The sequence below is a fragment of the Miscanthus floridulus genome, chromosome 6 (genome assembly GCF_019320115.1).
Source record: "Miscanthus floridulus cultivar M001 chromosome 6, ASM1932011v1, whole genome shotgun sequence".
Lineage (NCBI taxonomy): Eukaryota > Viridiplantae > Streptophyta > Magnoliopsida > Poales > Poaceae > Miscanthus > Miscanthus floridulus.
In genome coordinates this window covers 19,786,943-19,859,031 of record NC_089585.1, presented here as the reverse complement: position 1 = coordinate 19,859,031, position 72,089 = coordinate 19,786,943, and the positions used below count along the sequence as shown (strand labels likewise).

General features: G+C 43.8%; 2 protein-coding genes and 2 pseudogenes across 2 annotated transcripts; all 4 read right to left on the bottom strand.

Annotated features, from left to right (window-relative positions):
* Positions 1-48,627: 48,627 nt before the first annotated feature.
* LOC136460317 (cytochrome P450 89A2-like) lies at positions 48,628-52,582 on the bottom strand (annotated as a pseudogene).
* Positions 49,756-50,402, bottom strand: LOC136457270 (histone H3.2-like). Its single transcript, XM_066457337.1, has 2 exons — positions 50,035-50,402; positions 49,756-49,771 (listed from the first exon to the last, which is right to left on the bottom strand). The coding sequence occupies exons 1-2, from the start codon at positions 50,400-50,402 to the stop codon at positions 49,756-49,758; spliced, it is 384 nt and encodes a 127-aa protein (XP_066313434.1).
* An 8,951-nt stretch (positions 52,583-61,533) lies between the features above and the next one.
* LOC136460316 (cytochrome P450 89A2-like) lies at positions 61,534-63,089 on the bottom strand (annotated as a pseudogene).
* A 4,605-nt stretch (positions 63,090-67,694) lies between these two features.
* LOC136461810 (transcription factor DIVARICATA-like) lies at positions 67,695-68,701 on the bottom strand. The gene is made up of 2 exons (XM_066461123.1): positions 68,472-68,701; positions 67,695-68,161 (listed from the first exon to the last, which is right to left on the bottom strand). Exons 1-2 carry the CDS (start codon positions 68,600-68,602, stop codon positions 67,873-67,875), a joined length of 420 nt encoding a protein of 139 aa, XP_066317220.1. The 5' UTR covers positions 68,603-68,701; the 3' UTR covers positions 67,695-67,872.
* Between the last annotated feature and the right edge of the window lie 3,388 nt (positions 68,702-72,089).

Here is a 72,089-nt window from a genome sequence, read left to right as displayed (position 1 = left end):
GGAAACATATGTATAGATGTCAAAGGTCGTCGGAACAGTGACAGGTGCATGTGGGCCCTATAACTTAGGAGGTTCTGCCACAGTTGATCACAAGCATAATTCCTCCAAACTCTAGCAATCTGGTACCGATCCGGGATTTTTCCAAATGTGTGTAAAATAAAGCAAGCGTAAGTACATGTCGTACTCAACAAATATATCATGGGGTTCATGAGGCTCAAAAGGTTGACACTGGTTCAACTAGTGATTAGCTTTTAATTATCACAATTTTAGTATAGGAGTAGCAACAAGTTTAACACAAGCCCATATAAACACATGATTAGGTAAACATGAATGATGAATAGCATAAACAATAATCATTAATGAGCATCTTCGTCATTAGTATCTTCAATGTTCATCATCTATTCCGTAAGGGTTCCTAGGCCGCTCGTGACCGTGAGCATGGCTGATATACCAGTTTTACACTCTGCAGAGGTTGTACACTTTCACTGTGAGTCATGATTTACCCTTTCGCCTGAGATGGCCAACATCTTGACCCACTACCAAGGAAGGTTCGTCAAAACCTCATTCAAATATGATCCAAATCAAGTTTGAATAGGGTTTCAAATACACTTTTAAATTCAAACAAAAATAAGCAAATTTTGGTAAGTTTTACAAAATAAATTTTGTAACTTTTAAAATTCCTTTACCTTCTAATTCTCTTTTCCTCCTTTTACTTCAAAGCCATTTTCAATGTCATTTCCAAAAGCAATTCAAACCACTCAATCAATAAATCAAATGCTCTAGCATGTATGCACAACCATGTTGCTACCTTATGATGAGTTTTAATTTAATGAAAATTTTTTGTTTTCCTATATTTTCATGAGCACCAAAATTCCAAATTAAATCATTTTGAACCTATTTTGAAAAGATGCAAATTTTGGGGTGTTACAATTCTACCCCCCTTAAGATGAATCTCGTCCCCGAGATTCGGAAGACATCGACTAGGAGATAGGGATACTTCATCTCTAGATTCTTCTTTACTTCATCGTGTAGTTCCATCGTCTTGATAAGAATCCCACTTAACTTTGCATACCTGTTGACCTTACTCCAAGTAACTTACCAAACTGATTCTGAGGTTCTGATAGATACTCCAAACGATACTCAGGTAATTCCAATCACTAGACCACCTTTACTTTAATACCAATTCTCTTTCCTAAAATATTTATCTTCCAATAGAGCCTGACGAATCTCTTAGTCAGAAGGAGAATCTACCACTAATCTTTAAAACATTAATGATTCTGGTCAAGTTGCTCGATCCGGGAATACAATTCTTAGTCCTTGGTGTCACCTGAACCTTCTTAGCATTATTCTCCGTTGCTAAGGGCATCGGCCATGACTTTGCTTCTCCAAGTGATAGCACTTTTCCAAGTCATAATCAATCTCATTCCAACGAGGATATCACAAGCTCAAAATCAACTTAGTGAAGATGTCCTGTAGATTCTTGTGACCCTCCTATATGTCACTTTTACTTCCAAGAAGATATTACTTCCATACTCCATAATGGATAACTCCAGATAACATGTTAGGTAGTTCAACTCACGCTTCCTTAGTTGACTTAATGAACAAGCTACTACCTTTATTATCGTATAAGTACACATCCCACACCTTGACAAGGTGCATCATTGTAGATATGAAGCTCTTGTCCGGATCTGGCAAAGCTAATACTTGGGTTTTACTTCAACCTCTTCTTGGATTCCCTCAAACACTTACCTAAATTTTCTTTATCCAAACAAACTTGAAAACTTCTCCAGTAGCTTTATCAAAATCTTGATGATCTTGGTTAAACCTCTCTTGAACCTTTAATAAAAACTCATTGAGACTTTGAGTTTCTCTCACATCTTTGGGTACCACCACGCTTCCGCTGCGCAAACAAGAACGTAGGACACTTCAGCTAGCAAATTCTTCAACTTGGCTACCCCCTTAAGAAAAGATAAACTAGGAGACACAAGAAGAGTAGCTTGCTCCTTCTTCCAGATGATCTAACTAGTATCACGAGGTCCTGACATCCCAATGAGACTCTTGTGTATGGGAAAGAACAAAAAACCTGAAATTCCATGAAAAATAGCAGCGCAGTAAAACAGCTGTAACTCCCGTTCTGTTAATCTAATGATGTTGTAGCTTATACCGTTGGAAAGCTTATAAAATTTCCCACAACTTCCTTATAGAATACTTTTCCAAATTCTGTAGTTAACTTGGTCGAAAACAGTGCACAGCAGAAACTACTCTAGATTCCAAACAGCACAGATGCATCACCTTGTGATTTTTGTATCTCCATAACCAAAATAGCTATCAGGCTGATTCTTGCGCTCAGAGAAACATGTTCAAGTCTACTGTTGTCCAGAATTTTCTCATGATTTTTGATCGTCCAAAATCAGAGATATAAGTTAAAGAGTGCAGACTGCTCCAAAATCATAGGATAGGGAGAACAGAAGAAAACCATAACCCAACTATTTAGTCCGTTAATCCTTATACCTTAGGCCTATAAACTAAATAAAATTATGGTAACACCCAACAAGATCATTGCAATCATTACAAAGATTCAAAACAAACACAAACATTATAACAACTCAACAAAGCAATAAAGATGCACAACTCAATTATTGACTTGACTTGCGATACTAACATCCTTATTGTTCTAGGGCTAACAATCCTAAGACTCATCTTCAGATTACGCAAGAAGGTGATGAGGAATAGTTCTAAAAGCATATCAAATCAAGGGGTGAAGATAAGAACAAGGACTTTAAAATAAGCACCAAGGTAGAGATGAATAGCAAGGGTAGAGATATAGTAGAGAAGAAAATATCAAGGTTCAGAGATCAAGGGTTTTTGTAGCAACTTTTTATACCTTAAACAACCAGTTTCTACTAGGCTTGCGTCCTACAATCAGCATTGCTCTGATACCACTCTGTAGCACCCGGTTTTAAGAACAAAACCAGATACGCACCATATGTGAGCCCATGAAGTCAAATCTCACATACAGCTACAAATAAGGGTAATATCAATAGACATTGCTCAATATATAACGTACTTAGTATAAAGAATATAACCTTAGATAGCAAATAGCAGAAAGACAACTCTGATCTTCGGTGAAGACTCCAATTCCACAGGGACAACTGACTGGTTGATCACAAGCCTAATTCCTCCAAACTCTAGCAATCTGGTACCCATCCGAGATTTTTCCAAATGTGTGTAAAATAAAGCAAGTGTAAGTACATGTCGTACTCAACAAATATATCATGGGGTTCATGTGGCTCAAAAGGTTGACACTGGTTCAACTGTGATTAGCTTTTAATTATCACAATTTTAGCATAGGAGTAGCAACAAGTTTAACACAAGCCCATATAAACACATGATCGGGTAAACATGAATAATGAATAGCATAAACAGTAATCATTAATGAGTATCTTCATCATCAGTATCTTCAATGTTCATCATCTATTCTATAAGGGTTCCAATGCCGCTCGTGATCGTGAGCACGGCTGATATACTAGTTTTACACTCTGTAGAGGTTGTACACTTTCACTGTGAGCCATGATTTACCCTTTCACCCGAGGTGGCCAACCTCTTGACCCACTACCAAGGAAGGTCGGTAGGTTCACTATGAAGCCTTTCAAAGGTTCATCTAACAAGTTAGGGCCGCTAGGTTTCTGTGGCCTATGAATGTAGAGCTCCCCTTCCGACAGGCACAATGATGCGTAGCCTATACACTAACGGATAGAGGCCGCACTATATCCAACCCGGAACACACCCCTCTTGCGCCATAAAGGTAACCACTAACAAGCTAGAAAAAGTCCTCATACTGAGCTAAAGCCAGAGCCATGTAGCCCTCACAGCTGTACTCTAAGTCCCGGATGATCACTTACAGATAAGTCCTTAGGGAGAGGAATCTAGAGCACCATAAAAACAGCCCAATGCTCTAGCCCCCTTATTCCATGTTGCTAAAAAGCATCTTTTAGTGTTTATTGCATATACCATTAGTCAACTTACAAGATCATGGTTGTAGTTGAGCACTAGCATCAAACTATCCAATGCAATACCCCATAGGTAGCAAGGTACAAGGTAACAAAGTACTAGGAAATCCTTAGTGGCAGTCAAGGTAGACACATGCAATATGTATTAAGTGATTAAAGGTGTATAGGACAACAAGGATGGTCCCATGCTATACTTGCCTTAAACACCGATCCTTCGGTAAGCTTGAATCTTCAACGCTCTTCTTCTTCTTGATCACCACGTATATCTCACCGACTGGACGTAATCATAAAGCACCACACAAGCATCCATACAATCATACATGAAGCAAACAATAGATCTAAATTAGAATAGTACACCAAACATAAAATCAAGATGAAAAGTTTGTAAAATGAATCTACGTGTCGCTACGAACACATAGACGTGAAAAGCACACTAATCAGAGCTACGGTTAAAAAGATACATCTACCGATAGATTTGCTCATAAAACTACTAGCTTCATGTGTTTTAATTATATGAAAACATATATAAGATATTTTATAGATAATATAAATTAAGTTAAATTTAAGTTTGAAATATAATACTAAAGTAAAACAAATCATATTTTATTTATAAAACACAGTTGCATAATTATTATTCAAATTAGAGTTTAAACCATAAAATTTTAGAAATAGTGACATGGTTTGATGGAGGGTTCGGGGGAAGCTGGGACGGCAAGGTGGTGGCCTCGAGCATGGTTCGGCGGAGTGGAGCTCGCGGCGGTGTGGCTTCGGGCACAGGTGGTGGCTCGGCGAAGGGGTCATGGCGCTGGCGTGGATTCCTCGGTGGAGTCTTGTTTGGGCATCAGGTGGAAGAAAAGGGAAAGAGCTGATAGGGCGGCCTAGGGTGGCAGCGAGGGAAGGGCGCGGGGTCGTTGTGTCAGCAGGATGGAGCAAGGGAGGGAGGAGGCGCGCTGCGGCCCTTGCTGCTGCTGGGCTAGATGCGCTGGCGTGGGCCAAAGCCAAGGTGGGGAGGGACGGGCCACGAGTGAGGCAGGCCAACTAGGCCGGTGGGAGGAGCGAAGCCGAGCAGGCCTTCGAGCCAGGAATGAGAAACAGAGAATTTTAATTCCTTTGCCATTTCTTTTCCTATTTCAAAACCTCATTCAAATATGACCCAAATCAAGTTTGAATAGGGTTTCAAATACACTTTTAAATTCAAACAAAAATAAGCAAATTTCAGTAAGTTTTACAAAATAAATTTTGTAACTTTCAAAATTCCTTTATCTTCTAATTCACTTTTCCTTCTTTTACTTCAAAGCCATTTTCAATGTCATTTCCAAAAGCAATTCAAACCACTCAATCAATAAATCAAATGCTCCGGCATGTATGCACAACCATGTTGCTACCTTGTGATGAGTTTTAATTTAATGAAATTTTTTTGTTTTCCTATATTTTCATGAGCACCAAAATTCCAAATTAAATCATTTTGAACCTATTTTAAAAAGATGCAAATTTTGGGGTGTTATAGCTCATCAGCCACCTCTTCGAAGGAAACTCTACCAGAAGAGACCAGAAATCAGCTAAGGGATATATTGCCAATATTTGAGAAGAACATAGCTAATCTGGTCCAAGACACTAACTTAATGCAGAGAGTCTTCTTGGCTATTAAGGGTAATCCATCCCTTGCTCTCTCTATGGTCTTATCATCTTTATCTATTTTTGAAGATCAGGCCCTAAAGGTGAAAAGGGCTCAGAGGAATCTGTTCGACTGTGAGACTTTATTGGCCAAGAGGAACTCCAACATGCAAGAGGCTAAAGAGTTGGCACATTTGTAGTGTCCGATATGTATCCTCTCGATGCCAATCATAGCTCATCATCGTTATCTGCTGACGTCATTCAAAGATAGCCGATTCTAGTGTCACATCTGAACCGGCTGATATCGATCTTTATGTAATCGATTCCTTGATTGGCACAATCTTGGAAACCTGTGAGTTCCCACGTTCTTCTCCCAAATTTTAGTGTAAACAACCGGATCGATACATCCATAATAGCGAGCTATAGACCAGATTCAACTAGCTATTAAACCTTCTCAAGATCAGACATGCCTTGACCGTATACTATGCATGACCAAGATCGAAGTAGAATAGCCGATGAAACATAATCCATCATTTAAAGTAAGAACTGTCACAATGTAACAAGATAAACGATGGATTAAAAGAATGTGAAGCCGATCTAGATCGATCTCGATCAGGCAGGTTGATATTGCTAAAAACTAATGACAGTAAGAACATCAGCAAGATCGGTAACTTAATGAATCTACCGAAAGGATGCCACCCTTAGGCAGAGCCGATAACTTGACCTTAATCTAATTCGAGCAGTGAAGGTCGAACTTAACCGATGCAGTCATACTTGAACTAGATAAGGATCGATAACTAGCTTATACTAGAGCTCGCAATGGAGGTCAAACTTAACCGATGCAGCCTTACAAATAGAAGTATAAGCTATGATGGTACTTATAGACAAGCCAGAGGTCAGCCGGACCAATGCAGCCCTGCTTGTTGAAGAACTCACCTAGATCTACACTACTCCTACTCCAAAGGGTTGGCGTAAAGCCAAAAAAAGTAATTTGTATTGATTGATTGGATGTCTTCCTCACAATAGCCGGGGTCCAATATTTATACCCGGGACCTAAGCATTAATCCGACTCAAGTATGATTTATTATAATCTTTGGTATAGGAGGAAACATTCCTAACTTAAGATAACTTGGATCCTAATCTTTCCCTTTTTGTAGAGTCCGACATGTTTTTCTCGACGCTAAACGTAGCTTGTTGACATCATCTGCTGATGTCATCTGTAGAAAGCCAATTCTAGTTCTGTATCTGAATCAGCTAATATCAATCCTTATGCAATCGATTCCTTGATGACACAATCTTGGAAGCTTCGAGTTCCCATGTTCTTCTTCCCAAATTTTGGTGTAAACAGTTTCCCAACAAGTAATGTCTCCATATCTTCAATGCACAAACAACTGCTACAAGCTCTAAATCATGCTTAGGATAATTGACTTTATGCTTTCTCAACTGTCGAGAAGCATAGGCAATAACTCTACCTTTTTGCATGAGCACACACCCCAAACCTATACCCGATGCATCATAGAACACATCAAAAGGCTTTTCAATGTGTGTTGTGCTAGAATAGGAGCTATAGTTAACAAGGTCCTTAGGGTGTGAAAAGCTGCTTCACACTCTGGTGTCTAACTAAACTTTACATCTTTCTAAAGTAGTCTAGTCATAGGCTTAGCTATCTTGGAGAAATTAGGAATGAAACGACGATAGCAACCTGCTAACCCTAGAAAACTCTGAACTTCATGAACCGAAGTCGGGGCCTTCCAATCCATGACCTCTTATACTTTAGATGGGTCTACAGATATTCCATCTCTATATAAGATGTGACCCAAGAAAGGTACTTTGCTCAACCAGAATTCACACTTGCTGAATTTGACATATAACTTATGTTCCCTTAATCTAGACAAAATAATTCTCAGATGCTCTGCATGGTCTACTTCATTCTCCGAATAAATCAAGATATCATCGATAACACCCCCACGAACTTGTCAAGCTTGGGCATGAATACCAAACTTCAAGCTAAAAGTCCATTACATGAATAACAAGGATACATCTAGCACTTTAACTAGTCACTAGGTGATGCTAATCTTCTGCGTGCTCGCTATCGAGGTCAGAGATAGGATCGTCCTCATCGTCTAGCTCTACTTCCTCTTCCTCCCAACCGTCATCCCTGATCAACATCTCTAGATCTTCTTCCTCCTCATCAAGGATCAGGTGCAGTTGGCTGTTCAGGAAATGCACCTCATGCTAAAGATCAACCACCACGTTCTAGGTTTGTGCAAGCTACTGGCGCAAGTCCCTCTCGACATGGTCTTGCTACACGTTTAGGGCTTGGGTCCTGTCTTGTTCTGCTTCTGCCATAGCTGCACGGTTGTTTGCTAGGATCTTTTGGCGCGTAGCTTGTGAATGCCTCAGCACGAGTGGCCTCCAACTGCTCCCGCTAGTCCTGCTAATATGGCTTGATCATCCTCTCTTGCCTCTTGGGCAGCAGCTCTCTACTGATCAACTTGCTCCATTTGGGTGTGGAGATTTCCCAGCGCTACATAAGCTTGATCAGTTTCCCATCGAGCCTCACTTGCTGTCTTTTTATACTTGCACATACGCTTTCTTAGCTTACGCTGTGTAGCTTCGGCTCTCATGAGTTTATCCATGCAAGTGGTATAGTACTCCTGCCAAAAGTCCGTGGTGTTCTAACGAGTATAAAACATATTCATAATTGTAAACATTGCACTCATAGCGGGACTAGAACTGTCTGCCCGCTCATCCCAGTCTCGGATCAATGCATTGCTATTGCATTGTGCCCATACTATCATAGATGGATCCACCCAAGGAAAAGTACCAACGGCACTACTGGTAAGCTCATCCCCATGCTGCTGACAAATCTGACTCAGCATCTCAAAAGCCACTACTTGGGTAGCTTCCCAAGGAGTTCTTCCTTCAGATTCTGCCCTCCATTCCTGCCAGAAGGGTGCTTGGGTATGAGCTGGTATGGTCAGCTATACTTTATACCATGGTTGTCCCTCCAGGTATACTTCATTCTAGTAATAGAGGGGCGGTTCATAATACCCCACATAATGCAAGACTCTCCAAAATAGGGCAGGAGTTCCATACATCAATAGGAAATTCTCACTTCCAGCTGGTGCTGCCATCTATACCAACAACATGTGCAACCCTCGTGAGACAAAGTCATAATAGATAAGAGTTATATAACCAAGCAAGAGATTTATAAGGGGAGGAACAATGCAAGTATGTAATAATGATGATTTATCATGATGCATGAACGTTCCGTACGTCCTCACAAACTTAGGAAAATTAAAACTTCTAACTGGCATACACGGTGGCATACAAGCATTCTCTCATATATAACGTAACTAGTTAGGCTACACATTTCACTGTTAGTGTGCTTGCACAAGAATTTTATTTCAGCCCAATCCCACAATTATCAATGCAGAATGCAAATCTAGGGCTCTAGGTTGCAATCTAAATATTTCCATATATATATATATACCCATATATATATACTTCCGTATCAAGGCTACCCAAAAGTAAATACATCCTATATATACATATAAATATACATTCACAGTCGTATCAAAGCTAACCCATAATTAAATACTTCTGTATATATATGAGGCATATAAACACTTTAGTATCAAAGCTAACTCTCCCCATAGACCGCACGCTCACAACTTGCGTTCATGCCACTGTGATGATGATTGGCATCTTACCTTGGGCGTACAGGCATTTGATCCATACATTACCACTCAAGTGAATGGCATCCATACAATAGCACACCGTATGGACGATGAAAATAAAAACCCCCAAGTTAGTACTTAATTAGCCACCTAAAGTCCTTAACTGGGCATAAAGGAAGTTATCACTGGCACACTTTAGATTCAAACTCTAGGTTTTAAAACACCTATATATAGCTATTAGTTGCTAGAAACTGGTTTTGGAAAACAAAACTTTTGTTTTAAATACACATGTGGCAATTAATGTTGAATCTTGCTCTGATGCCAGCTGTAGCAGAACCGACCAATTTATAAGAGCCCAAGTACAATGGCAGCCCGCAAGCGGTCACACTATCATACTTAAACCCATATAAACCTAGTAGTCCATCGAGTACCACAACGGGTCTTGATTAACCATCAACATACAACCAAGATCGTACATGATTCAACATACATGTCACATGTTACATAAGGTTCACAAATATAGTTCATTCATTAGAGTATGGATTGAGGTTATTACAAACCAAGTTTAGTAAATAGTAGCAGAAGCAATTTAAAGTTTGAAACTCACATCTACCATCATAGTTCAAATATATAGTGCCAGTTCATGATCACACACCCACAAAAGCATATAAGAAGGATTAATAAGAGATGCCTGCCCAAGGCTCACTCCTCATCCATGGTAGGACAAAAGCAGTTTTTGCAATAGCCGTGATAAACTGTACCATCTGCAACAATGGGAATAAAACCTTGAGTACGAGAAGGTGACTCCAAGGATCATGCAAGGCTTTATAAGTGGATGTAGCTTGACAACATTTGCATAAATAGCGTCTAACTCAGTTGTACAATTATAATTCGGTCATCAAGTTAATTATAGCTATTCATCTCTAGATTAGCAACTAACCTATGCCAAACATATAGTATATCATTTAGTAACACGCAATAATAACCATAGCCGGTGTAGTAATTCTATGTTCATCTGAACCATCATGTTCCATATCACAGTTACTACGATGTTGGTACTAGTCAAGTTTCTCACTGTCTGGGAGAGATGGCGATTCGAATTGATTTCAACCAGCTAGGAATTTATTCCTAACACAAACCCAGGCAGACCAGATCAATGGTCACCTTTGGAACAACTTAGGTACACATTTCACAGGGTATGACCAATGCCGCACAATCAAGGACATCCAGTTGCTAGGACGATCAGGACTACCCTGCCCATGGGCTCATTAAAAGCTCTAGTTTGGTTTTGGTTAATTGATGAAACCCTAAGTGCTAACCTAGTTTATCAAAGTGATTATGAGATAGGTAGCACTACTCCAAGTGATGAAGCAATGGCGAAGATCATGATGATGGTGATGGCATGGTGATGATCAAATGCTTGAACTTGGAAAAGAAGAAAGAGAAAAACAAAAGGCTCAAGGCAAAGGTACAAATAGTAGGAGCCATTTTGTTTTAGTGATCGAGACACTTAGCGAGTGTGATCACATTTAGGATCGATAGCCATACAATTAAGAGGGGTGAAACTCATATTGAAATGCAGTTATCAAAAGTGCCACTAGATGCTCTAACTCATTGCATATGCATTTAGGATCTAGTGGAAGTGCTAACACCCTTGAAAAGGTTTGTGAAAATAAGCTAACACATGTGCACAAGGTGATACATTTGGTGGTTAGCACATTTGAGCAAGGGTAGGAAACTTCACCGGTAGAGTGTCTGCCTGTAGAGTGTGGATAGTCCGATGGTGCCACCAGTGCCCTATATAGAAAAGATAGGGGTTTACAGAGTGATCGGACGCTGGTGGTGCAGTGACCGGACACTAAGGTCTAGAGTTCGGTCAGTGACAGTAGAAAGCACACTGCCTCGGTCTTGTGACCGGACGCTGGAGTGTAAACTGACTGGACGCTCATGGTCTGAGTCTGGTCAGCACTGATGTACATAGACGTGAGGTGCATAGAGGAAACATTGAGTGATTGGATGCAGGGTGTCCGGTCACTTATTGGAAACGACCGAACGCTGAGATCCAGTGTCCGGTCACTTTCTAACTGACACGTCCGATCATCTCTTGACCGTTGAAATCAGGCGATCGGTGTTTGAAGCTGATGACACGTGGCGCACATCGCACGACCGGACGCTGTGGTCCAGCGTCCGGTCAATATGACCGGAGCGTCCAGTCGACCCATGTTCAGTGCAGTGAGGAGCCTAATGGCTCTATTTCATGGGGGCTTCTATTTAAGCCCCATGGCCGGCTCAAGCTCACTCTCTTGGCCATTTGCATTGACATAGCAACCTTGTGAGCTTAGCCAAAGTCCTTTCACTCATCTCCATCATTGATTCATCATCTTTGTGAGATTGGGAGAGGATCTAAGTGCATTGCTTGAGTGATTGCATCTAGAGGCACTTGGTGTTCGTGTTTCGCTGCGGGATTCGCTTGTTGCTCTTGGTGGTTGCCACCACCTAGATGGCTTGGTGTAGCGGTGGAGGATTGGCACGAGTTGGTGATTGTTCGTGGCCATCTCTAGTGATTGTGAGGGGATTTGTACCTTCCCCGGTGGAGTGCCGAAAGGAAACTCTAGTAAATTGCTCATGTCATTGAGTTACCTCACTTGTGGGTAGGTTCTTGTGGTGTCCTATCGTGTGGATGAGGTTTGTGAAACACCTCTTAGCCACCGAACCACCAAGTGTTGGTCGACACAACGGGGACGTAGCGTGTTGGCAAGCATGTGAACCTCAAGAGAAAATTGGTTGTCTCTTGCCATTTGGTATTCTCCTGGTGATTGGTTTATATTCATCTTGTGATTAGTTAATCCCTCTACATGATGGTATAATCACCCTACTCACTCATTCATATTCTTGAAAACTAGTTGTAGCAAGCTCTTTAGTGCAATTAGAATTGAGAGCTTGCCTTGTTATTTAAGTTCATCTAGTGGAGCTCTTTAGAGTAGCAAGACTAAGAGCTCTTAGTGAGTAGTATCATAGTGAGTTGTGTGTGTAATAATCATTGCAACTAGAATTGTTGGATAGGTGGCTTGCAACCCTTGTAGAGCTAGAGCAAGTTTGCATTTCGCTATTTGTCATATTAATCAAATTACTCTAGTTGACTTGTAGATTCTTAAATAGACTATTCACCCCCCCCCCCTCTAGCTATATTAGGACCTTTCAAGTGGTATCGGAGCTGTGGTCACCGTTTGATTAAAGGCTTAACAACCTCGGTGTCAAATTATGGCTCAAGTTGTGTTCAACCATGTGGGGGGCAAACCACCGTCCTTTGATGGCACATGCTATGATTACTAGGAAGAGAAAGATGAGAATGTATCTTGGTTCAATCAATGATCAAGTATGGGATGTGACCGAGAATGACTATGCTATCATTGATCCCAATGATCCCACCAACCTAGACAAGATCAACAAGCAATGCAACACAATGGCTCTCAACACCATATACAATGCCATTGATTCCAAGGTGTTTGAGCAAATCAAGGATTATGATAGAGCAAATGAGGTGTGGAGGAGATTAGAGGAAACATATGAGGGCACACCGGTGGTGAAGAGTGCCAAGTTGTACATTCTTAAGGATAAATTGACAAGCTTCAAGATGAAGGAAGATGAGAGCATTCTGGAGATGTTTCATCGATTGCAAGTGATTGTCAATGACTTGAAGGCATTGGGAGAGAAGATCAAGGATGATGATGTCTCTCATCGGTTCTTGATGTGCCTACCTCTAAGATTTGAGATGTTGAGATTGCTCATCATAAGAGGAGGATTGAAGGAGATTACCCCTAACCAAGTACTAGGTGATGTCATGACCCAAGAGACATATCGTGTGGAAAGGGAGGGGGATGACAAGGATGAGAAGAAGGAAGAAGAAGAGCATAGCATTCAAGTCTAGCTCATCATCATCCTAAGAACAAGGGCAAGTCCAAGAAAGAATCAAGTGATGATGATGATCTTAGTGACATTGATGATGAAGCTATGGCCCTCTTTGTTCGCAAGATGGGAAAATTTATGAAGAAGAAGGGCTATGGTGCAAGAAAAAGAAGAGATAACACCAAGAGCAAAGAGTATGTGAGAAGATGCTACAATTGCAAGAGCCCCGATCATGTTGTAGCAAATTGTCCCTATAATAGTGACAATAATGAGGATGAGAAGAAGAAGAACAAGAAGGATAAGAACAAAAAGAAGAAGAAGAAGGAGAAGAGAATGACCTTCCAAAAGAAGAAGAAGGGTGGAGATGTGGTCACTTGGGATAGTGATGGCTCTTTGGATAGTGATAGCTCTAGTGATGATGACAAGAAATCTATCAAGAGAGCACTAGCAAGCATCGCCATCAACAACAAGCCCTCCATCTTCGACACTCCATCAACATGCCTCATGGCAAAGCCTACCAAGCTAAAATATGATGAGAGTGATGATGATGAATGTGAAAGTGATGCTTGTAGGAATGATGATAATGATGATGAGGAGGAGGAATACACCAAGGAGGAACTCTTGGACATGTGTGAGCAAGTGCACACTTATAATGAGATGAAGAGAAAGGAGTGCAAAGAATTACGCAAGAAAGTAAAATTTCTTGAGCAATCCTTTGATGAGCTCTATGCCACTCATGAGAGGCTAATGGAAGCACATGAGAAGCTTGGCAAAGCTCACTCTAAGCTTGAAAAGGCTCACTCCTCTCTCATCAAGCAAGTCAAAGTGGAGGAAGCCAAGAAGGAGCAAGTGATTGCATCATGTGATGTGGGACTAACATGTGATCTTATTGATGAATCTTTTTATAAGCCCATTGTAGTTGCTCCTACTAACACTTCTTGTAGCACTACCACTTATACTTCACCTTTGAGTGATGGTCTCACTTGTGATGCCTCACTAGTGGTGGAAAATGAGACCCTCAAGAAGGAGGTAAATGAGCTCACTCGTGCCTTAGGAAATGCCTATGGTGGAGATGCCCACTTGCTAAAGTGCTTGGGTAGCCAAAGGTTCTCTCTCAATAAAGAGATTAGGCTATACCCCCCCAAGAAAGGCAAAGCGGCCTTTGTCACTCCCTAAAGTTAGCTTTGTGAAGGGCAATGGATGGTTTTGCAATAGATACAAGCAAGTTGGGCAGTATAGAGCAATATTGCATAATTAACAAGAATAAGCTACCTAATGTATCCTCAATTAAATTTGATTCGTGTTATATGCTTGTTAAGGGTGCCAATGGTGTGAAGGCTAAGTTCATTGGTACACCAATTGTGGGCCCAAAGAAGAAGGCCATTTGGGTACCAAAGACCTTGGTAACTAACCTACAAGGACCTAAGCAAGTTTGGGTACCTCAAAGGAATTGATCTTCTTTTGTAGGTCAATTATAAAGCCAGAGGAAGGCATTGGGTACTTGATAGTGGGTGCACATAACACATGACCGGTGATCCAAGAATGTTCAATTCAATCAATGAAAACAAGAGCAGTGGAATTGATAGTATCACATTTGGTGACAATGGCAAAGGCAAGGTCAAAGGGCTTGGTAAGATTGCAATATCCAATGACTTGAGTATTTCCAATGTGCTACTAGTAGAGAGCTCGAACTTCAATCTATTATCGGTAGCTCAATTGTGTGATCTTGGTTTCAAGTGCATATTTGGTGTGGATGATGTAGAGATCATAAGTGTAGATGGCTCTAACTTGATATTCAAAGGATTTAGATATGAGAATCTATACTTAGTTGATTTCAATGCTAGAGAAGCTCAATTGACAACATGTTTGATCACTAAGTCTAGCATGGGTTGGTTATGACATAGAAGGCTTGGTCATGTTGGAATAAAACAATTGAACAAGTTGATTAAGCATGACTTAGTTAGAGGCTTGAAAGATGTCACATTTGAGAAGGATAAGCTATGTAGTGCATGTCAAGCCGGAAAGCAAGTTGGTAACACACATCCTAAGAAGAGCATGATGAGCACATCAAAGGCATTTGAGTTGATGCACATGGACTTGTTTGGACCAACCACATACACTAGCATTGGTGGAAACAAATATGGATTTGTGATTATGGATGATTTCACTAGATATACTTGGGTGTTATTTCTTGTTGACAAGAGTGATGTGTTTGCAACATTCAAATCATTTGTCAAGGGCATTCATAATGAATTTGAAACAACTATCAAGAAAGTGAGAAGTGACAATGGAAGTGAGTTCAAGAACACAAGAATTGATGAGTTGTGTGATGAATTTGGAATTAGACATCAATTCTCGGCCAAGTACACTCCACAATCAAATAGCATAGTTGAAAGAAAGAATAGAACTTTGATTGACATGGCAAGATCAATGTTGAGTGAGTACAATGTGAGTCATTCATTTTGGGCCGAAGCAATCAATATGGCTTGCTATTATAGCAACCAACTCTATTGTCACCCCATGATGGAGAAGGACACCTTATGAGCTATTGAATGGAAGAAAGCCCAGCATAGCATACTTTCGAGTCTTTGGTTATAAATGCTACATATTGAAGAAAGGCACTAGATTGAGCAAGTTTGAAAAGAAATGTGATGAAGGTTTCTTGCTTGGTTACTCCACTAGAGTTTGGAATTTGGCTAGTGGTACTCTTGAGGAGGTTCATGATGTGGAATTTGATGAAACAAATGGTTCCCAAGAGGAAGATGAGAATCTAGATGATGTAAAAGGCACTCAATTGGTCAATGCAATGAAGAACATGGACATTGGTGATATAAGGCCTAGAGAGGTGATTGATGTTGAAGATGACAAGAATCAAGTGCTCTCTAACTCAAATGTGCAAGCTAGTGGTTCTCATGATCAAGTTCAAGCAAGTACTAGTCATGACAAAGTGCAATATCAACAAGTGGCTAGTTCATCATCTCAACCAAATGATCAATCAAATGCAAGCAATCAAGTGCAAGTGCTTCAACCAACCAATGTTGCAAGAGATCATCTATTGGACACTATCATTGGTGATATTTCAAGAGGTGTGCAAACTAGATCAAGATTGGCTTCATTTTGTGAGCATTTCTCATTTATGTCATCAATTGAACCTAAGAAGATAGATGAAGCTTTGAAGGATGTTGATTGGGTCAATGCTATGTATGAAGAGCTAAACAACTTCACAAGAAACCAAGTATAGGATTTAGTTGAGAGGTCTAAGGATCATAATGTGATTGGAACCAAGTGGGTCTTTCGAAACAAGCAAGATCAAGATGGGATAGTAATAAGGAACAAAGCAATATTAGTGGCTTAAGGTTACACTCAAGTTGAAGGTCTTGACTTTGGAGAAACATATGCCCCGGTTGCAAGATTGGAAGCAATTAGGATCTTGTTAGCCTATGCTTGTGCCCACAACATCAAGTTGTACCAAATAGATGTGAAAAGTACATTTCTAAATGGATACATCAATGAGCTTGTGTATGTTGAGCAACCTCCTGATTTTAAAGATGAGAAGAAACCCAACCATGTTTACAAGTTGAGAAAGGCTTTGTATGGATTGAAACAAGCACCAAGAGCATGGTATGAGAGATTAAGGGATTTCCCACTCTCTAAGGGATTCAAGATGGGAAAGGTTGACACCACTCTCTTCACCAACAAGCTTAGAAATGACTTGTTTGTAATGTAAATCTATGTTGATGATATCATATTTGGGTCAACAAATCAAGATTTTTGTGAGGAGTTTGGCAAGATGATGGCAAGTGAATTTGAGATGTCCATGATTGGAGAGCTTAGTTACTTCCTTGGTCTACAAATCAAGCAAATAAAGAATGGCACATTTGTGAGTCAAGGCAAGTATATCAAGGACCTGCTCAAGAAGTTTGAAATGGATGATAGTAAAGCTATTAGTACACCGATGGGGACAAGTGGAAGCTTAGATACTGATGCTAGTGGCAATATGGTGGATCAAAAATTGTATCAGGTCTATGATTGGAAGCCTACTCTATATGACCAGCATCAAGGCTAGATGTCATGTTTAGTGTATGCATGTGTACAAGATTTCAAGACTCACCAAGAGAAAGTCATTTGAAGGCTATAAAGAGAATATTGAGGTACTTGAAGCATATACAAAATATTGGTTTGTGGTATCTCAAAGGAGCAAAGTTTGAGCTAGTTGGTTACTTTGACTCAGATTATGCAGGATGCAAGGTTGAAAGAAAGAGCACCTCGAGCACATGTCAATTGTTGGGAAGATCACTTGTCTCATGGTCATCAAAGAAGCAAAATAGTGTTGCATTATCAACCGCCGAAGCCGAATACATATCCACCGGTAGTTGTTGTGCACAAATACTTTGGATGAAGGCTACTTTGAGTGACTTTGGAATCAAGTTTAAGAAAGTTCCATTGCTATGTGACAATGAGAGTGCAATCAAGCTCACCAACAACCCGGTTCAATATTCAAGAACAAAGCATATTGATGTCCGCCATCATTTCATAAGAGATCACCAACAAAAAGGGGACATTTGCATTGAGAGTGTGGGCACTGAAGATCAACTTGCCGATATCTTCACCAAGCCACTTGATGAGAAGAGGTTTTACAAACTAAGGAATAAATTGAACATACTTGACTTCTCAAATATGTGTTGATGCACCTCCCATTATATGACATGCCTCTCCTTCAAGCAAAGCAAGGTAAAGTTGAATGACATGTCATCCATCCATTGCTAAGGACTTGTTTAGTGCATCTAGTCATTCCCATCATGTCCTAGGCTCATTCATGAAAATCAAATTTATTTGATGCTTATATGGTACCACTATTGCTTGTATGTTTGAAATGATCTAGTGGTAGCAAATGATCTAGTGTTTGATCTAGAAAATAAGCTATAAGTGTTTAACTCAACATGATACAAGATAACCCTTATTTAAAGGTGTGAAGAAGCTTGTCCTTGGATCAAACTGAGCTAAATATCTTTTGCAAGTGATCTAGATTGAACCAAATTGGAACAATGATCCTCATTTCACATAATTTCACCCCAACCTATCTATAATTTGAGCTCATCTTTTGTGCTAATTGTTGACAAAGGGGGAGAGAAATTCACAAAGATAGTAAGATAGGGAGGAGCAAACAAATGAAAAGGCATTGTAAGGGGATCAATAAAAATGCACACAAGTAGGGGGAGCAAGCTCATAAACTTGTATGTTGCATTTGAATGTGCATTTCATATATTTGCTTGCATGGCATAAGTTCTAAATTTTAATATCTATGCTTGTGTGGTTATGCTAGTTATATGCTTGAATGGTGAAATGAAAAACTAGCATGCATAGGCTAATGTAACTAGACTTATGTTCATTTTATGGAAACTAGACCCTTGCTTGTAATGTTCATCTCATGGGGTATTCTAGTTTTTGTGTATGTATAGTTACTAATGGTGCTAAGGATGGTATATTGGTGCACTCCGATTGGTATCACGCTTCAAAGGTCCATCTCTTATACCTTAGCATCATTTGGTAGAAATTGTCTCCTATATTTCCTATCTAAGCATATGTGCAAGCTACAATCCAAACTCTTAGCACATATGTAGGGGGAGCAATTGCTACCGTTTAGAGTTCATGAAACTTGTCCATATTTTTTACACATGGTAAAAATGCTTGGGCAAGCAACATGGATTCAATTAAATTTCAATTCATATCTTTGTGTAAGGGTTGTCATCAATTACCAAAAAGGGGGAGATTGAAAGCTCTAGTTTGGTTTTGGTTAATTGATGAAACCCTAAGTGCTAACCTAGTTTATCAAAGTGATTATAAGATAGGTAGCACTACTCCAAGTGATGAAGCAATGGCGAAGATCATGATGATGGTGATGGCATGGTGATGATCAAATGCTTGAACTTGGAAAAGAAGAAAGAGAAAAACAAAAGGCTCAAGGCAAAGGTACAAATAGTATGAGCCATTTTGTTTTAGTGATCGAGACACTTAGCGAGTGTGATCACATTTAAGATCGATAGCCGTACTATTAAGAGGGGTGAAACTCATATTGAAATGCGGTTATCAAAAGTGCCACTAGATAGGATCTAGTGGAGTGCTAACACCCTTGAAAAGGTTTGTGAAAATAAGCTAACACATGTGTACAAGGTGATACACTTGGTGGTTAGCACATTTGAGCAAGAGTAGGAAACTTCACCAGTAGAGTGTCTGCCCATAGAGTGCGGATAGTCCGACGGTGCCATCGACGCACTATACAGAAAAGATAGGGGTTTATAGAGTGACCGGACGCTAGTGGTGCAGTGACCGAATGCTGAGGTCTAGAGTCCAGGTCAGTGACAGTAGAAAGCACACTGTCTCGGTCTTGTGACCAGACGCTGGAGTGTAAACTGACCGGACGCTCATGGTCTAAGTTCGGTCAGCACTGATGTACACTGACGTGAGGCACAAAGAGGAAACGTTGAGTGACCGGGCGCAGGGTGTGTCTGGCCGAGCATGACTAGATGCGTCCAGTCATGAAATGTCACGTTTGGAACCTTACTAGAAATGAACGGACGCTGAGATCCAGCGTTCGGTCACTTTCTAACTGACGCATCTGGTCATCTCTTGATAGTTGAAATCTGGTGATCGGCGTTTGAAGCCGATGACATGTGGCGCACATCGCATGACCGAACGCTGTGGTCCAGCGTCCGGTCAATATGACCGGAGCATCCAGTCAATATGACCGGAGCGTCCGGTCGACCCGTGTTTAGTGCAGTGAGGAGCCCAATGGCTCTATTTCATGGGGGCTTCTATTTAAGCCCCATGGCTGGCTCAAGCTCACTCTCTTAGCCATTTGCATTGACATAGCAACCTTATGAGCTTAGCCAAAGTCCTCCCACTCATCTCCATCATTGATTCATTATCTTTGTGAGATTGGGAGAGGATCTAAGTGCATTGTTTGAGTGGTTGCATCTAGAGGCACTTGGTGTTCGTGTTTCACTGCGGGATTCGCTTGTTGCTCTTGGTGGTTGCCACTACCTAGACGGCTTGGTGCAGCGGTGGAGGATTGGCATGAGTTGGTGATTGTTCATGGCCATCTCCGGTGATTGTGAGGGGATTTGTACCTTCCCTGGTGGAGCGCCAAAAGGTAACTCTAGTAAATTGCTCATGTCATTGAGTTATCTTACTTGTGGGTAGGTTCTTGCGGTGTCCTATCGTGTGGACAAGGTTTATGAAACACCTCTTAGCCGCCGAACCACCAAGTGTTGGTCGATACAATAGGGACATAGCGTGTTGGCAAGCACGTGAACCTCAGGAAAAAATTGGTTGTCTCTTGCCATTTGGTATTCTCCTGGTGATTGGTTTATATTCATCTTGTGATTAGTTAATCCCTCTACACAATGGTATAATCACCCTACTCACTCATTCATATTCTTAAAAACTAGTTGTAGCAAGCTCTTTAGTGCAATTAGAATTGAGAGCTTGCCTTGTTATTTAAGTTCATCTAGTGGAGCTCTTTAGAGTAGCAAGATTGAGAGCTCTTAGTGAGTAGTATCATAGTGAGTTGTGTGTGTAATAATCATTGCAACTAGAATTGTTGGATAGGTGGCTTGCAACCCTTGTAGAGCTAGAGCAAGTTTGCATTTTGCTATTTGTTATATTAATCAAATTGCTTTAGTTGACTTGTAGATTCTTAAATAGGCTATTCACCCCTCCCCCCCTCTAGCCATATTAGGACCTTTCACTCATGCCTAGCTCCCCGCATATCCTTACTACCATCCAGAGTGTGCACTTTTATAGAACAGGGTCTGGTCTAAGTTGAGCTACTCAGCTCCATGGTCGGAATGAGTCATCCAGCCCGCTAAGTGATAGGCATGCATTTAATCTTGTCAGAAGGGCCAACAACGGTATGGTCCTTAATCGGCATAAACAGAATCACATGAGTCAACTTACACATAGGCTCTGCCCGGCCTCCATTTACATTACCTCATGATTCTTTTCCATGATAGCAAATATAGCCAACCGTGCTTTGGTATCCACCTATATCTCGTAGGTGACAGGAAATCACCCGACTTCTATCGGTCTAAGCATGGCTAAGCATGTATTCGATCCTGGACCGACACAAGGTTAAAGGTATATGTATCTGGACAAGGTAGTTCCATGCATCAAGTGTTTTCAATCAACTCTTATAACCTAATGCATCAAACATAAAGAACTCAAGTAATATTTTGTAAGACATGGGAGGCTTAGAATGCTTCGGGGCTTGCCTTTGAAGAAAGAGGTTGGCCGGTGATCCAGGCACTCAGGGAGATCTTCGAGAGTCTGCTCCTCTTCTCCTAGAGCTATGGCCTGAGGTGTCTCCTACTAATTATCCTCTTCTTCATTGAACTCTAGGAGAGTTATCTCTTTGGATAATCATATATGCATGAGCATGAAATAAGATAGCACGAATGCATATATGATGACATATATAATATGATATGATGTGATGAATGTATCCTCCCAAGTGTTTTTAATAGCTTTGCATTAAAGTAATAATAAGTTGCAACATATTTTACTGAGTAGGTGCTTATCTCTTCTTTAGTAACTTAGGCAACACTTATGTAAATCATTTTTGGGGCTACAAGACAGCAGCCACTTGTTTTGACCATAATTGAAGTCATACACATCAAAATAATATGGCTATGGATATTCTGGAAAGCTTATGAAATTTCCTACAACTTTATTTTAATCATCTTAATGTGATTCAGCAGTTATCTAGGTGAAACAAATCAATCCTTAAGATCTATCTAGAGAGCAAGCATTCCTGACAGTAGACTTCTAACAGCCATAATTCTTAAACCATAAGACCTATGACTATGAAAATTCAACACAAGGTAGATCAGTAAGTTATCTATAACTTTGTTATTAAGTAGTTTTACAGAAAAGACAATTATCATCATGAAATTATCAACTCAACTGAAACTACACATGCAGCCATCTAGTTGAATTATAAAGCAATAATTAACTAGTCGCATACAACCCATTGCTTTCAAGCCTAACTAATAACATCAGCGGATCATATGTATCACAAGTATCATAGAAAACATTATGGGTAAACATAACTAAATTATTTTATATCCATTTATTATTTTTCTTAAATAATACAGTGATTTAAAGGATAAATAATTCTAGTACTTAATAAATTCTAATAAAAATATAGTAGCCTACAAATGACCTCAATAATCTACTGTACAAATTTGATGCCATTTGGATAAGTTATGTAGGCTTCTTTTAGCAAAAAATAGTTTAGCATAGTGAAAAGTGTCAAACAACAAATTTAATATTTTTCTTACATTTCTCCAAGCATAAGAATACTGTGTAAAAATTTGCATGATCATATGTTATGTATTTTTACATCAATTAATTTTAGTAGAAACCATCAATTAATTAGGATTAAATATGAAGACCATATTCAAAGTATGATCACTGCAAGTTTAGTATTTTTCCTAGCTAGAGCATGTCAATACAAGACCAGCAAAATTGGAATCACAATTTTATCACTTTTCTAGCTCAAGTTATGCATTTAACAAGATAGAAACCATTTAAAAAACATTTATCTAGCTACATTTTATTCTCCCAGAAAAATACCATAAATAGTGCATCTCATATTTTTATCAAATACTACACTTCAAGATGAAACTAACAAAATTTGGTTCACCAAAATTAGACACTCCTAGCTTGAGATATGAATTTTTGAAACATACATTCAAATCTGTGAAATAATTCTAGAAAATCAGATATCATACACACTGACAGCCGGGGCCCGCAGTCAACGGGGACCCACCCGTCAGCGAGACAAAAATAGAGGATGGCGCTGACCGGTGAGAACTCACCGACAGCGAGGTCTCCGGTGGTAGCGTCTTCACCACTGGACTCTCCTCAATCACGCCCATCGAATGGTAGGCCTAGTTGGCCCGGTGGCTCGACGGCGGCCTTGGCGGACGACGGAGGTTAGCGGCGGTACGTCGGCCATCTCTAGCTACGTCACACTCAGGTAAGGATAGCTACTCCATCCAAGTGACCTAGCGGAGCTACATGACGTAGGTGAGGTCTCGGGGTGGCGTCGGTGAGCTCAGCCGCGTGCATGGCCATGCGGTAGCGCATGGAGCATGGCGGTGCTCACGCTGTTCTGGCTAAACGGCGGCGAAAGGTGGGTCTCCATCATTCCACTAGCGAGGTCTAGGGTTACTTGACCAAAGGCGCACGAGAAAGGAGGGAGATGATGAACCAACTCAACGGCAGCGAGCTCGAGTGCCACGGTGGCCATGGCAGACACGCGCGGGGCGACAACTCGTTCTAGCGCTGTTAAGTGGTGACGTCATCCCTAACTCTAGCCTAAACTTCTATACTCTAGCACGGTGCTGGACCAAAGAAAATGAGGGCATGCGAGGCAGTGGGATGGTGGGGCCATGGTGAGCCGCGAGCGTGGCGGCGCTCCGGTGACGATGATGGCTGCGGCGAGGCAAAATACCGCACTACCTATGGTCAGTAGATGGTGTCGGTGGCTCGAGGAGGTGGAGGTGATGGCGTAGCAGCTATGGCTGAGACGAAATTGGCTAGTGGAGCTATGTTGGCGGTGAGCGGCTGCGGTGGTGCTCGGCGAGCTCGGCGCGGCACTGTGGAGAGGCGGGGCGAGCAGGAGGGAGTGAGAGCGAGCGAGGGGATGGAGTGGAGGGTGCGCGGCGTTTATGCGTGTGCGCTAGCCTGACTAGCTAGGCCAACGCCAGCGTGCTGCCACCATGCGGCGGCCTTGGCCTATGGCGGGTCGGCCACTACTGGGCGTGCAGGCACGCGTTCAGTCGCCTGATCGACGACTGACAACGTCACTTCAACCCCATATAACTCCTAATCCGTTTATCCATTACAAAAACTCCAATAACAAAAATTGTAGAGCTACATGACATCTACAACTTTGCTTTTAGAACCATCATATAATTCTCACTAGTTAACAAACTACATTGCTCCAAAGTAAGGTACTTTGAAACTGAAAATCATTTCAACACAGAAAATTTCAAGTCTCAAAACAGCATTTTGTTGAAACTTTTGAGCTATTTTTTAGCATGTTATGCACTGAATTAGACCTTGACCCAAAAATAAAAGTTGTTACCCTAGTCAAGTACTACAACTTTTATTTAGGTCACACAGCCATGCAAACACTCTAAGCTACTGTTCAACTTTGGTCAAACTAGCATCATGAAAATGGCATTTCAAATGAAACCAGCACTTAGAAGCAAAATTGGCCTATGCCATGAATACAAATATTGTTCCATTGATCATCCTAGATGTGTCTAAGGTGTTTTTATGACCTCACAACCATCTCATGTATTGGTCATATTATACCTTGTCACATGAAATGTTGATATATATATATATATATATATATATATATATATATATATATATATATATATATATATATATATATCAACATTTCATGTGACAAGGTATAAGAACGAGATGAAATTTTATATTCTAATGTTCATGAATGCTTGGGTGATGCTTGTGCTCATGAAATACAAGTGTCAAATGCAATGCTTAACACATGGGTGTTACAGTTGACCCCGCTTGTTATATTTATATACGCACATTTCCTGGGATGATGTCCGTGGAGCAGATAGTTGGATGACCCCTATTGAGACCCTAGTACCATTCATAGGTGGACCTAGGGAATGTTTGTCTAGAGATTGACACGGGCGGGTATGAAGAGTCTCGTAGGTCAGTAACGTCTTCAGCCGAGGTATGGGTTGATTGAACGTATGGGTAAAGTGTATAAACTCTACAGAGTATAAATCTATTATAATAGATGAGGCTCACAGTCACGAGCCCACTAAGTCAAAGCCCCCATGATTAGACTTTGAAACTCTTTTGAGAAAGGAAGTAGTATTTGGAAATGACGGAGGGATAGTCGTTGGACTAGAATCTAGAGTAAAACTTGGGGACTGGTAGGCGAGGTAGATTCCCCTTCTAGGACCACAACTCTTATGATATAAAAATAATATGCTTTTATAAAAGAGTATTTTAAAACACTCACCTTTTAATTCTCTTTGCATATGTGAGATGCTTTAGGCATACGATTGAACCCATAAACCTTAGAGCATCTTCAAGAGTTGCCAATAAAATCTCTCCCAATCTAGAACTTTTGGTAAGAATAGAAAAAATCATCTCCAAGAGTTTCCAATCCCACCCCAATCTTGAGGCACTTGAGAAAAATCACCAAAAGCGTGGATATATCCGTGCGTCTACCACACGCGTATCGATCGGCCAACCTAAAAGCGGAAGGTGTGGGAAAGAATAACACTAGTACAGAAATGATTTTTAGAGGCCCATCCCTTTTCTAACAGAAGCGGTTGCCTTATTAGCACACCATCACTAACCTTCACGGGAGGCACTGTAGTTATACAACCGTTGCTAGAAATCAATTTTTAGAGGCGGTTCTATTAAGAAACCCGTCTCTAAAATGTATTCATTTTTAAGAGCGGTTCCGTTAAGAGAACCGCCTCTGAAAATGCTATTTTTAAGAACGGTTGCTTATGTCAACCGTCTTTAAAAATGAGTGATTTTCAGAGACAGTTCTCTTAAGACAACCACAAATAAAAATAGATTTTTAGAGACGGTTGACTAAGTCAACCGTACTTAAAAATACCTGTAGCACAAATAAATTCATTTAAATGAAGTCGGATGAAGATAAAATTTATATGAAAATTGTAGAGCTCGATGAGATCTAAAACTTTGTAGTTGATAAAATTTTTGTTTGAGATCATTTTGAGTTCCTAAATATATAAATTAAGTCTCAGATTTTGAATTTCAATTTTTTGAAATTTTCAAATGACATTGGATGGAGAAATGTTCTATATCAAAGTTGTAGTGCTCGATGAGATCTAAAACTTTATAGTTGAAAGTTTTCTCATTTAAAATTATTTATTAGTTAAAATATTGATTACAAGATTCGTACATATTAGTACAAATAGACAGCATCGTAGAACTAATATAGGTATTGAGCGGGCCTTTGTGATGAAGACTGTATCTGTTACTCGTGAGGGAGGTCCCCACACCGGCCGACCAAACTTCTACGGCGAGACGCTACCGAGACCCACCATGAATCGTCGAGCTTGTGTCTGCTTAGCTGAGGAAGCAGGAAAGGTGTGTTTGCGGCAGTGAAAGAAGAAGAGATGCAGTCGTCGAGCGTCGTGGAGATAAGGATAGGAGTGAGTCACTGCTCATATCCATGTTTTTAATATCTCACTCAAGTTCCCACATGTTGTTGGTAAGGACTAAATTTGCATGAACGGTGAATGTATCGCCCATACAATTATTTTTAAATTTTAGTAGTCCCCCCATTTATTTTACCCACAACAATGCACGGACATGTTTCCTAATACAACACAAATACATTTTTATATCTGGCTACCAGGAGTTGGGGTTGCCTCATAAATTAGCCTTTTGGCGTTATCAACTAGGTCACGCATACTTAAGCTCTCCGGGACCACTCCTTCACCATCGAGGAAGACCCTGTATTTTTCCAACCTAGATGGGGTTGCTTTGACCATTTCCAGGGCATCCTTGGCGCCCTTTTCTCTGAAGATGTTTATGTATCCAGGACACAATTCCACCATTGATATTACCATCTCAACAAGGACCCTTCTTATCCTTGGGTACTCAATGTTGGATTGATCTCCCACGCCATTAGGCCCAACGGCCTTTGGGCCTTGTTCTCGCGCCCTGATCGAGGGCGCCCAACCCTACATGGTCGGTGGTGCTTCCCATCGCTGGCAGCGCCCCTTCTCAAGATCGGGCTAGGGTTAGGATGTCGGTGGGGTGTCTAGCGGCGCGGTGAACCTCGTACTGCGAGCCCCGGCCCCCACCTTTCCTTTATAGCGCTGTGCGACGGGGGCCCACCAACCATGTAGGGTTGGACGCCCCCGATCAGGGCGCGAGAACAAAGCCCAAAGGCCAGTTGGGCCTAATGGCGTGGGAGATCAATCCAACATTCTCCCCCTTGATCTCTCATCACTTTCTTCGTTCTTTAATTCTTACTCAAAACTTTTTATTCATATTTTTCTTGCTTCCATCCTATTTCATCACATATTAGTGCATAAAACTGTCCTATCGTCACAGCAATTAGTGCCGTTAGACTAACAGCCACAATACACTTCTCCGTTTTGAAATGTAAACTTTCTTTGGGCCCTTCGTATGTTCGGGAATCATAGGCTTTCCCTTAAACCTATGCCGGCTATGTGTTCTCTGAACACGTTGGGTGGTAAGCCCTTTGTGAGCGGATCCACGAGCATTTTCTCTGTACTTATATGCTCAAGATTTATTATATGATCCTGAACTTTATCTTTCACAACATAGTACTTTATGTCAATGTGTTTGACAGCACCACTTGACCTATTGTTGTGAGCATACTATACCGCTGGATTGTTATCACAATACAATCTCAGTGGTTCATTTATATTATCAATCACTTTCAATCCAGGTATGAATTTTCTTCAGCCAATTCACCTGCCCCGTTGCCTCATATCATGCTACAAACTCGGCATACATTGTCGAGGATGTAGTTACGGTTTGTTTAGAGCTTTTCCACGATATAGCCCCTCCTGCGAGAGTAAATACATATCCTGACGTGGATTTTCTGTCTTCTCCCGCATAATCAGAATCTGAATACCCCTCTATCTGCAGGGAATCAGATCTTCTATACGTAATCATGAGGCCTTTCGTACCCTGCAAATAACGCAGGACTTTCTTCACTAATTTCCAATGTTCAATTCCTGGATTCTTTTGATATCTGCCAAGTAACCCGGTAACAAAAGCTAAGTGAGGGACGTGTACACACTTGAGCATATTGTAAACTTCCAATAGCTAAAGCATACAGTACCGCTTTCATTCGGTCAATTTCATATTGGTTCTTAGGACACTGATGTTCTCCAAATCTATCGCCCTTGACTATAGGAGCACGTGAAGGACTGCATGTATGCATACTAAATTTCTTCAGGACCTTTTCTATGTATGCCTTTTGTGATAATCCTAGAACCCCTTTTCTCCCATCTCGGTGAATCTCTACTCCCAAAACGAATGAGGCCTCACCGAGATCTTTCATATCAAAGTTTGAGGACAAGAATTTCTTCGTTTCCATTAGTAGATTGATATCACTACTAGCAAGTAAGATATCATTCACATATAAAATTAGGAATATGTACTTTCCATTCTTGAACTTTGCATAAATGCAATTGTCCTCAACATTTTCTTTAAACCCAAAACCTTTTATCGTTCTATCAAACTTCAAATACCACTGTCTTGAAGCTTGCTTCAATCCGTAGATTGATTTCTTCAGGCGGCATCCCATATTTTCCTTTCCTTTTACGACAAAACCTTTCGGTTGTGCCATATAAACATTTTCTTCCAAATCCCCGTTTAGGAAAGCCGTCTTTACATCTATTTGATGTAACTCCAAATCATAGTGGGCTACAAGTGCCATTATAATTCTGAAGGAATCTTTACATGAGACTGGAGAAAACGTCTCATTGTAATTAATCTCCTTCTCTTTGCGTGAAGCCTTTCGCCACAAGTCGCGCTTTAAATCTTTCTATATTCCCTTTGGAGTCATATTTCGTTTTGTAAACCCATTTACAGCCTACTGTTTTGTCTCCTTTAGGAATATTTTCTAAGTCTCAAACTTTATTGGTACTCATTGATTTTAATTCATCTTCCATGGCCTTAAGCCACTTTGATGAGTGGTCGCTTTTCATGGCTTCTTCAAATGAGGTGGGATCATCCCCCATCTAACATTCTTCTGTTTCATAAACTTCATAGTCATCAGTAATAGCTGATCTTCTTATTTTTTGAGACCTTCTAGGTGCCTCTGGCACTTGTTCCACATTGGGCTGTTGTTGTTCTTCCTCATGTGCAACATTTGGTTCTATAGGTTCCTCAATGATATGTTCCTTAAGGACAGGTTCCTCATGTTCATTCATTGTCGCCACAGGAGAACTTGCAACAGGTGTTGGCACTACAGTGTCCTGCACTGTCGGTGCAACAGTAGCAGGTAGCGTGAAGAATGGTTCTTCAACCATCGGAGTGGGTACATGTACCCACTTTTCCTGTAGGCTGATTTCTCATGCTACCATGCTCCCCCTGATCATGTTATCCTCCAAGAACACAGCGTGTCTTGTTTCTATAATCTTCGTATGTCTGTTAGGACAATAGAAGCGATATCCTTTTGATCTTTCTGGATAGCCAAGTAAAATGGCAGCTGACTGTCTTGGAGTCTAACTTTCCTATGTTTGGGTTAAACACTTTTGCCTCAGCCGGACAGCCCCACACACGCAAATGGTTAAGTGAGGGTTCCCTTTCTGTCCATAATTCATACGGTGTTTTAGGCACCGATTTACTTGGTACTCGATTAAGTATGTGAATGGCGGTTTTCAGTGTCTCCATCCATAAACTAATCGGTAATGTGGAGTAACTTATCTTGCTTCTTACCATATTCATTAAGGTACGGTTACGTCTTTCAGCCACTCCATTCTGCTGAGGACTCCCCCGGTGTGAAGTATTGAGCGACTATGCCATTTTTCTATAGAAACTTTGCAAACGGTCATGGAATTTGGCCATATGGGGTATGTCGCCCATAGTACTCTCCACCTCGGTCTGATCGTACTATCTTGATTTTCTTATTGTGCTGATTTTTAACTTTAGCTTTAAATATTTTGAATTTATCCAATGCTTCTGATCTTTCTTTAATTGGATAAATATTGCCGTAACGAGAGTAGTCGTCTGTGAATGTTATAAACGAGTCATAACCATTCACACTTTTCACAGGAAAAGGACCACATGGTTGGTGGGCCTCCGTCGCACAGCGCTATAAAGGAAATGTGGGGGCCGGGGCTCGCAGTACGAGGTTCACCGCGCCGCCAGACACCCCACCGACATCCTAACCCTAACCCGATCTTGAGAAGGGGCGCTGCCAGCGACAGGAAGCACCACCGACGCCGGCAACGCCACCCCGACGCACACGCCGCCACCAAGGATGCCACTACACCGACTCCTCTCTCCACCGAACGTCGCTGCCAGCGCGCAGATGGCATCCGCGAACGAGGCCGCGGCCGGCGCTTCCACCACTCCGACTGCTCCGAACACTACGGCCTTCGATGGTCTGCGACTTCGTACTCTACCTATCTCTTTTTCTCCCTTTTATGCCTCTTTGTAGATCGTGTATTAGGATCTTTGACTACTGGGATTTTGACTCGATTGAGTCCTACGAAATTTAACGCTCAAGACATGGCTCCCTGTTGGATTTGAGAGTATCCACAAGCTTTGTTACGAGTTGTTCCGCTGCAGCAGCATCGGTATCGGGATCAAGCTCCTGGGCAACGTATTCAGGGATCACATAACCAATTTGTGAAGCGACACAGAGTGCGGCCTCCAATTGTTTGCCCTCTTTATTAGCCCTCTTTATTAGTCCTGATAATTGCCATTGCCTGCAAGGTGTGTGATGATAATGACATTGTTAAATAATGAAAACGAAGCTAACATAATGAACGGCTCAGCCACGGCACGGGCACTACAGCGGGTCCGCCAGGCGAACTGCTATGACAGCGCGACGAGGCAGCACGGTGCAGGGCTGAGCAGGCGCTCGGCCCTCGACGACCGGACGTGGTGACCGCGGACACCGGCCGAAACAGAGTGTTGCACGATTTTTGGCGTGCGTGTTTCTTAGATTTCACTGTGGCACTCTGGCCCATTCAAGTTACTAGTCCTAAGCTTGCACTTAGAACTACAACCTTTATTCAGACACTTTCCGGTTTCGAGCAACTGGCAAGGAAGAACAGAGGCCCCAACATCGGTTTGTCAGGCTGTGCAGCGTGGAGAGGGAGGCGTGGTCAAAACCGCTCAACGTCGGTCAAAACAGCCTTGCTCCCGTCCAGGTGCTAAAAGTGAACGGTTTTGACAGTTGGGGTACCGGTACTAGACGGTTTTGTAGTTGAGAATTAAAATTAGACAACACAATAGTTGAGGAGCCAAAAATGGGGTTAATCCAATGAATATTGATTGATCCACACATATATGTAGATATGTTTATATAAAAAATGCAGATGCACGAGCCAGTGAATTTAATGAAGGATAAACGAGGAAGGAAAAATAAGCTAGCAGTTTTGTCTAAGTATATATTGATGGAGACGCTTACCTTTGACAGGGCAGATTCCAGGTTCACGTTTGCACCAAGGTCGATCAGCATGTCTCTGGAGTTTGCACAAAGATTATGGAGTAGATTTGCTGCAACACACATGTAGCACTCATCATCAAGCATGTCGATGAGCTTCGTGAAAAGGTTATGCTCTGGGTCCGCCAACAAGATAGCCCAGCAGTTGTCTGCGCTATTTATTGTAAGATTTGCCAGTGCTTCCCCTGCAGCCGTTCGTAGTGATGAACGATCATCGTACATGCTGGGCTCAAGCTCAAATTCATGCATCAAATTGGGAATAATGGATTGGTTGCTCCCAATCTCCTTCCTTGCAGCCTCATCCACGGCCAGCGCTGCTACTATACCCATCACCTGCTCCCGTAGGTCATCTACTCGCCAGCCCCAAAAGTTCAAGATACGATCGAGGCTGTCCAGAAAGAAGGGGTTCTCCGACAGCTCCTTGCGAAACCTTGCGCTAATTTTCCCACCGTTGATAGCAATCGTCCTCACAAACTCCAAACACAATCGTGCCACTTCCATCTGCTCTGTCCTTTCTTTGTGATGCTGTTCCATCTGCTCTATCATCGTTTTTTTGTGATGCTGATGCTGTAGGCCACGGCCACCACTGTTTTCCTCGACGGTGAGATAGCAGCTGATAAGCCCTATGATATTATTGATGATGTTTTTCGCATCTTTGACTATTTCTGTAATGAGCTTCTTATTGGATTCGGAGTCACCTCGTTGCAGGCTGTTGTCGAGAATCCGCAGCCCAACAATTTGCAATTCATGGCTTGAGGTGCAGCCAAGGGATTGGATGGCGAAGCTCTCGAGGTCGAGGCTGGGTGTGTATTTCTCTTTCTCTTTCTCTTCTTGACGAAAAAAAAAGTCCCGTTTCCATGCGTGCCAGGTAGGCTTGACGGAAGTATAGGCTGATAGGTTTGGCTCCCCACTCTTGTTTGAATCCCAAGTCACCGGCAAGCGATATGCGACGGAGGAAGGAGATGAACCCGAGGATGACTGCCAGGATACAGGATGACCCTTGGCATAGCTCCAGCATGAAGAAGAGTACTATGGATGGCACCAAGTTTGGGCTTGCCCCATCAGGCAGGGGGGTATAGTCATGGCGGTGATGACCTAGCAGGCTGCGAAGGCGCAAAATCGAATGCAGAACCTGCAGGAGTGCCACTGGGATCTGCAAGTTGGCGATCAGCATCCCTGCTGTCACCGAGAATAACATATAGAATGATATCGCAAGGGAGACGGATATGCCAGGTAATGGGAACATCACGCTCCAAAAGAAGAGTATGGGCAGGATTGTTTCGACGATCTGCAAGAAGAGGCCACAGCAGGATGAGCTACTATCTTTTTCCAAGGTCTCTGTCTCTGGAGAGCTATTGTTGTTTCGCTCCGATGTCCCCGAGGAGCTATCATCATCGTGATCTGCTCCCCAAAACACTTCGTTGCTAACCATTATAGTAGCGTTATAGCGACCGATATGCTCAAGTATCTGTAATAAGAAGCTAGTGTTGCTTGGAGGAAGGGCAGACATGCCAAGGCTGATGCAATGAAGATCTTAAAGCGAAGCAGCGGTATGGGATTTCTCATAGATGGTAAACAGGACATGATTCGACAGGCCAGCACTGTCAGAAGCATAGTTCCGAATAGCCATGCAAAAGCTAACCCGGTAGCTTTCAGGGAAGCCAGCGTATCATGCTTGGATGTCTTGGATCTTTGCGGTGCTGTTATGACATAACCATACATGGCTCAGCTAACACAAGCAATCCCCATAAGAAAGAGGGCAGTGTGAACAAAAGAGCCCCTCTGTAGTCGAGTCAGTAACTGGCTGACAATAAGCAGGAAGGCCACCTTTAATATGCTTGAAGCTATTTCCGGCCGAAACTCGGGAACTAAGGCAACGCCGACACCTATGAACACCACACTTAATTTCCCAGACGTTTGTCCCACTAACATGCGAGGGAGAGAGAAATGTTCCCATCTGAATGCACGCGTGGAGCCGAATATTAGCCGCTGGTTGACCCATGCATCGTTGCGGATGAAAACCCTGACAGACATGTGGCGTAGCCATGAATTTTGGTGAGAAATCTTGAGATGCCAAAGCCTTTTTCGTGATCTATACATGCATGTGTAGTAGTAGTTCGAGGAACGCACCAGCTGGAGCCTTCCATGAAGACCATGACCGTGGCAAACCAGAAATCCACGCGGATCAGCAGAGAGCAGAACCCGCCAAGCAAGACCACAGTGGCCCAAATGGAGGCCAGAGTGCCGGCAGCGTTGCCCGCCCACTCCAGGAACGCAACGCAGAACACGATCTTATTCAGAGTTTTCAGCTTCCTGCTCACCGCGTCGGCACTGCGGCTCTCGCTCTGCTGCACCTCGCCACCGGCAGGGTCCGCGTGCGCCGTGGCCTCCACTGAGATGGAAAGCTCGCCGCCACTGGCAGGAGTCGTCGCCATTGTTTTAGTCTTCCCTACAGTGCCGGTCGTTGCCTGACAATAACCTAACTAGTGTGTTTATATATGTACCAGCAACAGCAATTACAGATGTAGCCATCCTGCTTGTAGCCTTGTACTCCACACCGGGTCACAGTAACCGGCATGCCTGTGCTTTGTAACTGTGGGCCGTTTGCCGGCTCTTTGCCCTGGCATTTTTGAACGAACGCTGGGGTGGGACGGGGCGTGCTCCGCCCCTCGTTTGTAATTTGTTTCCTCGAAGAAGACATGATAGATACAATAACAAATATTTGGGAAGATGGCATATAAGCACAAGTCAAGCGAGCTTGATTTTCAGGTCATTTTTTTCAATTGGTTTTCAGGTCATTACTTCCGTGGCAAAAGAAACCCCCACCTCTACTTCCGACATGATTTGATTCCGCCCCAGTTGTAGTCCTCACTGCACTAGGAAAACTGCCTTCGGAGTGGTAGTGTTGACAACCAAAATTTTCATTTTGTGAAGTTGTCAAAATGTGAAATGGACTTCACCATTGCGTTCCTCTCAGTCAAGATGGTCAAGAAACATATATGAAATGTCTAATTCGGAGTCCGGATGAAGAAGTTATGCCCTCGGAAAGATGCCTCGTTGTCGGGAGTTCCGACCCAAGTCGGGACTTCCGACTGTCGGAAGTTCCGACGTGTGTCGGGACTTCCGGGAAGCCTGAAAAAAATCTGCTCGGGTATCTGGGGTTATCCCTACGTCGGGAGTTCCGACAAAAGTCGGAAGTTCCGACTGTCAGGAGTTCCGACTCAAGTCGGGACTTCTGACCCAAGTCGAGACTTCCGACATACCTGACAGAAAATCCTGTTCGGATCTGGCCTTTTGGATTCCGATCCGAACTGTTCCAAACTCATGGAAAACTTGGAAAATAAGGCTTGGAGAGATTTCCTACTGGGATAAGACCACCCCCCTCTATATATATGAGAGGATCATGCCCGATTGAGTTCTCATCTATCCAATCGACAAACAAATCAATCTACTACCTCTACTTCAACCCTTTTGCCCTCTTCTCCAACCCCCATATTGTTCATCCCTTGATCCGACGACTAAGGATGGCGCCCTAGGCTTGCCGGCCAACCTAGGGTAACCCGACGACGTCCTTGCCCTGACGGGGTCCCTCCCGGGCGAGAGCTTCGAAGGTTTCTTTGCTAGTTTGCCTGAAAACTAGCTGGTTCTTCGTCACATAAGCACGTTGGTTATCCTTTAGGTGGTTTGCTTGTAAACCTCCCTGTTCTTCACCACGAAAGAGTGACATCTTAGCTGCGTTCTTCGGTCCATAGCGGCTCGGGCGTCCAAGGCCCTGTTGGTGTTTGATTCGGATCACTTCCGTCGTCAACACACTTTTTGGCGACTCCGCTGGGGACGATTGGTTCGGCTATCTCTTATAGCCGATCTCTCTGACCTAGCCTTACTCCTCGTTAATATATCTTCTTGAGCTCGTCATTACCGTTGCATCTGGCCCAAAAGGTCGATCGCATCTGGTTTTGACCTCTTGTGATCTTGTTTGCGATTTTGCAACAAGTTGCGCTGCTTATTAGAAAATTCGGCAAGACGGTCAAGTTATAAATCATGAAGTACCAAGGTGTTGCATCACAATATTACTACAATCACCCTGAGGTACAACTTGCAAATGCATCTTATGATCCTAATAGTTATTTTGCAAGTTCTATGCGCTCTCATGTTGGTGTTGCTAGCTGTTATGATACTAGGTATGTTACATCGGCTAATACTTTTGTTAATGCTCCTCATCATACACATCATAATTATGAATATTATGGTCAAGAGCCGATGCATGTTGTAAATTCTTCGAGTTTTGATGCTACTAGCAACATACAACATGTAAATTGTTATTCATCGGCCATAAGTTCACAATATGTGGTTCCACTACAAGACATGCCGATGAATGAGAGAATTGGCTATAATAATGCTAATTATTTAGTCAATTGCTCTGAAAATTCAGCACCATATGCCAATGCTCCTATTCATAATTTGGCTCCATATGTTACTCCCAACTCGAGCCAAATTAATGAAAATTCAGCAAGATGTTTAAGTGCTAATACTTATGATTCGGTTTCACGTGTTACTAATAACCATAGCCGAATCAACGAAAATTCAGCACCTTATGCAAAGATCAATGCTCACAATTTGGCTTTATATTTCGCTCGGAGACACGGATGACTTCCTGATTAGGATAGGACTACATCAAGGGTCAGCTTTGAGCCCTTATTTGTTTGCCTTAGTGATGGATGAGGTCACAAGGGACATACAAGAAGACATCCCTTGGTATATGCTTTTCGCGGACGATGTAGTACTAGTTGATGAAAGCCGAACAGGAGTGAATCAGAAACTTGAGTTATGGAGGGAGACTTTGGAGTCCAAAGGTTTTAGACTCAGTAGAACTAAAACTGAGTATATGAGATGTGACTTCGGCACTACTATTCAGGAGGAGGAAGATATTAGTTTGGAAGGTCAAGTAGTGCCTAGGAAGGATACCTTTCGATATTTAGGATCAATGCTACAGAGAGATAGGGATATTGATGAAGATGTTAGCCATAGAATCAAAGCAGGGTGGATGAAGTGGCGGCAAGCATCTGGTGTCCTATATGACAAAAGGGTACCATAGAAGCTAAAAGGCAAGTTTTATAGGGCGGCGATTAGACCTGCTATGTTGTATGGTGCAGAATGTTGGCCTACGAAAAGACGACATGTTCAACAGATAAGTGTCGCGGAAATGCGTATGTTGCGTTGGATTTGCGGTCATACAAGAAGGGATCGAGTTCGGAACGATGATATACGTGATAGATTAGGGGTAGCACCAATTGAAGAAAAGCTTGTCCAACACCGGTTGAGATGGTTTGGACATATCCACGGAGACCTTCAGAGGCACCGGTGCGTAGTGGAATCCTAAGCCAGGATAGTAACGTGAAGAGAGGCAGAAGAAGATCGAAGTTGACTTGGGTAGAGATAATAAAAGGAGACTTGAAAAGGATGGAATATACCCAAAGACTTATCCTTAGATAGGAGTGCTTGGAAGACAGCTATTCACGTGCTTGAACCTTGATTGCTTCTACTGGGTTTTAACTCTAGCCTACCCCAACTTGTTTGGGACTTAAAGGCTTTGTTGTTGTTGTTGTTGTTGTTGATTTCGCTCATGACCATAGCCGAATTAGTGAAATTTCAGCAAGGTATTCGAGTGCTAAAACTCGTGATTCGGCTCCACATATTGCTAATAATTGTAGTCGAATCAATGAAAATTCAGCAATATGTGCACTTGCAAACAATCATGATTTGGCTTCATTTGTTGCTCTCAAATCAAGCCGAATCGATGAAGATTTAGCCCATGCTAGGAATCCATATGGTTCCTCTAAATGGAAGGTGCCCACCCATTATGCTATGATTACTTGAAAACTCCTAATGGTTGGTGGGTACCTTGATTTTTATAAATTTAGTGGTGAAGATGATAAAACCACTATGGAACATATTAGTATATATCTCTCACAACTGGGTTTTGCCGATAAAGAAGACTATATGAGAGTGTGAAATTTTCCTTTATCTCTCACCGGTATTGCCTTTGCATGGTTTACATCTTTGCCACAATGTACTATTGGTTCATGGTCTCAATTAGAGGAGCAATTCTATGAATATTTTGGAAAGACTAAAGAGAAAAGGCCAATCACAGTTGAGTCATCGGCTAAAACAGGATTGCTAGTGGGCATGAAAGAAATAATTGATTCAGATGTAAGCAAAGGTTCGGCTACAAAAGCCGAACAATACAATATCCTTTCCGAATCAATCACATCTCAAAAAACAAGTCTTGCTATAGAAAAGCATGGAAAACGCCAGAAACCAGCTAGACTTGATTTTTCAGGAGCTAAAGAGGTTGTACACTTATCTAGTAATTATCACATCATTGATGGGGATCAAGCCCCTACAAGCAACAAAGGAGGCCTGCCTGCCTACTCAGAATTGGCTGAGCCGACTTCAAAGTCAGTTGAGCCGATTGCCGCCTGCCCTGAGTCAGCTAGGCCGACTACCTCTATCGCCTTCCCTGAGTCAGCTAGGCCGACTTCCCAGTCGACCAAGCCGACTGCCCCTGCTAGTGCCCAGGTCGGCCTAGCCGGTTTCCAGTCGGCTAAGCCGACTTTCTTGGTCTCGGCCGCTGTCGATGCATCTTCGGATGATTCGGCACCTATTGTTGATCATTCTCTGGATATGAAAAGCAACATCATGCAAATCAGGGACATGCACTTTTCCAACATGATCAACAAGGTAGAAAACACAAATATTTTGCTCAAATTTCAATCTGGTCATACTATTTCAATTTCTACATCTATTAGAGATATCCTTGCTAATTGTTATAATAGACCGATTGAGAATAGCAATTTATTTGTTGATAATAAAATAAATTTAGATTCTATCGGCCAAGACATTGTTCCATATGGCAAGGCTGATAGTGGTAATTCATCAAAGTTAAAGCTTCCTATAAGCAATTGCATAGGTGTGGCCGAATGGATTGATAATAAATCCGATCCATTTATTTGCCTAGCTTTAAAGCCAACTCCACAAAAGAATTGGCTCAAGAAATCAAAGTACACCTTTGACTTTACTTTTTGTGATCATATCTTTGATATCCTACTTAAAAATAATTTTATTAGAATCATTGATCACAATGCTTTGCCATCTATTCAAAACTTAGAAGAGCTTACATATTGCAAATGGCATAATTCATCTGATCATAATACTTCTGATTGCAATGTGTTTCATCGAGTCATCCAATCGGCCATTCATAAAGGACGATTGAGATTTTCTGAAGCTCAACACATAGACCAATTGGATTCAATTGGTCTTGATGGCAAACAGGTTTCGAATCGACTTGCATTAGCCGATTCACTCAAAGCTCAAAGCTTGAACTGCCCAAGAGAGAGATGTGGAGCCCTCAAGTGAAGGCAAGGTTGTTGTTGATGAATTGCAAATAGAAGATATTCTAGAGAACAACAAAGTTATCATAGTTCTAGAAGACACTAGGGGCAGCTGAAATCTCTCCAACCAAAGCAAAAGCCGATTGATCTCGTTGAGCAAGGGGAATTGGCTAAGGATCCTCCTTTGAAGCATGTCTGTCAAGATGGTGAGAAGGAGGATGCTCGTAAGGCTAATGGAGGTAAAGGCCGTGACAAACAAAGAAGTAGAAGGCCGAAGCTCAGCTTCGAGGAACTTCTAGCTAAATATGAGAAGATAGGAGAAGCAAATGTCACCAATCAGCCAAAGAAAGTCCATTCATCAAAATTACCTCCAAAGCGCAAGTCTCAAGAGTGGAATCAGCAAGGAGATAAACCTCACTGTAGCAGTAACATATTCTCCTTTTAAGCAGCCAATTCCCATAGTCGTATGGACCACAGCCCACATATTTTTATCCTTATTTATCTTGGGGCTGGTTTGATAAAGAGACACATGTTCCACCATATTTTAGGCCAGAATATGTAGAGTATGTGGCTCCTAGACATTTAGAGAGATCATCATCTTGTAAAGACCATTTTGATCAAAACCGGTCTGGAGCTCAACCAAAGAAGAAAGCGGTAAAGCAAGTTTACCGCATGAAGTATCATGGCCGAAAGAAGAAAAGTTCAGATCTAAATTTAACAATCGAAAAGCCGATTACATTGCTGAAAAATCCGGCTATTGATGGCAAAGAAGTGAGGAAATCATCTATTATTATTCTAAGTGCCAAATCTGAACAAAAGAAGGTGGGAGTGCCCAAAATCAAGAAAGATTTGCCACTGTCCAAAACAAAAATAAAACCGATATGCTAAATCGGTTTACCAAAGTGGCAAGAAAATAAGTTACAAAAGTTTAGTGCTGAGAAGCTAAAAGAAAAAGGCTTGGCATGGGTTCCTAAAGGAAGTATTCAAACCCAGAAGGTTGATGTTCAAGCAAGTGGTGCAACAAAAACAAAGGAGAGGAGATTCAAGAAATAATTGCCAAGTTATAGGTTTGCACCAAATCATCAAAATCATTGGTCATGGCATCATCCATACTCCCTGCCTATGCCTATGTGGAATTCATCCCCTGGTATGCATGGTTATCCCTCAGCTCCTTATTTTGATCCTTGGTGTGGATCTTTATGTTATGGAGGGTTGCCAAATTATTTTACTTACCAATGATCCAGAGCCAAAATATTTTGTTTCGGCTATGCATATTTATGTGGATGAATTCATATGGGCAATATTTTGATATCACCCTTAGTGTAAAATATAGTCAATGAATGCTTGCAACCATCGTGCTATTAGAAAGCCCCCATAGAATTTACTTTGATGGCCTTAAGGCCCGGGGGGCATGATATATGCATTTTGATTTACTTCATGGATGTGACAATATGATTAGTCAGCTTGCAAATAAGGCCATGGTGTTGGCATAATCATTATTTTTCACAATGGTGCTATTGGAGACATCAAGCCGATTAAAATTATATATGCACCAACATTTGAGCCGAATGTGAAGTTTTCTTATTCGGCTTGGCCATATTGCAATCCATGGGGTATAACATGTTGAAGCTTATGGTGATTCCTTGTTGGTGGTACAACAAGTTGCTAGTGAATTTCAATGTTTAGAAGGGTCACTAAGAACTTGTCTTGATGCTTGCCTTGATATTATTGACTATTTTGCCGAATTCCTGAATTTAGCATATTCTGAGGCATGAAAATCAAAAGGCCAACATGTTAGCTCAACAAGCATCTGGCTATGATGTCAGTGGACATAATTTCCATATTCAAGAACAGCCGATGCATGAAGATTTTAATTTTTCCTATGTAGGTACAGACCAGTCGGCTAAGCCGACTAACCAAGTCAGCTCAGTCGACTACTCTTCTACTGTGGCCAAGTCGGCTAAGCCGACTGCCCTAGTTGGCCAAGCTGACACCATCAAATCGGCTAAGCCTACTAGCCCTGTTGGCTCAGCCGACTCCCCTGTGACCAGCCCGGTCAATTCACTCGAGAAGCTATCAAATCGGCCCGATATAACTTCTAGTGATGTTGGGGCTGATTTAGAAGATTGGAGGACTCCTTTGTTGTGATATCTACGTGATCCAAGTGCCAAAATTGATAAAATTGTTCGGCGGAGCGCTTTCAAATATTTATTGCATAATGATGAGCTCTATCGAAGAACCACCGAAGATTTGCTGCTTAAGTGCTTGGGATCAGACCTAGGCAAGAGTGGCTACGGGAGAAGTCCATGAAGGCATCTGTGGTATGCATCAATCAGCCCCAAAGATGAAGTGGTTATTACATAGAGCCGGTTTCTATTGGCCTACTATGATGGCTGATTATTTTCGTTACTACAAAGGTTGCGAAGAGTGCCAGAAGTTTGGAAATATTCAGCTTGTGCCTACTGCTGTGCTTTATCCTATCGTCAAACCATGGCCTTTTCGTGGTTGGGGGCTAGACTTCATTGGCCTAAATATACCCCCCCCCCATCTTTGAAGGGACACCGATTTGTGTTAGTTGCTACGGATTACTTTACTAAGTGGACCGAGGGAGTTCCTTCGAAGAATATGACACACAAGGAAGTAATTGAGTTCATTACTGAGCATATTATTCATAGATTCGGCATTCCTCAAACATTAACTACAGATCAAGGGATATTGTTTGTGTCTAAAGAGGTGAGGGAATTTGCCTGAATTATATAAGATCAAGTTGCTCAATTCATCTCCATACTATGCTCAAGCCAATGGCTAAGCTGAATCTAGTAATAAGGCTTTGATCAAGCTCATCAAAAAGAAAATTGAGGAGAATCCAAGGAGATGGCATGAAGTTTTGTCTGAGGCTCTATGGGCACATCACATTTCAAGGCATGGTGCTACAAAGGTTACTCCTTTTGAGTTAGTATATGGCCAAGAGGCCGTTTTGCCTGTCAAAGTGAAGTTGGATGCATACAGGCTTGCTAAACAAAATGATTTATCAGCTGTTGTGTATTATGATTTGATGATGGATAATATCGATGAGGTGACTGATGTGAGATTAAAAGCTCTCAAGGAAATAAAGAAAGATAAGGCTCGAGTTGCCAAAGCATACAACAAGAAAGTCAGGAGCAAATCCTTCCAAGTGGGAGAATTGGTGTGGAAAACCATACTACCAATTGGATCGAAGAGCAATCAGTTTGACAAGTGGTCACCGAATTGGGAAGGTCCTTACAAAGTGGTCAAAGTTATATTTGGAAATTTATATGTGCTAGAGACATTGCAAGGTGAATGTCTCACGAGAGCAATCAATGGGAGGTACTTGAAAAGGTACTTTCCAAGTAGTTTGGCAAAAAGCCTAAGTGCTCACCAAACAATGGCCGATACATGTATTGCCCTTAGAAAAAATGACCGATGTATACATCGCCCTTAGCCACTGAGCAGCCGATGAGATGGGAATCGTCGCTGTTTGGTTTTAATTTATTTGATTAAGTGTTTTTAGATTTATGCATCATTCACCTAAAAACAGGGGGGCATATGTTGACAACCAAAAATGTTCATTTTGTGAAGTTGTCAAAATGTGAAACAGACTTCACCATTGTGTTCCTCTCATCGAGACGGTCAAGAAACATGTATGGAATGTCTAATTCAGAGTCTGGATGAAGAAATTATGCCCTCGGAAAGATGCCTCATTGTCGGGAAGTTCCGACCCAAGTCGGGACTTTCGGGAAGCCTAAAAAAATCTACTCGGGTGTTTGGGGTTATCCCTACGTCGGGAGTTCTGACAAAAGTCAGAAGTTCCGACTGTCGGGAGTTCTGACTCAAGTTGGAACTTCTGACCCAAGTCGGGACTTCCGACTGGACTTCTGACATACCTGACAGAAAATCCTGTTCGGATCTGGCCTTTTGGATTCCGATCCGAACTGTTCCAAACTCGTGGGAAACATGGAAAATAAGGCTTGGAGAGGTTTCCTACTAGAATAAGACCACCCCCTCTATATATATGAGAGGATCATGGCCGATTGAGTTCCCATCTATACAATCGACAAACAAATCAATCTACTACCTCTACTCCAACCCTTTTGCCCTCTTCTCCAACCCCCATGCTGTTCATCCCTTGATCCGACGACCAAGGATGGCGCCCTAGGCTTGCCGACTGACCTAGGGCAACCCGACGACGTCCTTGCCCTAACGGGGTCCCTCCCGGGCAAGAGCTTCGACGGTTTCTTTGCTAGTTTGCCTGAAAACTAGCCGGTTCTTCATCACGTAAGCACGTTGGTTATTCTTTGGTGGTTTGCTTGTAAACCTCTCTGTTCTTCACCACGAAAGAGTGACATCTTCGCTGCGTTCTTTGGTCCATAGCGGCTCGGGCGTCCAAGGCCCTGTGGGTGTTTGATTCGGATCACTTCCGACGTCAACAGGTAGGTATGTTATGGATTTCTGTAAAATGAGTAGCAATTCATATGGATTAGCACACTCATTAGTGGTGCCATTTCATTAATTTTATGTTGCTCATTGGCCTAAGACTATATGGCATGTGGTGTAACAAAGTAAATTAATGAGCATATATAAACCATTGTTAGAGGACAGATGAAGACATTACAAGGACAGAAATATTGTTTTCCATTGCTAGAACTTGAACGCCTTACTTATCATTTTTCTGGGAAACAAAGGCGTACTGACCTTGGTGCCAGGGGTCTCCCAGGCGACTCGAGTGGGTCTTGGTAGCCGTTCTGAGTTCTAGTGTCATTTAGTTTCTCTTTCTTTGCGATCTAATCTAGGTTGATTCCCCTTCACCTTTTTGGTGATCTGATCCTGTGTGGTGTAACAAAGTAAATTAAGGAGCATATATAAACCAGTGTTCGAGGACAGATGAAGACATTACAAGGACGGAAATATTGTTTTCCATTGCTAGAACTTGAACGCCTTACTTATCATTTTTTCAGAAAACAAAGGCATACTGGTCTTGGCACCAGGGTCTCCTAGGTGACTCGAGTGGGCTTGGTAGCCGTTCTGAGTTCTAGTGTCCTTTAGTTTATCTTTCTTTGCGATCTAATCTAGGTTGATTCCCCTTCACCTTTTTGGTGATCTGATCCCGACTCTCTGGATTAGTGTGCTCCTGTAATGTCCACCAAGAACTGATAATTGTAGTTGTTGCTAGCCATGTCCTAGTTTTTGCGGAACCGCTGTCAGGGGCGTCTATGATCTAGTGGCTCGCAGTGCCGGTGCACAGGAGTGGAAGCATGGAGGGAGTGGAGGGTCTTTTGAAAAATTTACAACTGCCAGAGGCGGAGCGGAAAGGCGTTCGGATTGGTGGTGGATTGGGAGGAGCGCATGGTGATGCACCTCCACAGGCTTTTGGTAAACTATTGTCGGAATGGGGAGTGAGATGAGAGACTCTGGTTTAGGCAATAGGGTGGAATTGATGCCCACTACATGGGGTCGATTGCAAGGAGTTGGGTGACAATTGTTTCCTCTTCACCTTTCATTAAGTGGTGGGGAAGAGAAGGGCTTTGGATGATGGTCTGTGGACGATTTCGAAGGAGTTCCTGGTCATGGAAGATTACAATGGGTCTAAATCTCTTGATGAAATGGACTTCTCGACTATTCCGATATGGATCCAGGTGGCAGGCCTTCCCATGGGCCTAATAAACAGGGCGATGGCGATGGTGATTGGAGATGAGATAGGGGAATTCATGGATGTGGATTTTGAGAATGATGAAATGGCAGATGGGAGATTTCTACAAGTGAAAATTAGGCTAGACATATGCAAGCCATTGGGGCGGGGCATAACCATTGATCTTGGGGAGGATGCAGAAGGCAGATGGTGTCCAATCTCATATGAATTTCGCCTGTAATTATGTTATGTTTGTGGCATTATTGGACACACAGACAGAGAGTATGTGCTACAAAGTTGACTAAGGGGGTGATGGCTCCTTTTGATAGGGAGTTGAGGTACATACCTCCTAGGAAGAGGGGTGGAGGGGATAGTTTTCGGAGCCAGGAGAACTTTGGGCTTCTGGTAGGACGGTATGGGGGATCGAGAAGCGAGAGCTTTTTGGAGGTTTAGGGAGTAAAGGTAGAGGGGGAAGATCTAGAAGTGACACCCTCTCATGGAGGAAGGAGCTAGAGTTTCGAGGAGTGGGAGCATCTAAGAAAGGGGGGGGAGGTCACAAGCCCATAGAAGGTGCTCCACGTGCAGGTGATAGAGAAAATGCAAAGAAGAACCTGCTTCCATCCCTTATCGCCGGGAAGTTTGTGCTAGCTTGTTGGTATAAATTAATGCACACAGAATAATCTGCAAGCACACAGATATTATACCGTTGTAGTACTTCACCGAGAGTAACCCAGTTTTATATCGAACTCAAAGGAACGGGGGTGAGAATAACCGATTCTAACTTAACCCAACTTCACAATCAAGGCTAGATAATATGAGCATGGAGGAGACTGCTAAGGTCTTCTAGTTCTAACTTCGGTAAGCTTTGTCTTCTATTATTCAATTCTGAGAATATTACTAGAGAAAACACAAGCAGAGTATGTTTTATATAATACTCCCTCCGTTCCTTAATATAAGCCATATAGTTTTTAGCATCAATATTAACGCACGGCTTGAGGAAGAATGTGAGACCAATGAAAAAAAGGAAAATCAGGCCATCTTCTCTCTTCTAATCAGATTGCTTTCTAAATCTAAGGGATTCGTTGGGGCATGTACTATGTACGGTGGGAAGGTTTTCAAACTAATCGGTATGGGAGCTGATATGTACCTATATTTTGGAATTTTCTTTAGAAATCTATATGGCTTATATTAAGGAACGGAGGGAGTAACAAAGTCCTGCTAGGCCTACTAATGGGAGGTGGACTACAGAGGATTCAACGAGGCTATAAGAGTCACCCTCGCGAGCTACCACCGATCCGAAAAATAGGGTTCATCCATGAGTAACCGAGTCTAAGCACCATGCTTACACTACGAATACTACTTTAACCCAGGAGCTACAAGGATTAAAGTACTCAAAAGAGAGTCGCAAACCTAAAGAATAATATAAACAAGATACTTGAATTAGAAGTCGATTACCAGAGAAATCTCAGCAAGCTCAAGAAGAACTTGATTCCACCAGGGTACAAGCCATAGAGAGAGCACCGACAGGCCGGGACTCCTCCAAAACTCTTCCCTCTCACTCTCTCTCTCTATCTCTAATACAAGACTAGATTCTATCAAGGACTAATCTTCTCTTGATTGCTAGCCCTGATTCTAGTGGACATATGAATTAGGGTTTCTGGCTTCTTAGATCTCAGGATCAAATGAGGCATGCCCTGAGGAGGGGGGTGCAGGTAGATATATATATAGCCCAGAGCATCAATCCTCAGCCCTTGGATCAAACTGACTTGAAATAACGGCTAAGATGCATCCTAGGAGGCGGTGGAGAACCGACATAACAAAGAGGATGATAGGTGGGGCCCACAGGGGCAGAGCGGCCTCTAGGTGGGGCCGGCCGGCCCCACATGTCAGTGGGTCGAGCCCCACTTCGGTGGAGAGCCTCCTGGAGTCTTCTAGAACCTTCCCACGTTTATCCCGCGGTGGAATTCCGTGATTTCCTTTGACGAATAGCTCCCCCTTGACGGTTTTATGATTAAATCCTGCTGAAAACACAGATTCACCAAAAATCATGGAATTGGTCAGTTTAAACCCCTAAGTCTATGTTGGTGATCTATTTTAGCCATTTATCCAAGGTATATTGATGGTTTGTGATGAGTGTTAACTACTGTCAACATAGCTCAAGCTGTGGGGGAAGGGAATGTGTGGGTGAAAAATGGCATGTACCCCACGCAATGAATCTGATACAAGGGGAGATAGGTTCAGAAAAGAAGAATACACCTAAGAAGTTTGAATGCAAGCCTAGGAAAAGTAAGAACAAGGCACATGCCTATGTGTTCGTAGCTGAGAAGGTGGGAAAGAGACGCTCTGAGGAGGCTATGAAGGTGGAGGTAGATTGTAGGGTCGAGATGGCGGACTAGAGGGAAGGTAAATAGTACTTTCTAAAAATAATCGCGCCTGCTAACCGAACAAATGCGGAATTAAAACTATCGATGTAGCCAAGACTACACCCCTCTATCTAAGTTCTCAAGCAGCTTACAAAGATCCTAATTAGGCAACAAAGGTGCCGGGCTAGCTAGAGCTCACCTAACAATTCTAGCTTGCAGGTCACATAAACCTATGCAACTAGTACTTCAAGCAACGGGTGAGCTCCTACACAATTCTAGTAAGCAAAAGCACAAAGCACCTAAGCTCACTAGCAATGCTCAATAACAAGGCTACACAAGCCAAATTATAGAGCGCAAAACACTTAGCTACACAAACTAAACAATGTTACTAACAAAGTTACTAAAACCAAATTAGTCAAGCAAGGGAGCTACTTCTATGCTACACAAGCAAGAAGGTAACTAGCAAGCTACACAAGTTAACTAATTACAAGAGCAACTACACAAGCACAATATATATATGAAAGTAATTACAAGCTTGTGTAAAGTGGATGCAAACCAATGGGAAGACAAGGATAACACGATGATTTTATCCCGAGGTTCACGTGCTTGCCAACAAACTAGTCCCCGTTATGTCGACCGCTCACTTGGTGGTTCAACGGCTAATTAGTATCACCCGCTAAGCCCGCACGTCGGGCACCGCAAGAACCTACCCTAAAAGTGAGGGTAGCTCAATGACGCACTCTACTAGAGTTGCTCTTCGTGGCTCCCGCGGGGCGAGCACAATACCCCTCACAATAACTTCTCCGGAGCACCGCACAATCTTCTTTGCATGCTTCGACGGAGACCACCACCAAGCCATCTAGAGGTGACAACCTCCAAGAGTAATTAGTACCACCGGCTTGCACCACGATTAACTAGTGCTACACGATGCAATCTCACAATGCAATCGCACTAGAATCGCTCACTCACTTAATCGGATAAATACTACTAAGCAAGAGTGAGTTAGAGGGCTCACAAGCACACCTACACAAGCCACTAAGGCTTAAGGGTGCTCAGCAGCCAGCCCAAAGCTAGCTAAGGCTCATATTTATAACCCCACATACAAATAAAGTCGTTACCTCTTCATCGGATAAAAAACGTACTGACTGGACTCACTGTTATAATCCACCGGAGGCGTCAGGTCGCAGCGTGACGGATCGGCAGATCCTTCTAATTAATAAGGCGCAGAAAAGTACCACAAGGAAAAGGTTATACCTGCTCTGTTACTCCTGTCACTTTCTTATTGTGCACATAACTCATACCTGTACTTATAGGTCCCGTCCATCGCCTAAGAAAAAGATATGAAAGAAACTGTTCACTAGCGAGGAAACCGAAGATGATAATGGTGGCGGTAGTTGAGATGCAAGTGCTGCTGATCAGCACAGGTACCTCGCTGTATCAAGCATAAGATTCATCTACCTGGTTGGTTGATTTCTATTTTTACACATATCAAACATGTTGAATAAACAGATAGTAAAAAAGTTAGGCTTGGTCAGGTTTTTGAAATGGGTTACAGATCACAGTGATCCAGTACCTTTGGATAGTTCTTTGTGCCTCCTTGGTTTGTATACATGTTAGTAAGATTAGCTGTCCCATAGGCTACGCTGTTCACATGCTTTGGGGAAGGCCCAATAGATACAAAGGAGTTGCTGCTTTCTTCTTCCTTAGCTGTCAAATTCATGCGCTACAAATATGTTCTACAGATGTTATATCTATGGGACAGCAATTGCCTCCATTACTGCATGTTCAGTATTCCACTTGCTGCCCTCCTGTTGAATTCAAAAGAGATACACAACAAAATTACAGTAGTTGCTAAATTAGACAAAAGTGCAGGCTGTTATTTGTGATTAGAGTTACCACTGAACCAGATGGCCATAGAATTTAAATCTAGAAAGTACGTTCGATTCTAGACAGAATACCTGTAGACTTACTAGAGAGGACCAAGCAAACCTGGCTGTCGAGTTTTTCGAAATGTTGAAATCTGTATAGTTATGCCTAGGTGATCAAATACTCATGAATCGTCAGTTGCATATAAATTCAGCTCTCAGCTGTGTACCATGGTAGAGGTTGGAACTTAGATCTATTATCTAAAAAAAAAAATCAGCTCTGCTTACTGCTGACTGCTGATGTAGCAATTTTCCCCATTGTGGTGTGGTTGGCCTAAAAGAGACTTACACTCTATTTGTTTCTCTCTTTTCTCCTTGTACCTTAGTAGTGTAAGTTTTGGTTTTCTACGAGTTGAACGAAACTTCCAACTTTGTACATACATACATGCTGAAAAATAGATAAGATTATCATATTTGTAGCGACCTTGGCTTGGACGTCGGGGTTGTTCGCGAGCTCGGCCATGATCCACTCCACCAGGGTCACTGTGGTGTCCGTCCCGGCGTTGAGGAACTCGGAGCAGAGGCTCACGATCTCGGCGTCCGTGAGAGGCCGGTCGCCCTCGTTGGGCACCCGCAGCGCGAGGAGGGAGTCGGCGTAGCACGGCGGGTGGTCGTCCTCGCCACGCCGGCCCGCGGCGTGGATCAGCGGGGCGAACAGCTCGTGCAGCCTCCGGCGCACTGGCCACGTGTGCCTCCCACCGCTTGCAGACGAGGCTCTTGGTGAGCGGCGGGAAGAAGGCGAACACCGGAAAGGCGGTGAAGGAAGCGAGCACGCCTCGATCTCGTCGAGCTCGCCCTGGCTGAGCCGAGCGCCGAAGCACATGTACACGAGCAGCTCGAACCTGGCGCGCCGCAGGAACGGCCTGACCGTGACGAGCTCCGTCTCGAAGGAGGAGACGCACTACTGGATTCGGGTTCTTTGCCGAGTGCTCGATGCACTCGGCAAAGGCCCAATTATACTCGGCAAAGTCTTTGCCGAGTGCGGCACTCGGCAAAGAACACTCGGCAAAAAATTAGTCGGCAAAGATCTTTTTGCCGAGTGTCTTTTATCGGGCACTCGGTAAAGAAAAGCGACCGTCACGGCGCCGGTCCCGTTGACGGTGGCTTTGCCGAGTGCCAACCCTGCAGGCACTCCGCAAAGATTTTTTATTTTTTAAAAAAAAATTCTTTGCCGAGTGCCCATTCATCGGCGCTCGGCAAAGACGTTTTATTTTTAAAAAAAAAATCCTGCACTCCGCAAAGATGGTGACGCGCTTGGCGTGGATGGCGCAGAGGTTGGTGTCCTCGAAGAGCCCGACGAGGTAGGCCTCGGCGGCCTCCTGCAGCGCGGCGGCGGCGGAGGACTGGAAGCGGAGGTCGGTCTTGAAGTCCTGCACGATCTCGCGGACCAGGCACTGGAACGGGAGCTTGCGTATGAGCAGCTCCGTGCTCTTCTGGTACTTGCGGATCTCGCGCAGCACCACGGTGCCTGGGCGGAAGCGGTGCGGCTTCTTCACGCCGCCTGTCGCCGAGGCCGACTTCCGCGCCGCCTTGGTCGCCAGCTGCCTCCTCGGCGCCTTGCCGCCGGTGGACTTGTGCGCCGTCTGCTTCGTGCGGGCCATCGCGGGGGATTAGGCTGGGGAGAAGGGAGAGTTGTTGCTCGGGTGTTTGAAATGGAGATGGGGCTCTGGATTTGCTGCGGTGGGGGAATAGGGCGAGAAGAGACGGTATTTTGCTGCGGTGGGGGAACTGCGTGGACACCGAGGAGGGAGGCGGGGCGTGGAAAATTTTGGGGGCAGGGTGGGGATCAGGCTGGATGGGCGCCGTCGGATCGCGTGGGAATGGAGGGCTCCAATTGATTTGGCAGGCTCTCACGCGGATCGTGATCCATGGGTGGTGAATGGTAGCGAATGGCAGACCACCATCTGGCATCTCCGCTTCGGATTGGTTTTGCTGGTTGTTCACGGCTGCATGCGGCCACACAGCGGGAACCTGAGTACACGTGCCTACTAGTTTTTTTTTAGGGGAGAGTACACGTGCTTACAGTATGCCGCGCTACCACTCTACCACTGGACCTAAACTGGAATCATAGATTAACAGTAATTTCGTGACACTCCAAATTCAGATAGAAAATCTTTGCCGAGTGCCCCGATCTGGCGCTCGGCAAAGTATATTTTAATTTTTTTTTAAATTAAGAGTATATTGCTTGTTTGAGGTCCTAAACGAATTCAAATTAAAATGTGGTCAACTACAAAGTTTTATAACTTTTCGAGATGTACAATTTTTATTTAGGAAGTTTTTCCATCCGAGATCGTTTGAAAAATTTGAATTTCAAATTTGAGAGATTCAAACGTAGTTTTGCATGATAAGATGATTTCAAATCAAAAAGGTGTCAACTACATAGTTTCATAACTTTTGGAGATCTATAATTTTCATTTAGGAAGTTTTTCCATCCGAGGTCTTTTGAAAAATTCAAATTTTAAAATTTTCAAATTCAAACGTCGTTTTTGCATGACAAGATGATTTCAAATCAAAATGTTGCCAACTACAAAATTTCATAACTTCTCAAGATCTACAAAGTTTATTTTGGTCATTTATTCATCCGACATAGTGGTAGTAACATTGTTCACAAATCTTATATATCTCTCTTCTACTTTCATGAAACTAATATAAGAGATATGAGAGAGATGTGGATTTTATGAACAACGTTATTGTCGTTTTGTCAAATGAAGAAATGACCAAAATAAACTTCGTAGATCTTGAGAAGTTATACAACTTTGTAGTTCAAAAGTTTTTCATTTGAATTCATTTAGGGCCTCAAAAAATTGCTTTGAAAAAATAATTTGCCGAGGGCAAAAAAAAATGCACACGGCAAAATGCCTCTTTGCCGAGTGCCAATACAAAGGCACTCGGCAAATACGCATTTTGCCGAGTGCCAAAAAATGGCACTCGGCAAAATACATCTTTGCCGAGTACCAGAAAAAGACACTCGGCAAAGACGCATTTTGCCGTGTGCCAGGAAAATAGCACTCGGCAAAATGCGTCTTTGCCGAGTGCCGAAAAAAAACACTCGGCAAAGCCATCTTTGCCGAGTGTTTTTTTTTTTTTTGCCGAGTGTATTCTATTAGGCACTCGGCAAAGACCGTTTTTGCCGAGTGCCCGATAAAATACACTCGGCAAAGCCTCCGGCACTCGGCAAAGTGCCGGTTTCCGGTAGTGACGCGCGCCGCGTGGAGGAGGTTTGTGACGAGCGCCTCGCAAGCCCACCGCCTAGCCGGCGCGAAGAGGCTGACGCGGGCGCAGTGCAGCGCGTCGGCGGCGAGGTTACGGCGGACGAGGCGCCAGTAGTGACCGTAGGGCGCGGTGTTGATGTCGCCGGCGAAGAAGAGCGGATCCGGCTCGACGAGCGGCGGGCGATCGGCGAAGGTGGCGCCGTCCCGGACGAGGACGCGGTGCGCGAGGCGGCGGTCGGCGATGAAGACGAGCGTGGTGAAGAGGTGGACGGAAGATGACGGGGCCAAGGCGCGCGTGCAGGTCCCGGAGCAGCGGCGCCAGGTCGAAGATCGATCGCTGCAGGACCAAGAATTTGGCCAGGAACACCAGCGCCGGTGGTCCAGGAGGAAGGCGGCCCTTGCTCTTATTATTCGACGTTGACTTGCCGCGACCATAGCGGCGGTGAAGCAAGAAAAGGAGCGAGACGAAGAAGGCCATGCAGCAGCAGAGGAGTGGGGTCGTCGAGGTGTTGGAGGCAAAGCTTACGAGCTCCATGGCTAGCTGGCTGCTGTCGCAACTTGCGACAATGCAACCTTTGCTAAGCCTTTACTCTGAGGAGCGCAATCCGGCGGCAGCTCGATCAGCTTATCTTTCAGCTCAGACTGGCATGATCGTTTCTTCCAAAACGTACAGTTTTTTATCATCTCAAAAAATTAGAATCTATCTGCCTGGCAACATAATATTTTGGAAACTCCTGACACCTAATTTTCGTCCATACATTTACAATGTCTTTAAGCTATATTTATAATGATTTCTTCACTATAATTTATTGGAGACATTGATATAATTTGGGAATAACATAACTTCTATTTTTATGGATTGTAGATCTCAGATAAATTATTTTTATGGATTGCAGATGCCAGAGGAATATATGTCAAAATATTCACAAATTTCAGAAAAAAATACAAATTGTTCACAAATTGCGGATGGGAGGGTGCCGCGCCCGCACCGGGGACGCCGGTGGAGGGAGCAGTGGCCGACCTGGGGTGGCGGCGGAACAATTGGTTATTGGAGAGAGCAAAAACAACCGGTTGTTGTATAGCAATTCTAAAAAATTGGCCTCGTTTGGCTGTTGTTAACTGCAATACGATGGACCGGATGGGTGACTGTGACTCATCATTTAGAATTCTATATAGACACATCGCAAAATTGCGTTTTTGGCCAAATCAGCCAAAATTTAAAAAGGAATAGGAAAGCTCAGCCTTGAATTATGATATACAGTATAGTTTTTTAATCATAGTACAAATACAAACACTCATACATACACCGCACACTATGAATGTAAGCACACATACCCTACCTTTATGAGTAATCTCAAAGAACAACATCATTAAATCCTATAAAAATACATGGGCAATCTCAAAATACCAAAAATCTAGAAAAATACGAGTACCCACATTAAGTCAAGGACTTAAAATCGGATAGACAAGTTCCACCCTAAAGAATTTACCAGCCAAGCTATGCTCAGCTAGCTACAGTATATAGCTTTAGGATAAGCATCTTCCTCGTCCTAGGATTGACTTTGACAAACGAAAATTTCTATACTCATTCTTAGTCCTTTCCAATGGTAATGGTAACACATTTGATCATTATTAAGCGTCGATCAGATCAACATACTTATTTTTTTTTACTACAATGGAACCTAGAAATAAATGGTTAGAATAAAGGGACTTGCCATATTTGAGATGCCTAAATTTTTAGACAATAATTTAGACAACCAACTAATCTCTACTAGTACTAGCATATATAAACACGAAATGTGTACATCGTCCGCACCGTCGTCTATCATCATCAGGAAAAAACTAAAAAAAATTAAAAATAAAACCATGCCTCTCCGCTTCTCCCCGGCTCCCCTACTGTTAACGCCGCTGCCCCACCCCTCCTTGTCGCGCCCTACCCCCGCCCCATCCCCATCGCAGCCACCCCACAATAGCCCTGCATGCCGCCGCCTTGCCCCGCTCTCCACCTTTCTGCCACGACTTAGCGTCACCTTCTCGGTGGGAGGCATGCAGTGTAGAGCATGACCAATCCCCAACGGGAGGCGCTCAAGGGCGAGCGAGGTGGGTACAACCAGTGGCGGAGCGTGAAGGAAATTCAAGAGGAGGCACAGTGTCCAACTTTCCTCTTAGACTACCCACAGCATTAGCGGTGCTGAAAAGGAATTTCAGCGTGCCATCTAGACCGATGCCAGAACTGGACACTGGTGCTTCGTTCTTGTGGACCCAACGGTCAGAACCATCGTCTAGGACCAAGTGTTGGTTGGAAAACCATTTTTTACTCTTTCAGCCCTGGGGAAAGAACATGCCTCGGGTAGACAAAATCTAAACTCAGCATCGATAGCCACAATGGTCAGCACGGATGCTCAAACACTATCTCTCATCTTTCAGCATCGCAGAAAACCAACGTTGTGGGTAATCTTATGTGTGCAAATATCCATTACTTGCTAAGTATCATCTTTATTATTAAGAAATTTCAATTCCATCAGGGGGAGGGGGGATGGCCCAATATGGCGTACATGTGGTTCCGCCACTGGGAACGACGGTGCCAGTAACCGATGGGCGAGCACAACGCGGGTGACCCTGGCCCCCTGCCCCTGCCTCTGTGTCGATTCGGGCGTGGTGACCTCGGCTTCATCCTCGATGCGGCTGCACAAGAGACAACCACCGGTGCCAAGAGAAACGACGATGAGCAGAGGTAGGTGTGGTCATGCGATGGATGACCCCTCTGCCCCCTCTCTCCTCACCGGTGCTGGACGTGTTGGTGTCCGTGGGCCGAGGAGGTGCACAAGCTCCAACACCTGCTCAGCACGAGCTCTAAATTGTCAATAATTTTAGTTTTATTCTAAGTTAAAGTTTTCTACTTTGAATTAAGTCTAATCCCTAATAATAAAGAGACAAAAATTTCTTTTTTTACCATTATTGGGGCCGTTCGGCTGGTAGAAATTTCAGCCGAAATTCACTGTTCACGACTGAAATTCACTGTTTACGCTCTCACAAATTCCTCCAGATTCTTTCTAAATTTCTCCGAGCGAAAAGGGCCATTATGGTCTGGTCCTCCGTAACTGATTAGCGCTTTATACACATGTACTTCCGTCGCATGTCCTACCACGTCTCTTTCTCCAATATAGGGTTCGTGTCCGTCTCTTCCTACTCCTTTCTCTGTACGCCTGCCCCCACCCGCCTAGATCCTTTCCCTATACGTCTGTGCCCGCCGGCCCTCAACGGAGTTTCAGTCCAGCACGACTTGAATTTCAAAAGAAAGAAAGAGGAGCCCGAGCGGAAAGGATGAGAAGGAAACTAAGAATCCACATGGCTTCAAATCATCATTAATTTGATTGAAGTCGAATCCAAATACAATAGAATGGATAGAAATCGAGAACAACAACCACCATAAATTACGTGATGCACAAAAAAAATCAAACAAATAAAAGGCACGCGGCCAGGGCATCGGGACTCAGGAGCGGAGCAAGAGGAGGAGCAGAGCAGGGCCGTAGAGGCGCGGGGTCGTGGAACCGCTGTCGGATGGAGGCACGAAGCAGTGCCGCTCGTCGAGGCACGGGGTCGCTGGGCCATCGCCGGCCGTCGGGACGGAGGCACGGGGCGAGGGGATCGTGACTCCGGAGTGGAGCAGCGTCGTCGAGGCACGGGGTCGCCGCCGGCCGTCGAGGAGCGGAGTCGCAGAACTGTCGACGGGACGGAGGCACGGAGCAGCGCCGTCGATCCGTCGAGGCGCGGGGATCGCGCCTCCGGAGCGGAGCAGCAACGTCGAGGCACGGAGTCACCAGGCCGCCGTCGATCCGTCAAGGTAGAACGCCGTCAGACGGACACGGGCTTCCATCTCGACCGTCCAGCATCTAATCGCAAACTCTGAAGACCGAGCAAAGAGAGAGAGCCATAGAGAGTTTTGGCAGTGACGCGGCGTCCCAAGGGGCGGGGCTGGGCGATGCGAGCTTGCGAGAGCTGGGTGTTGGCCGGAGGTGTTGCCGCGGCGGGCACAACGCTCGTGATTCGCGACAGCGTGAGTCACGCCTGGATTGTGTGGAGGCTGCAGGACTCGAGGATTTGGGAACGGAGAGGATATGTTGGACTTAGGGTTTCACAAATCGAAATATATATAACGAAGCCGATGATGGGCCTTGGTCGGCTCATTTGAGATGGATATCAAGAGCTGTACGTTGCTGCGTATTTGAATAACAACTTTTAATAACTATTGTAATGCAACTTAATACTGTTAGATTTATAATTAAATGTACAATATCCAATAATCATAAGTTAATATACTCATAAACAATATGAAATAAAATAAATAAATGGTCAAAGTATAATTTATAAGATTGTGCCATATCAAAAGATGCCTTATAAACTAGACGAATCTTTGACACGACGCAACTAACTCCTTGTTGAATATAATCAGAGATTTAAATTAACTTATATATTCAGGATGTTATTATGATCAAAAAAATAAATTACAACTCTATAAAGTTTATAAAAAGGTAAAACATAAATAAATATGCAACACTTCTATTCTCGTTGCTTATTAACGTTTGATAATTTTTTTCTCCTGTTAGCAACGCACGGGCATGTTTGCTAGTTTATATAAAAACGCACAAACATATACAACGTCAGACAAGATTTAACAGAGATACTCAGATACACCATGAAATATATTTTGATAATACACTTATTTTGATATTATAACGTGTAAATCATGATCAAGCCAGATGCATGAAGATGCTTTTGTGCGCACAATCATGAGTTGACTAGGTCATGGCGATATATATATATATATATATATATATATATATATATATATATATATATATATATATATATATATATATATATATATATATATTATAGTTGCTGTCATGCATGTCATCTACAAAGATGGAAGCACACAGCCGCATATTGTCTCCGTGAAATTTTTGTATTTTGGTCCCTTTTAAAAATATTTTTTTACAAATAGCTTTCTGTCGAAACAGTTTTATGATAATAGACTATTTTTCGGCGTATTAGGACACGACGCCAAAGTATGAGGCTCGGCGCTGTGTCAGACAATGCCGAACTTTTGCCACGTCAGCGCAGACTCCGGTCACAGTTGCCACGAAGGCGTTGAGCCCCGTGTACCTGGGCGCTGTGTTACTTCACGCCGAGTCGTAGACCTTGGCGTGGCACTGCTCGACGCCGGATGTTTGCGTAGTCCACGCCGACAGCCGTGGCAGTGGCTTCTCTTTATTTGGAGCAGACAAAACCGCAGTCAAGTTTGCGAACGGGACCTAGGCCTCGTTTAGATGGTAAAATTTTTGCAATCTGGACACTGTAGCATGTTTCGTTTGTATTTGACAAACTTTGTCCGATCATGGACTAACTAGGCTCAAAAGATTCGTCTCGTGATTTACAACTAAACTATATAATTAGTTTTTTTTTACCTAATATTTAATGCTCCATGCATACGTCTAAAAATTAATATGATGAAAAAGAGAGTGAAAAAACTTGAAATTTGAAGATGATCTAAACCAGGCCCTAGGTAAAACTGCAACGAAACCGCTAGCCTGCTACTCCAGTGCTACTACTGCTAAGGGCCTATGCATACGTAGGCCATAGTCTATCTACAGATATGAAAATTGCAAGGCATGCACACACATCTGGACGCAGGAGTCGGGAGCATGTGTTTGGTGCGGAGTAAAGTTTAAGCACGGTACGTCAGCTGTCACGTCAAAGTGTTACATTAAATTATTTAAATAATAATAAAATAAATTATAGAAGTCCGGTAATACGGGAGACTAAGTTTTTTTTTATTAAATCTAATTAATCTGATATTAGCACAGGTTTACTGTTGCACCATATTATCAAATCATGGACCGATTATGTTAAAAAATTCGTCTGGTAAATTAATCCTAATATGTGTAATTAATTATTTTTTAGTCTATATTTAATACTTTAGGTATACATTAAACATCCGACTTAACCGGGAGTAAACTGTATAGGCCACAGCCCTGCGCCTGCACACCCCACGCTGACGGGCCGGCCCCCACCCCGCTGGGTGAGAACAGCTGGACCACGACATCAAAACGGCCTCAAAATGGGGCATGTTTAGATGGCGAAAATTTTTGTAAAATGTATTGTAGCACTTTTCAGTTGTTATTTGATAATTAGTGATCCAATCATAGTCTAATTAGGCTTAAAAGATTCGTTTCGTGAATTTCATCTAAACTGTGTAATTAATTTTATTTTTTATTTATATTTAATGCTTCATGCATGCATCAAAGATTCGATCTAACGAAAAATCTTTGAAAAATTTTACAAAATCTTTTGGAACTAAACTGGACCTCGATGCAACGCCAAGTTCCGTCTCGTCACACTGTACCCACAATTTAACGTGCCAACTGTCTACGGAAAATCGGGCCTCTACGCTGGCTCTCCCTTGTCCTACAAGTCAACAAAAAGGTGCGTGTGCGTGTGCGTGTGTGGCTTCGATGCCACGAACGTAGGCCTTGTTTAGATTGTCTTAAAATTCTAAGTTTTTTTTACTTTCTTTATCATATTAATTTTTGACGCATGCATAGATTATTAAATATAGGTAAAAAAATAACTAATTGTATAATTTGGTTGTAAATCACGAGACGAATCTTTTGAGCCTAGTTAGTTCATGATCGAACAAAGTTTGTCAAATACAAACGAAATGTGCTACAGTATCTAGATTGCAAAAATTTACAATCTAAACAAGGCCGTAGAGTCGCTCTCGGCGCTCATGCAGTGAGCATTGCTGCAGGTCCTAGTGTCCTGTAGCTAGGTTCGATAGGATATGATCATAGGAGCATGAGAGTTGCTCTGCTTTGTGATAGGAGCCCTAGACCGATGACTTGCTTTAGAACAACTACCTTGGTCTTTTTTCTCTTCGCAGCTACGGAGTATTGAATCCTCACGTGCAGTGGCGGAGCCAGGAATTATCCTTAGGGGGACCGGCCGTCAGGAATTATACTTAGGGGAGCCAGCCAAAAGAGCCAACATGTAAAAACTAAGTGCAACTCAACTCGTTAGGTTCCTTGTGATGACTATCGGAATTAATTCACTGACTTGAACGGGTGCTCATATGTATTCTAGATCTAAGACGCTATTTTTTCAGTGGTAAGTGACATACCCGTTAACAGCAAAACGTATAGGATGACTTTGTAAATCTTGAGTACCAACTCAGTCTTTTTCATTGCGATAATTTTATTATCTAGTTGTGTTTTGTATGATTATATTATTTAGAAGATATTAATAGGTATATATATGACAAGAATTTTATATAACCTCTCTCTAAATATAAACAAAAAATATTAATTCATACTACTAATTTTTTTGGTTGTGAAATATTGGGTGGGGGGGGGGGCCATGGCCCCTGCCAGCCCCCCCTTGGCTCCGCCACTGCTCACGTGATGCCATAAAGGCATGCTAATGAAAGCGGTGAAGCGGTAACCATTTTTTTTGGAAAGATACACATCTTCACCATTGAACTAGGCAAATGTGAACCACCGAAATGGTACACATCTTCACCATTGAAGGGATCAGCCAAAAAAAACGCGAAATTTACAGCGGCTACGAGCGTGAGCCAAGCAGCGCACCGGGCTACGGGAGCGGGACCCTAGCGGCGGCGCCCGCCTCCTTTGTCCGCAGCTGGAGGGGAAGCCTGCCTCCTCCCGGTCCATCACGTGTACCAGCTGTCCTTCGATGCCCAACCAGCGGCGAACACCTCTACGCACGCCCAGTGACGAAGCCAGAAAAAAATTTAGGAGGGGCTGAACAAAAGAATAGAGGTTTTTTTATCATCTCTTAACCTTAGCCCCTCCTACCTAATACATGTATACATAAAATTTTAAGGGAAGACTTAGAAAAACTCCACGTGCTCAGGATGGGTAGGGGGGGCTGAAGCCCCCTAGCCCCACCGCTGGCTACGTCCCTGCGCGCGCCCCACATGGTCAGCAGCGCGGGGGCCCGTCGCGTACAGGTGCCCTGAGCCCCTGACCAGCGTACCACGAACCATGAATGACCCCAGCGATGAGGTGGCCATGGCCATGGGGCTCACTGGACCATGCTAATCCTGGAACCGTTCCGCTGGTATTAAAGTCGGCTAATAGATCAATTTTGATTAATTTATTGTTAAAGAAAAATACTATAAATTATAGCTAATAAGTTAAACGAATCAGCCCTCGGAACCCTTAGTATCTTTGGATGCGATACGTGCTGCTGTGCATTACAAATCGTCTTTGTTATCTTATTATAGTAGTTTAGTAGTACGTAGCATCTCCCTGGAGAAAACTCTGTCATTGCCCATTATCTGCTCTTACGATCTTATCCGCCTGCGTTACAGATCTTTTGAGCTGCTGCGGTGTAGTATAGCAACCTCTACAGTTTACTCCCTGTTAAATCGGATGTTTGATGCATAGGTAGAGTATTAAATATAGATTAAAAATAACTAATTATATAGATTAAACTAATTTATCAGACGAATTTTTTAACATAATCGGTCCACGATTTGATAATATGATGCAACAGTAAACCTATGCTAATATCAGATTAATTAGATTTAATAAAAAAAAACTTAGTCTCGCGGATTACCGGACTTCTATAATTTATTTTATTATTATTTAAATAATTTAATGTAACACTTTGACGTGACAGCTGACGTACCGTGCTTAAACTTTACTCCGCACCTAAACACATGCTCCCGACTCCTGCGTCCACATGTGTCTGCATGCCTGCAATTTTCATATCTGTAGATAGACTATGGCCTACGTATGCATAGGCCCTTAGCAGTAGTAGCACTGGAGTAGCAAGCTAGCGGTTTCGTTGCAGTTTTACCTAGGTCCCGTTCGCAACGCGTTTAGTTTCGAAAATTTTTTGGCTTTGAGCTACTATAGTACTTTTATTTGTATTTGGTAAAAAATGTCTAATTATGGACTATTTAGGCTTAAAAGATTCGTCTCGCCTAATTACAGGCAAACTGTGCAATTAGTTATTCTTTTTACCTACATTTAATGCTCCATGCATGTGTCACAAGATTTGATGTGACGGGGAATCTTGAAAATTTTGGGTTTTTGGGTGGGATCTAAACAAGGCCTTAGACTGCGGTTTTGTCTGCTCCAATTAAAGAGAAGCCACCTGCCACGGCTGTCGGCGAGGACTACGCAGACCTCCGGCGTCGAGCAGTGCCACGCCGAGGTCTGCGACTTGGCGTGAAGTAACACAGCGCCGAGGTATGCGGGGCCCAACGCCTTTGTGGCAACTGCGACCGGAGTCCGCGCTGACGTGGCAAAAGTTCGGCGTTGTCTGACATAGCGTCGAGCCTCATACTTTGGCGTCGTGTCCTAATACGCCGAAAAATGGTCTATTATCAGAAAACGTTTCGACAGGAAGCTATTTGTAAAAAATGTTTTTAAAAGGGACCAAAATGTAAAAATTTCACTATTGTCTCCTGCAGATTTTTGCTCTAGGTGAGCTAGGATTTGTTTCTTGGTACGATGCGCGCACGGAGCGGGTACTTCATGACGGTGGTGAAATCCACTGTCTCCTCCATGTTGACGGTCTCTCCCTCCGCCGCTGGCAGCCACTCCAGCTCCCTGACGAGGCTCCCCACGAAGAACTCGGCATGGTGCATGCCCAGTGCGTACCCGGGGCACATCCTCCGCCCGGCGCCGAAAGGCATCATCTTGATCTCCCGGCTCCCGGTGATGTCCACGCCGTTCCCCTCGCCGCCGTCCAGAAACCGCTCCGGCCGGAACTCGCGCGGCCGCCGTCCACACTGACTCGTCGCGGCCGATCTCCGCCACCATGAAGTTCACCTCTGCTCCTTTGGGCACCGTATAGCCACCGATCTCCGCGTCGCTCCGCACGGCATGTGGACGAGGTAGTGGCCTGGCGGGTGCAGGCGCAGGCCCTCTAGAACGCGACGGCTTTAAGGTATGGGAGCGCCTGGAGGTTGACGGCGGCGTCGAGCTCGCGCTTGGCTCTGATCACCTCCTCGTACACCTTGGCCTGGACGTCCGGGTGGTTCACCAGCTCGGCCATGATCCACTCGAGCAGGGTCACCGTTGTGTCTGTCCCGGCGTTGAGGAACTCGGAGCAAAGGCTTACCATCTCGGCGTCCGTGAGCTGCCGGTCGCCGTCGTCGGCCACCCGCAGCGCGAGGAGGGACTTGGCATAGCACGGTGGTTGGTCATCGTCGGCGGCGGCGCTCGTGGCGTGGATGAGCGGGGCGTAGACCTCTTCCTGCCTCCGGCGCACGGCGACGTGTGCCGCCCAGCGCTTGCGAAAGATCCTCTTGGTGACCGGAGGGAAGATCGCGAAGACCGGAAAGGATGTGGCTGTGCGCAGCGCGTGGCGCTCGAGCGTGTCGATCTCGTCGAGCACGTCCGGGGGAAGCAGCTCGCCGAAGCACATGTACGCGAGCAGCTCAGACATGGCGCGCTGCAAGAACGGCCTGACCGTGATGACACACTCCGATGCGTCGACGTCGCGGAGGAGGCTGGCGATGAGGGCGTCGCACACCCACCGCCTCGCCGGCGCGAAGAGGCCGAGGCGGGCGCGGTGCAGCGTCTCGGCGGCGAGGTTGCGGCGGACGAGGGGCCAGTAGGGCCCGTAGGGTGCGGAGTTGATGTTGCCGGCGTTGAAGAGCGGGTTGGGCTCGACGAGCGGCGGGCGGTCCGCGAAGGCGGCGCCGTCCCGGACGAGGACGCGGTGCGCGATACGACGGTCGGCGACGAAGACAGTGGTGGTGAGGAGGCGGAGGGTGATGACGGGCCCGTGGCGCGCGTGCAGCTCACGGAGGAACGGGCCGATGTCGAAGCGAGGCCGCCGCATCAGCGAGAAAAGCTTGGCCAGGAACACTGGCGGCGGCGGGCCAGGAGGGAGATGTGGCCGGCTGGCCTTACCACTACTCTTCTTTGGGTTCTGGCGGCCATGGCTCCGGTGAAGCAAGTAGAGGACTGAGGCTGCGAGCGAGACGGAGAGGAGCGGGACCGGCAAGGTGCGCAAGGTAAGACCCAGTTCCACCATGGCCAGTGGTGCAGCTATGCTTACCTTGATCTCAAATGCTGCACACACTTGTCAGCTGGAGCTTTTTGTGTTTGTGTGTGTGTGTGTCAGTGTATGTGTGTGTATATATAATCGGCATATATGAATTTGATTTGTACTAGTTTGATGTTGTTAATTTGGTCTTATTTTGTCGTCGTGAGTTGCAATTCTGCGACAAACGGGTGACCATTTCAGCCTAGATATCACCGCGAGTCGTCGCATGGCCAAATCAGGCACATTTTAAAAGGGATTAGCTGGGAGTAGCAAACATCAGCATGCAGGTGGATCGGCTTTGTCAGGTAGTCCTAGTGGTAAGTACAATATAAGTACAGGAACATGTCAGAATAAATGAAGGGGATCAAATCGAATGCAACGTCGTCTTATTTTTGACGAAACGTCGTCGTATTTTGTCTCCGCTTTCCTTTTTTCCTCCTACTGAAACGTGATATTTCCCATGGATCTTGAAGCCCACTATTCTTTCAAACCTGGGCTGTATTGTATGCTTAGCAAAGTTATAACCGAGCCCATGTCCCAATTAGCACGACGAGTATTTTGTATTTGGGCATCCGTCAGTCCTGACGCGGCCTCCCAAAAAAAACCTCCCACTTCACAAGCTGCCTGCCGTTAGCCGCATGCACGTTCGGCTTCTACCAGATCTGGTCCACTCCCACTTTTCCCAAGTTAAGCAGTCCAAGCATCGCTCGCCGATGGCGTCTCCGCCCTACTCAGTCGAAGTCCGGACCCCTGCCGACTCGCCGCGGCCTACCGCCGCTCTCCTCTCCTCCTCCGTGGCCGCACCCCGGCCCTCATTCGCCCCTCGCCTCATGCTCCTCCTCATTGTGGCCCTCGCCACTGCCACGACCTTCGTCCTGCTCCGCTCGCCCCTCACCATTGTGACCGCGGCGTCTGCTGCCACGCGGCCGCTGTCCAAGCTCCCTAAGCCTGTGGTGTAGCCCGTTTTCTCGGATGGCTTCTGCTTCGGATACCAGTACAAGGTCTCCCTCTCCCGCACATCCGCTGCCTCATCGTTGGCGCCGGCATCGGCGTCCTCCCCTCATCGCCTCTCCTGCGGCCAGAGACGGCAAGGGCGTCGTGGCTATGCCGTACAACGCGACTACCTCGAGGCTCGCCAGACATGGTGGTCGGTGCCCACTAGAGTGTCGCGCCTGACATGTTGCAATGGTATGTTTCAAGTGTTTCAGATGTTTCAGAGGTATGTTGCAAGTGTTTAATGCGGATGTTACAAAAGTAGATCGGGATGTTGCATATGTTGCAATGGTTGTACATGTATGTTGCAAGAGTCCGTTCCAAATGTTTCATAGGTTTTTTCAGACGTATGTTGCAAGTGTGTTTATTTGGATGTTGCATATGTTTCACACATATGTTGCAAGTGTTTTACCTAGATGTTGCGTATGTTTTATAATTATTTTCAAGTGTTTTTCATGTGTTTTTGCAAGTGTTTCAGATGCATGTTTCAAGTGTTTTATCTAACCTTTCAGACGTATGTTGCAAGTGTTGCATCTCCCTCCTCGCTTTTTGTTGCCTCACCTCGGTGTCTCCTCCTCCTCCAGACGTCGGCTGGGCATCAGCCACCCCTCCCCCTCTTCTCGATGCTGGTGACGTTCGGGGCGGCGTGGGCCCTGTGTGGGCGCGTGAAAATAGCACAAGAAACGGACTACAGGCGCGACCGTTCGGACTCCGTCCGTCCAGACATCCAGGCGCTAGCAAGCCCGATTTCTTTAGGATTGTGGCCCTATTTTCTACAGTGATCTTTGTCACTGCTGGTAGTGTGGAACAGCTCTAGTGACGAATGAAATTATATCTGCAGCTATGGATTTTATGCCTATAGTATGCGTACAATGGCATAGGCTAGGAACCAAGGAAATTGATCTATCGTTACCAATGTGTTATTGGAACAAATGGTCTTGGCCTAATCGAGAATTGTTATTATTCTTAAATAAATCTTAAAGACTCATTCATGCGTGTAACCAGTGGAAAATGACATGCAACTTTAAAAATTAAAGATAATATAGGCAGGTTTCACGCCCGCCTTTGATAACAGAGACGGGATTCACGCCTGCCTAGGAAAATTAAGAGAAAAAACAATAAAAGAGCGCCCAAGCCGTAATGGATGCCCACTGGCCAAGCCTGCTTTGAGCCTACCGCTCGTCTTCGGAGCCCAATGTTGAGCCCACTTGGGGATCCTTTGCATGCCGCTCTACTCCTTTGGATTGCTCATGCCTAATTCTTTAGATTGGATTGCCACAGAAGATGACTTTGCCTCACCACAAGTTCTTCAAGATTCAAATGGCCGGCTGCCAGGGATTTCTAGACATGGCTCCTTCTGGTGAAGAGATATACTAAAGCTTTTAAACTCCTTTGAAGGTTTATCCAGAGTTTTATAAGAATGGTAGCACCTGTTTTTTGTGGCAGGATTTATGGGCCGATCAAGTTCTAGAACAAGCTTTCCCAAAGCTCCACTCCTTTGCTAAGAACGAACTTATTTCATTCAGACAAGCATGTCAAATTCAGGAACTTCATGATCTTTTCCATCTACCCTTGTCTGTGGAGGCTTTTCAACAATTTCAGGAACTTTTAGATTACCTTGACAGCCTGCAGCTGATGGAGGAGGATGATCTTTGGAGACAGCAATTTTTCATCTAAGAAGACTTATGCTCACCTTATTGGTCGAAGGCAGGTACATCCAGCTTTCTCTTGGCTTTGGAAAAGTTGCAGTCTAAACAAGAGAAAGGTCTTTTTTTTGGTTACTTATGAAGGATAGGTTGGGTACTGTCGAAAGGCGTCGTCTCAAAAAAAAAAGGATAGGTTGGGTACTAGAAATTTGCTGCAAAGGAAAATATGTTCTTAGAAGATTATAATTGTGCTGTTTGTGCTCTCTGCACCGAAGAGACTCTTTTGCATCTATTCTTGGATTGTCCCTTTGCGATGGATTGTAGGGGCACTCTGGGTTTATCCATTCAGCACTCTGATGACCCTTTTCAGACAACCACTTCCTTCAGATCTCAGCTTGCTGTTCCTTTCTCAATGGAGATAATCATATTAATGTGCTGGGCCATTTGGTCAGTCAGAAATGATGTAATATTCAGAAATGTGCAGCCGGCTATTGCTCAAGCTCGACGACACTTGGAGTGTGCTCTTCTTATTGGTTTGGTAACACTTAAATTGTTGGTAACCAACACACTATATCACCAAAAATGTCATAGGATCGAGAAAGTTGCCGTTTTCAAAATTTTCATTTCCATTGTAAGCAACAAGCTGGGAGACTGGTTGCTGCAGCAAAGAATGAGGCTTCACGCTGATGCTCTCAGGCCGTTTGACGCCATGCTTCTCATCTCATGGTGTCTGTGGAAGGAGAGGAACAACAGGACATTCCAAGGGACTTCGGCAGACTGGCAGGCCACCTACCATGCTTCATCAGTGAGGCAGAGGAGTGGATCAGCGCTGGGATCTCAACGCTGCATGCTGTGTTCCCCGTTTGGTCGCAAAACCCGTCCATCATGTAACAACGATTTATGTATCCAGTAGATAGGATGCAGCGGCTCAGCAATGATGGCCCCTCGCCACCATTACTGGACGCTTTTGTAATCTTTGCAAACTCGGATTCCTCTTAATGAAAAACGGCAAAATGCCCCGATCCAGAAAAAAATTGTAAGCAACAATTCAGCAAGTAAAAAATAGCCACTCCACGCAAAAAAAAAAAAATGTCAGGATTCGAACTTAGGGCATCTAACTTTGATACGACTTTGAACTACATACACCAATCAGTTCAAACTCAAAATGTTAAGCTGATTAGGAATAGTGGGCATACTTCAACAGGATAAGTATGCAAAGAAATTAAGCGTGAGATGCTAAGGTAGTGGAACTCTGACTCAGTGACTCATTGCACCAAACTCATACCAGCGTTTGGTGGAGCAAGCATCATCAATAGAAAATGCCGCATGAAACTGCTGAATTGCACGGAAACAATGAAACAATGCACGGTGAATCCACAGACTGAAAAAAGTATTATAATAGTGAATCCAACAAAAGTTGACTAGATGAGCAAGACAAGTATATATAGTGCTGAATGACCCATTGGACACTAGGTTCGTCTATCCGAGAAAGCTTATCCAACAAATGAAAAATAGATGGGGCGTGCACCAATAGGCAAACTGATTAATGCATGCTGTGTGGATAAATTTATCCTGAGTACAACATGTTCTGAATCATGAAACCCTCGAGATAAAAATATCCATCGTCAGAAATTGTAGAATCAGATAGTCATGAAGGTTGCCCATACACAACTGCTGACTAGAAGAATCTAGAATTCGTTGCTTATCCATCTCAAGCAAAAGCTGGATCTGTGATTGAATGCAAATCTACTTCATAGGATCGGATCCGTGATTGAATGCAAACCTACTTCATAGGATCCATCACCTGTGTCTCTGCCACTCAAGTAAACGTCTGAAAATACCTGGTTACATTTTCAGTAACACCAACAATTATGGACCACAAAAAATTTACCAGGAGTAATTACTTCAATTCAGGTACTGAAGCGCTACAGCTACAGAAAAGACCTTCTTTTTCTTGCATAAAGGAAGATTTTATTAAATTTCAAGTTTATTACATCAAGATGATCCTGCAAACTTGAAAACACTCCCATCCTCTCCAGACTGTACGTATTATACAACTAGACATCTGATAGATTCATGGTGCAGACTGGATTGCACCTAAAAACAGCCCAGTAGTCCGGCTAATTGGAGGGCTAATTCGCACGGCCGTTTTGGTTGACGTCGGGTGCCAGAGCTAGTGTGCTGAACTGGTCGGTGATCAGAGAGGACTGGGATGGCGAGGGAGGCTGCTCGTCCGTCAGGTTAACCGTGGTAATGTCATGAATGCTGGATCTCCTCTTGTCCTTGCCGCCGGAGTTGAGCCTGATGAAGTACTTCTGCGCATGACTGGCCACCTGAGTAGGCGTCCTCGTCTGAACGAAGTTGCGCGATATGTTCCTCCAATCCCCCCTGCCATATTTCTTCAGGCCCAAGAGAAACAACCTGACCAAAGAACATGAACAAAACATGATCTTGTGCTGGTAACTTTTTGATCAATTCTTGCTTCACCTTGGTTGAATAATTATAGTAGCTACCGGTAGGGCCTAAGGCCATCATATATATACATCAAGCTATATGACTGTCCTTGAGAGTCAGATCCTACTAGTAGACAAAGAAAAAACTAACGGGATCGGATGCGGTTAATTAATTATTGATAGCTGAATAATTACGAACTGCAAATATTACCATGAGCCCATGACCATGCATCAGATAATTGCAAACCCTATTGTCTGGAAGCCATATGTATACTCACTTGTGCTCCTCCTCCGTCCAAGGCCGCCCGCGCTTCTTCCTCTCCTGCTCTGGCCTGGTGACCGCGTTGGCCCCGCTGCCACCGCCGCCGCCACTGCAGACCGGGGGGAAGGGCACCTCGCCGTTCTCCATCGTGCTCGTCTCACTTAGACTTATTGGTGTATGATAACAATTAACGACAGATGTGCAGAGCGCTGGCTGCCACCAGTTGTTTTGGAGTGAGGTACTGAGGTAGCCCGTAGCCTTGCAGGGTTATATATATATGTTTGAGCTGCCTTCCACCATGAGTCCATGACTCAGATGTTAGTTTTATGTCCGCTAAGGGCAGTTACAACCAAAAAATTATAGGATTACCATATCACGTACACATTATAGAAACAATATTTTCAATGATTTAACTTCTTTCTTCAAAATAATTTTTCAGTCTATCTTTATCTTCTTTCCTATTATTATGTACATAAACATAACCATATCACCATATGGATCCGTATAGACATAGTTTATTATATAAAAACATTTTCTTCTCTCTTCTCTTTAAATCCAATACCATATCACTATTTTACTTATTTGCCACCCTAATTAATACCATAGAAACCATTCGTTACGTCCCAAAAATTTCGTTTTGGGTTGGTCGTAGGTTCATTACCGCGACAGGTTGTTCGACATGGGTCGATGTGTTTACCTTCAGTGGCTTAAGCACTCAAAACACAAGGAGTTTATCCTGGTTGGGGTGTCTAAGCCCTACGTCCACAAGTAGTGTTCTTCGTGTTAGCATTATTTAATCGAGAGTAAGATGTGGGGGAAGCGCAATGCTAATCTAGGGTTCCATGTCCCTTCTATGTCTAGTTGGGATCCTATTTATTGTCTTGTGGTTTGATCTCTTCTAGCGGGAGCCCATGCCCCGCCTTATATACTAGGGGGACTATGGTGTACAAATCACATGGTTTCTAGGGTATGCCTATGGTTTTTAGCCCTAGCCTTCTGCCTTCTTCTTCTTCATGGAACCATCGGTCCTCCTTTGTCTTGTAGTTAGGGGCCAACAAAGTCACAACCGCCTTCTGACGCCACTACTGCAGCTTGACGCTGACTGCCAGGTGCTGTCTGATGTTGTTGTGCCTTCCCAAGATGTGCCTTCTTGTGGCTTCCTTGGTACACTAGGCTTCTTCTGCTGCTCTGAGGGGGCTGCCATGCGGGCCTGGAGGCCCCCATTACATAGGCTCGAGGGAGTTCATTGTCCTAACGCATCACGCCCTGGGCGTGACCCTACCAAGGGAGTGGATGATAACGCCTCGCAGCCGTGGAATGGAACGGTGAACTGACGCTCCTGATGTTCTGCGCCTATCAGGCTCTAGGTGCCTGATAGATTCCCGGGCTTTTTTCCGGTGTTGCCTTGGGTGAGCACTTAACTCGAGCGGGGGCTCTTTCTCGGCCGGGGCTCCCCTAGGTCAAAAACCCCCTGCACCATGGCCGAGCCCCAGAGCCCCGAGCGAAGGCGGCCTAAATGGGGGCCTTAGCTTCTCTAAGCTCACTCTTTTGACACCGTAGATTTCCTTAGGAGTAGGTCGTCTACAGCCGATCGAGTCATCCCCTGTTTGTCGGAGGTTACGTGCAAGTGCGCCCGATAGGTATAACCCATGAGCCCCCAGCTAATTAGGAGAATCAGTCGGGAGGTTAACACTACTGCATGAAAGATTATTGCAGGCGGGCTAACTGGTTTTTGGAGGCGAGCAAATTGTCCACCTCCGATGAAACGTCTGCGTAAATCCGGATTTCCGGAGGTGGCCAAATGACCACCTCCGAAAGTTGATTAAAAAAATGAAAGCCCACTAGCGAGCCTGTTTTGGAGCTCATCGTCGAGCTTGCTAGCTTTCGCGCGTCCCTCGCCGCCGCTGGTGCAGTCCTGTGAGCCTGTCGCCGCCAGGAGAGGCCCCGCATGGCCACAAACGCCGATGCCGCCCCCCCTGAGTCCGCCACTGCCAGGAGAGGCCCACGCTGTATCAAACAGTCGATTGTGAGCGTGGCATATCCCTTTTTCACTAAATTCATTGGCTCTACACTACGTATTGATCGAATCTCATTTAGCCAGTGATGTATCTCTGACACATACATGTTCATAGCTTAAGGGAAAGAATCATTAAAACTAGGGTACATCGTAGTCGTCATTATAAAATCAATCACAAACCGCGAGTGTTACAGTCCTTAACAGTCGATTTTCTTCTCGTATCGGTTAGCCCACTGGATCACAGGCACGGGTGAGCCAACCACTCACCTGTGTTGTCGACCACGACTAACGTTGTCTGACCACACACCATGACTAGAGGTACGACAACGATAGTTCATGGTCGGCATCACTAGTGTGTGCTCGACAACACTAGTGAGTGGTCGGATATTCCCCGTACCAGTGGGCTAACACTGGCTGCTCCCAAAGCGGCACACTTAAAATTGTCTGGGCAAGACCGACATGTTCCACCTTAAATTACTGATAAACTTTCTCTCATTGTCAATTGCAGGTCAAATTGACTGGCACGCCCTCAAGAAGAATTCGCAGGGTCGACTGGTCCTACAATGAAGCTAAGCAGATCATCCAGCCTTGCTCCAAGCAGATCCTTCTAGTTTGTTGTGTGCCCCGGCATATTGACACATTTTTGCGCCAACACACTGTTCTGGCACGCTTGGTGGGACACCACAATCGTCATGGCGACGTACAACAACAGTGACATTCTTATGGTAGCTTATGAAGACCTACCTGATGAGGATAAAGATGTCATCGGCAAAGCTATAGAAGAATTTTAGAATAAGTGTTTATTGTCCTACACCAAGACACGTGATAATAAAGTTGTTCAGAAATATCCACTACCAAGAGTTTTATTGCATAGGGCGGTCAAATACAGACGAAGCTGAGGATAGACATTTCTTCGTAGAGGCTGTTAACAAATCTGTTCATGATGCCATATTGCACCATAATATGGTTTTCTTGAATACATTCCACAATATCATGAAAGAGGTGTTCCATGGATATCCTAATTGATTAGGTTGGACCGATTTGCTACAATATTCCACATCCGTCGACTCAGGGGACTAATCAAGCCGGTACCAGCCATCAAGAAGCAGCACCAACTGGTAATGATGATGTCCAGACAGTTCAGAGCTCATCTGAGCAAGTTCAAGGTATTACCACTAACCAGATGCAGTACAATCCTGGACCATTTATACAGCACAGCCGACGAGGCAAGCTCAGAATCAAGTGGTTAATTTTTGCACATCAGGCCAAATACCATCGTCGGCTCAAAAAATAGCGCCACCTGTCCAAAGGATTTGGAGAGATATAGATCCTGACTATCTACAACTAGAGACTTCAAGCAGCAAACTAGCAAAGGACCCAACAGATAGAGATTCTACAAGGATATCATTATAGAACGGATTACAATACCCTGCATATGATTCTAAACCCGGGGTATCAAGGTATCCAAATTTTAATCCACAGATGAGTCAACAATTGTAGAGAAATCTAGATTCGAGTGCTGATGAGTTGTTGCTTAGAGTAACCGAGATGATGAAGAATCAGTTCCGGTTTAAAGCCAAAAGGGCAGACCTTCTCGTACAAACACCCATATCCAGA

Excerpts from the sequence above, each read along its gene's own strand:
- LOC136457270 (XM_066457337.1), bottom strand. The coding sequence starts at position 50,402 with ATGGCCCGCACGAAGCAGACGGCGCACAAGTCCACCGGCGGCAAGGCG.
- LOC136461810 (XM_066461123.1), bottom strand. The coding sequence starts at position 68,602 with ATGGAGAACGGCGAGGTGCCCTTCCCCCCGGTCTGCAGTGGCGGCGGC. Across the intron at positions 68,162-68,471 it reads TGGACGGAGGAGGAGCACAA|GTTGTTTCTCTTGGGCCTGA; the intron begins GTGAGTATACAT and ends TTCTTTGGTCAG.